Source organism: Argiope bruennichi, chromosome 7, assembly GCF_947563725.1.
Source record: "Argiope bruennichi chromosome 7, qqArgBrue1.1, whole genome shotgun sequence".
Lineage (NCBI taxonomy): Eukaryota > Metazoa > Arthropoda > Arachnida > Araneae > Araneidae > Argiope > Argiope bruennichi.
In genome coordinates this window covers 110,489,144-110,561,232 of record NC_079157.1, presented here as the reverse complement: position 1 = coordinate 110,561,232, position 72,089 = coordinate 110,489,144, and the positions used below count along the sequence as shown (strand labels likewise).

General features: G+C 29.1%; 3 protein-coding genes across 7 annotated transcripts; 2 read left to right on the top strand and 1 right to left on the bottom strand.

Annotated features, from left to right (window-relative positions):
• The first annotated feature begins 13,640 nt into the window (after positions 1-13,640).
• LOC129975532 (uncharacterized) lies at positions 13,641-14,060 on the top strand. Its single transcript, XM_056088593.1, has 2 exons — positions 13,641-13,809; positions 13,855-14,060. Exons 1-2 carry the CDS (start codon positions 13,641-13,643, stop codon positions 14,058-14,060), a joined length of 375 nt encoding a protein of 124 aa, XP_055944568.1.
• Positions 14,061-34,214: 20,154 nt separating this feature from the next.
• Positions 34,215-47,112, top strand: LOC129974913 (beta-1,3-galactosyltransferase 1-like). Of its 3 annotated transcripts, none has more exons than XM_056087704.1 (3): positions 34,215-34,432; positions 41,380-41,574; positions 42,986-47,112. In XM_056087704.1, the coding sequence occupies exons 1-3, from the start codon at positions 34,390-34,392 to the stop codon at positions 43,561-43,563; spliced, it is 816 nt and encodes a 271-aa protein (XP_055943679.1). In that variant the 5' UTR covers positions 34,215-34,389; the 3' UTR covers positions 43,564-47,112. The 3 variants fall into 3 exon arrangements, with proteins under 3 accessions (XP_055943679.1, XP_055943678.1, XP_055943677.1); XM_056087703.1 differs by having other exon boundaries at positions 41,263-41,574; XM_056087702.1 differs by lacking the exon at positions 34,215-34,432 and having other exon boundaries at positions 40,269-41,574.
• LOC129974912 (integrator complex subunit 12-like) lies at positions 41,416-69,121 on the bottom strand. 3 transcript variants are annotated; one of them, XM_056087700.1, is made up of 9 exons: positions 68,935-69,121; positions 65,999-66,169; positions 65,644-65,766; positions 63,318-63,523; positions 62,737-62,803; positions 58,294-58,383; positions 57,398-57,532; positions 55,486-56,029; positions 41,416-41,541 (listed from the first exon to the last, which is right to left on the bottom strand). In XM_056087700.1, exons 2-8 carry the CDS (start codon positions 66,161-66,163, stop codon positions 55,499-55,501), a joined length of 1,317 nt encoding a protein of 438 aa, XP_055943675.1. In that variant the 5' UTR covers positions 66,164-66,169; positions 68,935-69,121; the 3' UTR covers positions 41,416-41,541; positions 55,486-55,498. The 3 variants fall into 3 exon arrangements, with proteins under 3 accessions (XP_055943675.1, XP_055943676.1, XP_055943674.1); XM_056087701.1 differs by lacking the exon at positions 41,416-41,541 and having other exon boundaries at positions 54,663-56,029; positions 69,064-69,098; XM_056087699.1 differs by lacking the exon at positions 41,416-41,541 and having other exon boundaries at positions 54,664-56,029.
• Between the last annotated feature and the right edge of the window lie 2,968 nt (positions 69,122-72,089).

The window sequence follows — 72,089 nt, the reverse complement described above, 5'->3', positions numbered from 1 at the left end:
TTTGAATTTTTTCCAATATTCTCTTCTTGTATTGATGCTTTTTTTTTTTTTTACTTTTTTGTGTACTAGCCGCCTTTGGCGACCAGGTGGTTCATCAGTATTAATGTTCGCTAAAATGTTCAATTAATATTTTATATAACCTGGTATCATAATAGATTTTTCAGAAAAATATTTTTAAGCTTCAAATTTTGATAGTCATATAATTCACTTATATTTTCATGTAGGCCTTAAGCCATTCTGTTTATGTACTATGCAACTCTCTAATTTTTTATCAGAGCCCATAAAATTCAATTTTAAATTAAAGTGGAAATGATGAAACTGCAATTAATATAAAGACATTTTTTTACTAAAAGCAAGCATGTGAATTTAAAAAAAAAGTATGAGAACTGAAAGCACAGTCGTTTGGCATTGAAGTCTTATGTGCATTACAGAATAATTTAAATAATTTATAATATCTCAAAGAATTATTCAACAAAAATTTCACTGGTTCGTTGTAAAATTCAGTTTTTAGTTTTAATTATAAAAGGACTTAAATGATGTCAATAATAATTTTTTTTTATTTAGAAATATACTTAAAAAATTATGAAGTTTAAATTTTAGACAGTCATATTTGCTCCTAAGGAATCATATCATATTCTGCAAAATTTTCTTGACACTTCAACTTTTAAACAAATAAATAAACGTTTCTATGTTCTGCGATCAAATCTGACCGATTTATTAAGTTTTGAATATTACAATTTTAGACAGTCAACATTTTTATAATCTTGAGAAACCCTGGGAGGTGACCGACATCTTTGAGACTGTCGATGAAGTAATCTAAAGTCTACCGTTTTTATAGAATCGTGATATTCAGATTTCCATAAATTGGTTAGCTTTAGTGATTGATTTTGTTGATTGGAGTGCAATTCTTTTTATTTAAGATATTAGGGCCTCAAGAATATTTTGTTAAATATGATTCACAGGTCAAAGGATATATGCAAGAATTTAAAATTCGTAATTCATTAGCATTTATTGACTCAATTTGCATAAAATATAATTATTTCATTCAGACCATTTTGTTAGCAAATGTATGTCTAATATTACAGGTTTACAAATTAGCCTTTAGGCTCCGATTAGAGTAGATATCCTTGTATAGGTATTGCAAAAGATCATAGAAAATGTTTCCTTGCATTTATTTTTTAGAAAATATCATATTTCATATTTATTTCATTTCATGCAGACACGTGCTGAAAATTACATTTTATATGTTTAATTTCCAATGATAGTTAACTTTTTTTAAATTTAAGCTTTTGTCAATGTGATGGCAACACGTTGCTAAAAGTTATTTTTTTCCCATGCACGCGTAACGTGCTCGTATAGCTTGAATTTTACTTTTATTTTGTGCAAAATAAATTGTTGAAAAATATAATTAAATTATTTTTTTAAAAAATTCATTAAAAATAGAAATTTAATTTATAGATCAAAACATTAGTATCATTGAAAGGATTATTTTTATGAACATCAATGTAATGTAAAAATCAATTTTGTGCTGTAATATTTTCGGAAGTTATAGCAGACAAACACCGAAATTTAATTTAACTTCTAATTAACTAAAATTCTAGTTACAAATTCAAAATAATTGCTCTGAGGGACACATTCCCGACCTCCAAAGTATGCATGCGCCAAATTTGGTAACTGTAGGTCAAACAGTCTGGCCTGTAGAGTGCCAACACACACATACACATTCTGCTTTATTATAAGTATCGATGAAATATGCCGTTAACTTTAAAAAAAAAAAAAAAAGTGCAACCTTGATGTTTTGATGAAATTTCCAAGATCTCCTTGAAACCAAAAAACACATTTTTGGAATAATATCTCTCTGTTTAATTTTGGATAACTCAGAAATACAACGAGTTATAGGCACGTTTAATAATGGTCTTTTCATCACATTTTATGATTTTTTAATCAAATTTCGATCAAATTACATCAATGGGAATATATATATATATATATATATATATATATATATATATGTGTGTGTGTGTGTGTGTGTGTGTGTGTGTGCGCGCAAAGATTTCTCGCATCCTGTCGGCTAAATTATATGATACATTATTTTGGTTGAAGCAGTGGGCAGGTTTGACAAGCAGTGAAGAGACTTTGTAGTTTTAATTTCGTTTTATTCTATTCCGAGTGGTAGGCCTGATTTTTTCCAAGACACAGGCGGCACAAAAGCAGAAGTAAAGAAGTCAAAAAAGGGCCGAACAGATCACTAGTCTTATATAATATGGGATTTCTGGCAACGCGCCAATTCAATACACGTGGTGACCTTTGACACCTTTTCAAGGGTACCGAAGATATCACTTTCATTTAATACGTAGAAGTGATTGCGCATTATTTTTGCAAAGGGATTAATTAAACCGGAAGTGGAATTAGATCACGAAATAAGAGAATATTTTAGAATGAAGTTACGATGGGCTAAATTAAGATAAAAGCTTGGAAATTAATTTGGATTAAATTAAGAGTTTAAAATATCATTACATATATATATGCTGAATAGCATAGTATACCAACTGAAGTTTGAATTACAATGCATGTATCGTAAATATGCAGTAAATTGACACAGTACCATACAATAAAATAAGACAGCATTAAATTAAATATTGTTACTTTTCAGATGAATGATAAAAATTACTTTTGACAGTTCTTGAACCTCCTTTGATGATACTATAAGAATTTTATATTGATGAATTGAATGTAGATTACTGAGTTTCATTATTATTGATTAAAATTGAAATTGAAGATAGCATGAAAAAATATTGTTGACAACAAGAATTAAATAAATGATCACAATTTAATTAAATAACTATTATAATTCAAGTTTAAAAAATGTATTACGAAATCAAAACAATATTACAACGTAATACCTTCCTAAATTTCAGTTTTTAAAAATTAAAATTAGCCCTCTGCTCATGATTATTTTAAAATCAAATGTTTTAGAAATGCAAACTAGATGGTTTCAGTATCTTAAATTTCAGTTTGTAATTTATTTAGTGGAATATGAATACAACAAATTATGAAATCACCAAATTTCCATTAAAACTGTATATTTAAATATATATCTTCAATTATAACCTATTGAACATCAAATTTAGAAGCTGAGGAGATAAGGAATGAAATGAATAGAAAAAAAAATTACCTTTATAAATGTCCGGATTTCCAAATTACTTAAGGAACTGTGAATGCATTACCAACTATTCATTTTATGAAGTGATGCCACACAGAAAGTTGCAATGTTTAACAGCCAATACAAATATCCAAAATCAGAGTTAAACAATAAAAAATAAATGGAGATAGCATTAAGAACAAAGTCACAAATCATTTTAAACGAATTTATTTCTTCTTAAAAAAAACTGGAACAATATTAAAAAAAAAAAAAAAAAAAAAAAGGGAAACCAGGATTCAAATAAGAAATCTTTAAGAACGGAAAGGAATTAAGTTAGATATACTATCCATAATGAATATTTTTAATTAAAAATGATACTAGATAAGCTGTATACTAGATAAGCTGTTTTTTATAAAGAATGTTTAAGCGGTTTTTTGCAGAATTTTGTTATTTTTAAAAACTTATCTAACTCCAAATTTTTAAATATAGCTTTGTTCTTGTAATTGTTTTGTAATCGCCTTATTTTCTGGTAAAGCATGTTTATATGATCAAACTTTATGAAATATACTTTTTTGTAAATAAAAAATGTGATTTTTCTAACAAAGACATTCTGAATCTTAAAACTTAAAAGAAAAAGTGAATAAGGTATAAAAAATATTATCATAAAAATGTATTTGATGAATTTATATTTACTTATATAGACGATTATTCTAATACTTGGTTTTCATTCCTTGATCTCCCAAATAATTATTTACCTTTAATAATATTTCATTATCCAACATTCCGTTTTAATGAATATAAATTCCAAATTAATGAATTATAATATTCATGGAGGAGAAATTCTGTTAGTTGAAAAGGAGCAACGAATATGATAATAACAATGAGTCTCAAAATTTGTAATTTCTGAAAAAATAATGATTTCAGTGAAAATATTTCCGAAAGAGAATTAAACTATTTAAATCTTTCAAATTTCACCTTTTTTCTTAATTTAGACAAAAAATGTTTTGTATCTCTCAAAAGAATATTCAAAGAATATAATCTACAACATCCATTTATTCCAGGACGTTCTATGGACATTTGACTATATTCCTATGCTAATAGAGATTCATTGCATAAACTTTCCTTTCTTACTATCCAACATCATCATCCCCTGTTCATGTCTCAGAATATGAAATTGAGAAATGTTCGCGCACTTTAACTTCATATGACTAGTAAATCCATTGACTAGCATTTTATTGTGTTAACTTCTTATTTCTGTTAATAATGGAAAGGAATGTGTGTATGAGTGCATCTGTCTGTTGGGGCTCTAAGATCAAATCGTTCGATCTAGAGTTATCAAATTTGAAATATTAAATTCTCTCCAATAAAATTTGGAGGGTAGGAATGTGGGAATGCAAGTGACCAAAATTCTAATTTATTAAAAATCATGAAAAATTTTGATGCTTTTAAAGATTTTTTTAAAAAATTTTTTACTACATTTGAAAATTTTAAAAGAAATTATGTTTAAACTTATATTTATCGCACGTTTCCTCCTGAATTTCAACAATTTTTAAAAAATATTCTTTACATAATTTTAAACAATTCATTTCTTTATTGCTAAGAAATTAAAACTATTTTCATTGTCCCTTCAAATGTTTAATCACGTGGTTTTCTTCTATTGGTAAAAGCTAAAGAGTAAGATTTTGTAAATTATCTGCGCAGTTTATATGAGCAATCAGAAAGTGATATTACATTGCCGCGAAAATCGATGTGGAATTAGAATATGAATTATCCGAAGTATTACTCATCTCTATTAGAAATGCTCAGGTACTTTAAAAAAACAACAGAAAAGATGCAAGACTACTAAAATAACATGATCTTAATGTCTATCACAGTTTAATGCTCAAAAATATATTGTTGAGAAAATCGTGAACATTATTATAGAGATTTCACAGTTAAGCGTAATAAGTATTCCTGACAAACCAGCCGTCACCAAAAACAGCTAAAATTTGATAATACAGAAAATCTAAAAGAAAAAAAAATCGCAGCTTTTAAAGAGCATTAGTGTGATACGTATTAATGCTTTTTAAAACTAAGCTTACATTATTTCTTAATGATGTATCCTAATCAAGGCCTACAAGGCCTATCTTTGAAGATATTCTTGTGGGAAGAATATCTTTGAATAATAAATTGGAATCTATCCATATTAGTACAAGTTATATTCTTATTTGTTCTTCTATCATAATTCAGATATTTTAAATAGATCATAATTATTAGACAATTTCAATGAAATTGTAACAAGAGCCATTAAATGCATAGCCTAAGCAGTTTAAGCAATTCACTCAAAGAAACTGTTGTTTAAAAAATCTCGTAAATGTGAAAGTCAAATGAATTAAAAAAAGCCAGAATGGAGAATAACAGGTCATATTCAGTCATTCAAACTATGTATTCTCATTCGGACTTAAAAAATATTTTTTTTTTTCAGAGAACAGCTCATTTCCGTTTTCAGAAACCGTTGAAAAGGCCACTACTATTATTTTTCTGTTGTGTAATGCGAGTTCAACGGTTCTCTCAAGGACAGATTAAATTCAACAGAACAAGCACTCATGAGCTGTTTCTTTCTAACAATAATAAAATTCAAAATAAATATAAAAATTAGTTTACTTTAGTTGGAAACCATTAAAATGACAAAAAAAAAGTGCAATTTGAAAAAGTACTGCGTTTATAATACGAAATGTTACATTACTTTAGCTCTAGACGAAGAATTCTTCCTTTTGTAAACTTCCTTTTGAAGCTCACAGTACAAATGGTTAAATTTCACCTTTGCTTTTAAAAACCATCGTATAGTAAATCTCTATGGAAAATGGAAATAAAACGGTTACATATTATTAATAAAAATTGTTGAGAAAGGTAAAGAATCGACAAATAAAAAGATAAATTTTCAATTTCACATTAATTCATTAAAAGACATTCTGTTAGAAAATTGCAGTTAGCTAATATAGTTTTGCATATTTAATAAAGTTACTATTACGATCAATATTCATAAGCTGGCTTCCCATCTGCCCACTTGAGATAGTCTTCAAATGAGGTGAAATGTTTAACTACTTTCGTTTTATGTATTTCGACGGCGCATTCTTTTATTTGGACCTCGAGCGATTATTCAGCCAGCCATTCAGAATCTCAAATTATGTAATTTCATAGGGTGCATTGCAGGAATTTTAAAATTGTTCAATATATTTATCATAGAAGTTTTTGCAGCTGACAAACAGGCGATAAATGACTGTTTGTTTCGCCAACTGGCGATAAGCATCAATCATAAGTATGGAGATGAACTTTGCTCTCCAACGAATACGAGTGACTCACTTCCTGCCTTCGCCAGCTGGCTTAGAACTTCTGCCTCGTGCTGGTCAATGGAATTACGGCCAATGTATCATGATTTATATTTGTTAATTTAATTTGTAATTAAAATTTATTTTTGTTATTTACATGGCTGGCAGTTTTCATTAAGTAAAAATGTTTTAATACTTTAATTTAAAGTAAATTTGGCAATGCGTGTTAAACCACGCACCAAATTTTCATGAAATTATTTGTCAATTTCGATGCTAACTGATACATGTAAAGAAAATGTAATGAAAGTGCATCATTATTAATTTGAATCTCTTTTATCATAAAAATAACAAACTTAAAAAAATGCCCACATTCTAAAGACATATTAGTCTGAATATCATAAGATGCAGAATACAAGATTGACAAACATCGTATAACTTCAAAAATAGCAGAGTTTTTTCTTCCCTCTGCTTTCTTGTATACTCATAAAAAATCACGTTGTTGTTTCTTTTGGCACTTGCCATGGACAAGCCCGCTGTTACGAAGACAGCGATTTTAAGCCGATGGGGGAGCGTCTTTGTTTTTATAGTAGCGCCATCTAGGGCCAAGAGAACGACTTAGCTACACACACGTCACAATCTTTTTTACGGGGCGGACTTCATTCACTCATCCACAGATCGTAATTTAGACCTGAATCAGAGAGCAACCGCCCCTGATTCAGTACCCCCAGTGGTATTACTCTAGACATGGAGGACTTTGTGACCACGACAGATTTATACGCGCGTCGGCCACCAGACATGGTCCCTTCCCCCCTCCCCAAAATCATTCATATAACGTGTGGTTAAAAAAATCCTAACACGTGTTTAGGTAAAGGGTTGAGAATTCTGATACAAAATAAAAAATAAAAATATTTTTTGTTGTTGCAAGGGACCACCTGCTAAATTTCATCCGATTAGTCTTTACAATTTTAAGTTATTGTGTAGAAACACACATGGACAAATAAATATAAGCATAGATTTATTTCAATTTTAACCGCTTGGCTAATTTAAGCATTGAATTTTTTCATTCCTTTCAAGAGACATAATTTCATTTTTTTTGTCTAAAATGTCTATTTTTATCAAATTTTTCAAATGAAATTTCTTTTTTTGGTGATGACAATACAGAAATAATAAAAAAGCAAATAATTACAAAAAAATTGAAAACTATATTTAATCGAGATATTAATTAGAATACAGGTCTATTTAACCATTGCATATAATAAAATCAAAAGTTATTGATACAGATAGAAATATTTGGAAAAAGGGGGGGAAATTTCATTTACATATTGCCATATCAGTATTGTCATTTCCACATTCATAATACTCATGATCGCTTCCAGCACATACGAAACGGTATTTTGGTTCCACTGCCTTCCGACCATAGTTTTCAACTGTCTTTGCAGGACATAAGGCCGCATGCAAGCCGTCAAAATCTTCTTGATAAGTTGTAACTAAAAACCTCACATCACTTTTCAGTGGTTCGCATCTGTCTTCTGTTATATTTTTTGAGACAGGCTGAAAATACATATAATCTACATATTAATATGAATGGTCGAATTCTGACAAATGTCGATACATTACGGTGAATGTCGTGTCATGAAAAACGCGTCGATGAAAGACTGAATATTCGGTTATATATTTGTCACTTATACCGACAAGTGTCGAGATTCAACATACAATAACTATGAACGTAATGTAAAGTAAAAATCTTTTTAATACGTGAAGGCAAAAATGGAACTTTGTAAAGTATAAATTATTAATAAAATACATTTCGATACAAGTCAAAATAGAAAAAAGTTGAGTAACAACACTGTTGAATGTATAAACGAACAATTTATGTTCAGTTATATTGACATCTGATTTAAAAGCAACACTAGGGCTATTTTGAGATTATAATCGAGAAATTCAGGAGGTAATATAGAATAAGAAAGAAGGTCGATTTGTAATCTAACTTTTCACTCTGATTGCGAAAGAATTGTGACCTTTGCAAAGACAAATGTAATGTCCAAAAAGACCCAGTCTTTTCGCAGTAAAAGGGAAGAATACCATATAATAGACTCTTCAGATCATGCTCAAATATGCACAACGCATGCCTGTAGTTAGTAATACGCATTCAAAATTTACATAGATGCTGCTTCATTATAGATCCAAACTCATAGAACTCTAGTCTCAACTAATAAGTTGATACTAGATCCAACTCTAGTATCAACTTATCAAAGTTTCACATTCCGAGACTTCCATAAACAGCTTTTTCCCTGATTTAGCTCCAAGTACGTTTTTTATGTGTATGTTGATAAGGCAACGATTCTTAAGGTCCGAAGAAACGCAACGAAGGCATTAAGATAGGTAGGGTAAGGTAGATGAGGTAGAAAAACGAAATTTGCATTCCGCAATTGCATCATTTACAGTTACAGTGGATAATTAGTTACTTTAAAGGAAATACAAAATAAACAGGTTCTTTCTGTAGTCATTCTTTTATTATAAAACACATTTTGAACCTTTTGAACGTAGTTATAAGGAGAAATTTTATTTAATTTCTCATTTAATTTCATTTTGTTATGTAGATTAACCAACTATGAGCGCAGATTCAAATTATTCATGTAATCCAAGATTTTAATTTTCGCCTTTCAGAAAGACATTAAACATTCATGTCTTTTTTTAAATTTTAACCTTCAACGCTCAATTGCTAACACTCCTTAGCATGTCTGTTGTAACAGGAAGCTTTGGTAACAAAAAGGATATTGACAACAGGAATGTTTTATAGGCTAACTCAAGCCCCTTTTGAGAATAAAGAATCTATGCTGTAATAAGATTCAAATTTTACCTGTATAGGTAAATCCTTCCATCTAGGATATGAAGCTTTAGAAGTCGTTTCCGCTTCCATCCTACAAGTAGGTGGGCGAAAAACGTCTTTGGGCCGTCTCACTGGCATTCTCTCGTTCACATTGAGGTCTTTGTAATCTAACATATTGCTCGACTGATCAGTCATTGGTCCATCCCCCACTTTAAGAGTCGATTTTCTTCCTTCGCCTTTACCTTTCTCCAGTTTCTTGCAGCCTTCTGGAGGCCAAACGAAATCCTTTTTGTGAGTCGTGTCTGAGGAAAATGGAAGAGAAGATTGTCCAATGTCACTTTTCCTCAGTTTAATTTCAGAAATTGGACTGAAATAGAAAATACAGAAAGCCTGAAGAATGTATATAGATTTCGAATAAATGGTATATGAAGAAATAATGTTTTATAAGTTTCATAACTTTTACATTAAGTAAAACAAATTTTGATTTATCAGAATTCCAAAGTCGGTGAGCATGTCATTTGGCATATAGTAAATTTTTCTCTCTATTGCTGCATTCAAATCGCTGCTTGTAATTGGACTAGATTTGTAAATATTATATTTTAGAAAAGAAACCATAAAAAAGAAAATTACTATGAGTGAGTCGAATGGAAAAGAGTCATAACACTTTCTCTTTAATTTAACCATGTTTTCGCAAAATTTCCATGAAAATGGACCAAAAGCCAACTTACAAATTATATTATTTAATAAATTAAACTTGATAGTAATTACTGAAGCATTTAATTAATTGTTTAAGAATAAATAAATGAATAGAAAGAACAAGTAGTATATGTAATTGGAACATTCTATACTTCCAAGAACAATTTCAATTTCTTTTTTAAAAAATCTGACAATTAATCAGCTTCTGAAGTGAAATTTATATTGTTATGAGCGAGTATTTGCATGCTTTTATCTTTATTACTAAATATTTTGCTTAATTTAATTGTTATAACAATTATCTACTCGTATATTGAAATAACAAGAGGCTGACTCTTAATCAATATCACTTAAACAAGTCTGAAGTTTGCACAAAACACAAAATAAGATATCTTGTGACAAATTTAATTTAATGTGTCTGAGACTATGCAATAAATATTAAGAAATATCGGCTGTGAAATGTGCGAATCTATGACACTATACCAAATTACAAAAAAATTGTGTTTATAACTGATTTCACTTTATTCACGAACAAGAAGACATCTGAGTATAAAATTGCAGTCCGAAAATTCGTATCACAATCAATTTCAGTCTTTTGGCACATTTACGAAGCAAATTTTGTGTGAACAATTCAAAGCTAAGTGTAATGGAAAAATAGGCCTAAAAATAAATGCTATAATTTTTAAAGTAATAAATTATATGTAATAAATTATAATTATCGTAAATAGATAATGTGAAATATTTATTACCGTTACAGTGCTAAACTTAGGTATGCGATAGATTAGATAATAGTCTATAGATTAACTAGATACTCAGCCTTATATCTATTAAACAGTCATCGAGATTTTCAATAGACTTTTATTAAGACTTTTACTCGAACTACAGTGTCATTTTTGAGAGCTTGAAATAATATTTTAACAAACAAATCAACAATACTAAGTCTTTGTAATTTGCAAATTAACTAGGTATTGTGCACATTCATGGCTCCTGAATTCTAATGGTAACAAATACATTTACAACATAGCTTAATGGGAGTTTACAGAAACGTTTGAAATTTCATTAAAAACTTTTAAAGATGAATCCGAAGAAAGACCAATGTTGTTCGCACATGCGGAGACTAAAAGATTATCGAAAGTGGAATGTGCATCATGAAAGTGGTATTGTTCAACCTACCTAGCTTGAATTTCATAAGGCGAGTAGTCCAACATGTAATTTGTATGCTTAGCGAAAGGTTGATGGTTTGCGTGTAGAACTCCAGATTCTTTTTGCTCCGGCGGACCAAGATTAAACTTATCTTTGTATGGAATTAAACAGTTTGTAGTTGGCCGTTGTTTACTAGTGCCCGCGCAATGTGGAGGGCAGTAATAGTTCTTCAAACAATGGAGAGCTAAAATAAAGAAAATTTTGCAAATGAAATTTGATAAATTTTGATATTTAAACCCATTTGGGACGGAAAATAATTACAGAATTACATCTGAGTGCCTGTTTACCTTTCAGCGTGTATATAAGTACCGAATATCAAGGTCGTCAAAAAATTCGAATTCGATATTTTGTTTCTCGAGATTCTACACGTTTGAAATCTCTCTGAGTTCGAAAATGCCGCTTTGGTATTATGTGTATCTATCGGTCAGTGAGTTTGTCTGTTTGCGAACAAGGTAATTCTAAAATGCTTTGATCTAGACAGATGAAATGTAGTACATGGACTTACGATCTTATTTGTAGTTTTCTATCCCTGAGTTCGAAAAGACATTTTTGTTATTATGTCTGTCTCTCCGTCAGTCAATCTGTCTGCACGTGAACTCGTTAACTCAGAAACGCTGGCAAAATTTGCAGATATCTATAGAATTTTGAACGAAATCTGTTCAGAAGAAGTTCTGTTCAAGTGCAAGAGAACTCGGTGATTACAAAACACGAAGAGCAAGGTAGATAAAATTTGGTGCACAGACCTAGCATCTAAAATGTAGATTGTTACCAAATTTTGAATCAAGTTTGTGAAAGAGTTGACCATCTATCAATCAGTATTTTCGCATGCAGGAAAACGCAATAACTTAAATTAATAAAATTCGGTATATCATCTTGTTACTACAACTGTAATTCCAAGTCAAATATTGGTGATAATCATGTGTATCTGTGCATCAGTGTACAAAAAGGCATCCGAAATGTATATTCTCACAAAAGATTCAGTAAAAATGTTAGATTCAAGCCAAAGATTTATATTTCGTAATTATCGTTTCATCAATGATTATCGTTCATCGTCCATCGTTATTCTAATTATCTTTTCATCATTTCCACCTTACCTAAGGTCCACAATTTTGTGCGACGGAGAGAGATAAAAAACTGATTGAAAACTATACGAGAAAATTTCGAGGAGACTATTCCTGGTAATCCAGTTTTTGGAAAAATCCTTTTTCAAGTAGCGGAAAGTTCATTATTTTAACCGCAAATATTTATGTCAGTTTTATAGATAATTCGATGAAGTTTTTATTCTGTTTTTAATTTGGTACAACGTATATTTTTGGATCCTTTATTTTTTTTAGCTTTTTTTCGTAACTTCATTATTTAGCCACGGAGGTTCTGTAACCTATCTCGATACATTCAGCATAGTCGTTACATGCTACTTTCCTGGCTATAACAGACACTATTTTGAATTTAAATTAATTTATTTTCAATTAAAGACTTTACCGATAACCTTGTAATATAGTATAAATTCTTCAGACAAAAGGTAATTTTAAAATATCGTCTGCCAACAACGAAGTAATTCGTAGTACATCTTATTCAGGAGACCTATTGCGAATTATATGGTAGAAACTTAGATAGATATTTTCTTTGGCATTATAGCCATGATCACTGCTATATACACTGCTCACTCTTAAAATTGCAATACCAGGAAAGAAAGATCTGACGAACGTCAAAATCACATGAAAAGAAGAAGAGGTTGGGATGTGCAAATAATTAGTATTTCAGCGCTTTTAGACGACGCAGAAAGAAGAAACGACATCTGAAGCACTGCATAAAAGAAAAACTGTGTAGTGGGTTTCTCATTCGCATAGCGGTTTGTAAAGTTGGAGTTTCTTCAGAATATCATGTTATGCTTTGAATAATAAGAAGAAATGCTTACCAGCATCGGAATTCGAGTGTGGATTATTGTTCCGTAATATAGCTCATCGCACTGATTGAAATCCAACCAGTGCGAATATGGAATCTATGGATTGCTAAGGGTTATGCTGAACGGCATGCAGGAGGATCTCAACGCCCTCCCATGAATAACGTCCGAGAGAACAGACACATTGTGAGGTCGGCCCTTCAAAACTGTACAACCACATCACGGACCATTAGTCAGGAAATGGTCCGCCTAGTATCCGCTCGTACGATGCGATGACGCTTGTAGCAGCATGGACCGTCAGCAAGGCGATCATTACTTCGGCTTGACTTGGCAATGCAGCATAGAGAGAAACGGCGACTCTGGTGCGTCAAGCGACAAAGGTAGATAAAGGAGTGGCGCAGTGTCGTCTTTTCAGACGACTTCTGGTTCTGCGTGCCGGAATAGTATTATGATGGCCGTATATGTGTCTGGGAGTTCCGAGGAGACCGCACGTCGTCTGCTAGCATTCGATATCGGCATAGCGGTCCTGCACCTAGTGTAATTGTTTGGGAAGCCATTGGGTACATGACACGTGCATCTCTAGTTCGGATCGACGGTAAATTGAAAGCAGGTCGGTACATTTTTGACATCTTATGTCCAGTGGTTTTGCCCTATCTTCGAGGCCTGCCAAACACCCTCTTCCAACAAGATAATGCAAGACCAGATGTTGCACTCCGTGTTTGGACCTTCCTCGGTACACATGGTATTTGATTTTTGCCTTGGCCTGCATGATCTCCAGATCTGTCACCCATTGAAAATATCTGGTCATGGGTTGCTGAAAGACTGGCCCACCACCCCTCTCCAACTACTACGGTTGATGAAGTGTGGAATAGACATGAAGCAGCATGGAATGAGTTACCTGTTTCTGTCATGCAAGCCCAGATTCACACCACGCCTTACCAGGTAAAGGTTGTTTTAGCTGCCAGAGGTGGTAGCTGTTTTTAATAATTTCGCTCCCCTGTAAACCTCCAAACTGCTTACAAATTTGACCGTTTTGTCTTCATGCTATACTGTTTACGTACAATGAATATCTTTTTTGTACTTGCTTTCTTTCATGGTGTTGCAATTTTAAGGGCCAGCAGTGTATATTTAAGGTTAAGAATAATATAATGTGAATGAGTCAAATTGACTGCTAGATAAAGGAACCTGCGATATACTTTGGTAAGCAATATATTCTGAATAATTTTTATTGATGGTAGTCGATGCAGCCTTCTCCCGGGAGAGTTAATACCATAAATTGTAGTCAATTTTGAAAGCAACATCCTTATGTGAAAGGATATGAGAAATTTGCGTGGGTGGCATTTCTTCTGATTTTTGATACGAAGCTTTATTTGAATCATTAATTTTCACTAAAGCTCTATTCATGTTGTACTAGTCGTCTTTGGTGACTAGCTGGTTCTCGCGGATATTGATTACATTTAACTTCATTTAAGTCTTTTAGATATAACTTCATGATACCATGACATCACTCACATTCCCTCTCATCAAAGTATATATGTGCGAAATTTCGTAGCTGTATGTCGAACGATTTGACATGTAAAGCTCTAATACACACACACACACACACACACACACAAGAGAACGTAGCGATGGTGCTACGATTTATTTTTTCATTTATTTAGAGTGATTAATTACTGGAAATATAAACATTAGTCGTCATGAAAACACTTTTTTTATTTGTTTTTTAATTATTTTTTAGTTTATTTTGTTTTTCTTCTTTTCATAGTACGATTATCAAGATCCCAAATTTCCACATCGTTATAATACATTGTAATACAGAGTTACATTCGAAAGTATTGAAGACAAAGAAACAGCAATGAAACTTTGCAGAACTTGCTTTATCTCCTCCCCCCCCCGTTATTCCAGTTTTAAATCACGCATGCAATCTTTTAAATCTGAAATAAGTAAATCTATAATTCGCTTTTAATATAAAAAGCTATTTCTCTGTCATTTAAGTTTCCATTTTTAATAATAGATATCTGTACTATTTCACAACACAATAAGTTACAACAGTGATTAAATTAGAGTACTTCACCTTATTTTCTGGTATATTCTTTAAGAATAAAAATTATATTACATTGTTTACTCTACTTTAGAGAAACAATGTATTTTTAAATAATGAGAGTCTGTTTAATTACATCATTGTTAAGGTGGTCATTTTCAAACTTGAATCAGTTCGAGTTGTTGAGTGTGATTTTGAGCGCTTTTGAAAGTATTCTTACTAGAAAATAACATTTTTCAAAACTGAAAATGGTTGTGCTGGAATTTGCGTCTGTGTGTACATTTATGTGGATTTATATTCGAGTTTTTATAATGAATGATTGGATTTCTTGTGTTTACTTTTTTCCTTTTATTTTAATACTGAAAAACTTTCTGATGAATGAATTAAACAAAAGACACACTGGTTGTCAAGCTTCAATGGACTATGGCCAAGGCAATTCAAAAGTTAACGCAACTACATCAGTTGATGAAACTCTGATGCAGCTTTACGGGGAAGCTTCTGATACATATTCTGCCATTGACGAAGCTACAACTCTTCCTCAACCAGAATCAACTGCCACAAAAGTCTCTATAAACCCATTTACTAATCCCTTTTAAGAGTATTTGTCTTTTGATGACCCTCTGGCACATCTGGAAATGACTGTACAAGATGAATTTTCTATCTGTGCAGATTGGATTTTGAAACACCAAGAATTTTTCACTTTCAACTAAATTCAGTTATAAAAACATCAACGAACCATCTACAATAACAATCACTGAAAATTATTTGCTCATCATTTGAAATCCTCGAAATATCCTGATTCAAAAGTAATAGCCATTCTTTTAACTTGACAAATTGCAACTAGAAAAAATTTAATCGAACTATCTATAGTAATGAACTGTGAAAAATACATAATTATTATAAGAAATCTTCTGCTTGTTCAAAACAAAACTTTTGTATTCAAACTTTCCAGTTTCAAAATAGAGGCAAACGATTTTCAATCTTCAAAACAGTCTTTTGTACCAATACTCCAAGCTTGCTGATGGAAAAAGGGAGAAACAATTCCTCAAAAAAGAAAAGAAATCCAGTCATGGACATTTGTACATAGTGTATATAGTTTTTTTGTGTGTGTATTTTTTTGTTATTTGTATATTTTTATATTTACACTGCGGACCATTTTTATTGTTTTGCAAACACTTGTGCCTATTATTCCTGATGATGGACTTTATTGCACCCGGACTTGACTCTATGACCGCAAGCGGTTTCCCTACTTGTGACTTCATGTCTTTCTAGAATGAAAGATATCCATCGAATTTTGAAGAGACTTTGCTGAAAACTGAGATCCCTGGCCTGATAACATCGCCTCAAACATCTTTATCCAAACATCGTTGCATCTCATTTTGGATTCTTATCAATAGGCATATTCAATAGCAATTAATTTTATTCTTGTGTCAAACCATCAACCCTCAAAATAAAATAGGCTCAACACTAAAATTGTATCTCTTATTGTTTGTTTGTTTGTGTGTGTGTGTGTGTGTGTGTGTGTGTTTTCATATTTTATGGTTAAGTAAATTATGATTTCACCTCAGAATTAATATTATTCTTCATATTACATTTCAGATAATACATTTATACATTGAATAAATCGCATATATATTTCTTACCTATAATTACATCTTACATACAGAAAGCTGTGTTTAAGTATAACTACACTCAGAATTAAAATGTGGAACCTGCGATATACTTTGGTAAGCAATATATTCTGAATAATTTTTATTGATGGTAGTCGAGGCAACCTTCTCCCGGGAGAGTTAATACCATAAATTGTAGTCACTTTTGAAAGCAACATCCTTATGTGAAAGGATATGAGAAATTTGCGTGGGTGGCATTTCTTCTGATTTTTGATACGAAGCTTTATTTGAATCATTAATTTTCACTAAAGCTCTATTTATGTTGTACCAGTCTCTTTGGTGACCAGCTGGTTCTCGCGGATATTGATTGCATTTAACTTCATTTAAATCTTTTAGATATAACTTCATGATACCATGACATTATAGCGCTATTAAGAACATAAATTCGTCATGTAAATTACATGTATATTAAAGGAGAGCCTTCTTCTTTAGCTTTCAACAATAGAAGAAAATCATGCGATTAAAGAGTAGAATGTAGAGTAGTGAGTAGAATTTCAGATAAACAATATAATCTATCGTTGAAAATGAACCAAAAAACATTTATAAAATATTTGCCAAATTTAGGAAAAATTTTGCACGATTATTATTTAAGTATCATTAAAAAGGAAATTTGTAAAATTTTGAAACGAACGGTGAAAAAATAATTGTTATGTAATAACATTTTTGATAATTATCACGGAAAGATGCTAAACTTTAGCTGTATTTTCAATAGATTAAAAAATTCTAATAAAATATTTAAAAGCAATACTTCAAACATCACTCACATTCCCGCTCATCAAAGTATATATGTACTAAATTTCGTAGCTGTAGGTCCAATGGTTTGACATGTAAAGCGCCAATACACACACACACACACACACACACACACACACACACACACACACACACACACACACACACACACACACACACACACACACATTCATTTTTATCATAACTAGAGATAGAGATTCACCGAGAGGATTCAGCTGTTGAATATTAATGTGTTTCTCTGTGTCTTCTGGATCTCGTAAATCCCCATCAGGTCTGTTCAACTTCGATCGACAGAGCTCCATAACCTCCTCAGACCAAGGAATAAAGTCTCTGGAATACGTAGATCCTTGCTCCATGGGAACCTTCTCACATTTCAAGTTCGATGCAAGACGAGCAGTTTCTGGAGGTCCTGCCACGTCCGGGTGAATCTTGTAATGTTCTTTATAGGTGCTGCTGCTATATAAAGTGCTTTCTGGTAACTGGTCATACCCCTAAAGTGATATATTTGTTTGAATTGTTATGTTTTGGAATTAATAGCTAACTTTTTCTTAAAAAAGCATTCATTAAATTAAGAATGGAGAATGGTAATAATAAAATTAGGTTAAGAAATGAATATGAGAAATAAGAAAAGAATTCGACTTTTGCATCATTAAATATCAGCTGATGACATTACTTTCCCGCACAACAGAGTTTACTGCTGAAAGCATCTTTAAAAAAATGGAGCAAGTCCGCTTTAAAGATAAACGCTGCTGAACACCCCATTTAATCTCTAGCTACATGTTGTATAATACTGCGCAGTGATATCATGTTTATGTCTTCTTGCAAAATAAGCAAATGAATTCAAATTAGTGTAACGCATTTGGCGGGTATCACGTGAGTATAATTTGTCTTCATTATACATATTTGACAAATTATATGTAAATCTTGACATTAACTACTTGAAGTGTAGATTTTTTTTTAATTTATTAAACTTCAAGAAACTCACATTGTTTTGACAATTAACCTGAAAAACTTCTCTTTGGTGTTTTGAATAAAGGATTGTTTCTATTTGTTGAATGACTAACAATTACTTCGAAAAAATCTAAATCCTTTTCCTAAGATCTTACACATTATCTTGGTTAATTTTTACCATGTAATAAAAACTATGTAGTTAAATTTTTTTTAAATCGCAATTAGCTGCAAATTTTTGTTTTTTAGATTGAAAGAATACAAAATTTAAATCACATTTTAAAAAAGAATCGCCTTGCGAATTATCTCGGTGCATATTAAATTTCTTTTAAAATATTTGAGGTCAGTGAAGTTGCTATAGTGTATAAGTTTAGGGTGGCAGCTCAGATCTTGTTCTTGTCATCTGAACTGTCAATTCCTTTAAAAATTACATTATTCTTTCCATAGCTTTTAACTAGGTAGAAGATGACACATTATTATAATTTAAGTAATGAATCTTTATAATTCATTCCTTATATATTTTCATTAAAATATCAATTTATACTAAAAATTAAAAAAAATAATTGCTAAAATTAAATGAATTATTTATTAAAAATGCAAAGGGCTATACATACAGGAACTTACTAAATTATTTCAGATTAAGGAAAACTTGAAAATAAAACATGTTTATTAATCAGGAGTAACGTTTTCATAATGGTATTTCTTTGCAAATACCACAGAGCATTAAAAATGTTGCATGTATTATTTCTGTAAAAGAATCATGCACAGAATGCAATTTTCTTTTGACTCAACAAAAGGAGAAAAGAGTATGGAACATGAGAAAAAATGAAACCAATAATAACTTTTTTAATGAACTGCACAGTTATATAAGTAAAATCTTGCAGTTTTCATAAACTTACAGATTGTCCCAAATAATTTCTTAAATCTGTAGAAAACTAATTTTTTCCTGAAATTACTAATCCACCTTTGGCTACCACCTATTCACATGAAATATTGCTTACGTTTAATATCCATTAAACCTCTTGTACATAATTTGATATTCTTTATTTCTTCAACAAATATTTTTAGCATCAAATTGTGAGCTACATTAATACGTATTAATTTAATAACTTTACACTCATTATGTTTATTACGTACATGAAACTTCCTAATGGAGTCGAGTCCATAACGTAACAATGCCATTTAAAATGTTACTGTCCGGGTCATCAATCTTCTAATTGCAAGCTGTTTTTTATGGTCATAGGATTTCACTTTCTTATTTTTCATCTGCTTTGCGAGGATAATAAACAGACTTTTACTTTCTTAGTTTTCAACCGTGAACGAATATCAAAGGATTAAAAACCAAGTGAAATAATCAAAATGTTTTCAATTTCCTTGCAACAGAGGAAAATATTGTTGAAAATTATGCCATTTATTTTTATTTTTCATAATTTTGAAAATTGAGGTAGAAACTAAAATGGCAAAACTATTATTGAAAAGAATTTTTTTAAGTTTTGAAGCGATGTAAAAATTATTTTTATGCTATATTATTTTCTGAAATTATCGCGAAAAGACCTCCATATCACTTTAATTTTTTATTAATGAAAATTTTAGAAAATTCTTATTTAAATGCACTTTTCTATCTTCTAAAGCATGTTTGTATCATATTTAGTAACTCATTATCGAATGATCTGATCAGTAAAGCATCAATACATACACATTCTTCTTTATTATTAGGTAAAGATGGAGAAAGAGATACTACAAAATACTTATCTTGCAAAACATGCTTCCTAATACCCTCAAAAATGAACCATTGCTGTGTCTGAAAATAGTCTTAACAAACAAACTGCAAAAAATTTTTCCACTTAATTTTATCCAAAATGTTTCCCTATATGGGACGAATACTCTTAATTATATAGGATATCCTATATAATTAGGTTATCTTGGTCTCCATGCTCTTTAATTTATAGTTTCATAAACATTTATATGATTGGGTTGTACGCTATCTGTAAGTTGTATGCTATCTGTAACATGCTAGAACATGGTATAAAAACTGTCAAAAATACTCTCTATTACAAGGCAGACTACTTGGACCTGGACCTACCAAGCCTTAGTCATTTATTGCTAATAGATGATCACTAAGAAAGTGTTTTCAAAATTTTCATTAAATCTTTAATTAAAAATTAATCAAAATGTTTTTCTCGACAACTTTAGAACATATTGTTGCGCATGCACAATTTTTAGACCATTTCAAATTTAAAAAATTCAAACCATTCAGTGATATCAATTTTATTCCTGTATAATTTATTTTCCAAATTTAAAAAATTCAAAAATATTTTTTATATATATACGCGTTGCGAAGGTTTTAAACGCCTTTTCTGTATACACATCAATGGCAAATTTAACTATTTTTGGCTCTAAGCGATTCATGTTATAAGGTCCCTTATTTAATAGATAATCAATTTCATTTCACGTTTTAACACATTTATGGTAAAATTGTTTATTTTAGTTTTTGAAAATATATTTATTTTTATTTATCTATTGCGACTCCATACAGCCCGAAATCCACGTTTATGCGTTTTATTATTGAAGCAGACGCTCGGTTTCGTTACTAAATAAACATAATGAAATATATTGGAACCTAGTAATTCTATTTAATAAAGATTTAATGTTATCCTGACATTTTATCATTCATAGAATTTGTATTTTTTACGGGTGCATTTATTTGGCAAATAGAAAATAAAATTTTTAAATCGACTTACTAGTTTTATTTAATTGATTTAGTCTAGCGATCCTAGTCAGTTGTCTAGTGTGTCCAATTAAATATACGCCACTAACGCGCATTATCATTGTTGTAATTAACAGTAAATTTATAAAAATATTACAAAGCCGGACGAATCAAGGTTCCATTTAGGCAACAAATCTCTTACATTCTAAAGAATAAGCAGGTCATCTTGAATTGTGCAATGAATCAAGCCAGAACAAATATCTTGCTACGATGGTTTGAATTAGAAATTCGAATCTTCTTAAATTTTTTTCAAAGAAAATTATTCATAGAAAAATGTTTAACAAATGTTTTCAACCAATAATCAAGCATTCCAGATTAGTAGGAGCATATATTATTATTTGAATTTAATTCCGACTTGAACATTTTATTCATTTGATTTTTAAAGCTGTTAGGGTTGAAATTTAGAAAAGCAGGAAAGAAATTGCAATATCTTACTAATACGATATGGAAATGATTTATGATCTTCAACAAGTAAACAAATGGATACAATGGTTTTCTTTAAGAAAATTATTCGATTGATCTAAAACTCGGAGAGGATCGCGTGATATCATTTGTTTGCTCTCCGCTTGGAAACTTTCTACCCTGTGTTTTTCACAATTCCGAAAAACCATTTGTAAAAACGGACAGCTTCCGAATGGATTCTATGTTTATCCTGGTGAAAGGCTCCACCTTTTGGTTAGATGCGGCTATACGAACTCCACATTATTGATCTGGGAACATTTGATTAATGATATTTGCTCGAATGCATTTAGATTCTTTGTATTATTGGTGGTGCCAGTAAGTAATGATCTTTGTGGTAAAGAAAAGGAGTTTTCAATTTATTTTTCTGCGTTTAAGAGAGCGTTTACAGAGATAAAATATATTTGTAGATTCGATCTATTCTATTTTCAGGCATATCATACAATTATCAGAGTACTTAGCCCATTTATTAAATGTATTATTCCTTATCTACCCATAATGGACAGAGAATTACTCATGTAGTCTTTTTAGCAGGTTAATGAGTAACATATTTGCAACGTTCCATCAAAATCACCCCAACTTTTCAGAATTGAAAAGTTGATTCTAGAATGAGCTAATAAATACGTTGCGTTTCTCTATCTCCAAATCTGTAGGAAGGAAAATGTATCGCATAATGTTTAACAATGATCATTAATGATATTTGTTCCGACCTGTCACTGTGCTGCCCTCTTGCGGCAAAGGGAAAAACACTTAAGTGTAGCGTTAGCGAGTGTGTGTGCGGTAGCAAGGCTGCGCCTGTTAACCAATGATGGCTAGAATAAAAGAAAAAAGAGTCCAAAATTATTCTTGTGTTGTGATTTTTTAATAATGTGAGAGCTATCGACATAAATTTAGTGCATGTGTAATCAATTCTTATAAAATTCCGATTTATTTATTTATTTTTCTTTTTAACCTGTATTATGTCTGGATATAGAGACTTAATATATAAATGCTATATAAAAAGTGTGTTTGGTTCGAAAAAAGAAAAAAATATGATTACACATGCACTAAATTTATGTCGATAGCTCTCACATTATTAAAAAATCACAACACAAGAATAATTTTGGACTCTTTTTTCTTTTATTCTGGCCATCATTGGTTAACAGGCGCAGCCTTGCTACCGCACACACACTCGCTAACGCTACACTTAAGTGTTTTTCCCTTTGCCGCAAGAGGGCAGCACAGTGACAGGTCGGAACATACCGCCCGCCTTGACATAATGTTGTCAACACACACACACAAGGAAACTATGAAATATCACAATTCAATGCACAATGCTGAATAAAAACACACAAATTCAGATTTTAAACACTACACATTACAAGGTAATAACATTAATCACACAATAAAGAACACTAATATAAGATTACACATCAATAGGTAAAATACAAATTTTTGAAATGGGTCTTTTATAAACTCCAGATTGAGTTTTAACTTTTACAACTCTGACCCTTTTATCTTCACCCAGATAACACTCAATTATTCTACCTAATGCCCAATTTTGAGGGGGTAGGTTTTCATCTTTAAGAAGCACTAACTCATTGATTTTTACATTATCTTTTTCTACCTTCCACTTGGACAAAGCTAGAGAATAGAAATATTTAATAAAATAAGTAATATGCATAACAAAATATTTTTTTCTATATATTACTAACAGATATTAATCTCATATTCAGTTTTCACATGAGTTTGATATAAATAGCTGCATTAATTTAAATCACAATTTCTTATGCAATACTATGAAGCAGTTTAACAGTTAATATATAAAAAATTCACAAAATTACTGTAACAGAATAATTTCCATAAAACAGCAGTTCTATCACATTACCATAATGGTGAAACAGAATCGAAAGTTGTACAATTTTCATCAATCCATAATAATATTAAATCTTTCATCCGATGACATACTTTTGCCAAGAACAGGTTTATTTTTATTTAAACACCTTAACTCTTCTGAAAATTCCCTACTCTGGATTTCCTTTATTATGAAGGTTTCAGCCTTCCTAATTTCCTCTGTTGTCAAGGGACCCAATCTCCTTTCAGTTGGACTTCTCAAGTTGTGGAGAAATCTGAAAACATAACTTATTACATGCAATATTTTAGTATAACTATTACTACAATTAAGAATATCAGTAACACATGAATTGTTCAATGTAGTAACTAAAACACTTTCACAGTCAACTTTTTTGAGTTCACAGTCTACATCGTCCTTTATCACAGAGTCAGAGATTTCTCTGCACGGATATTCACTGTTTTTTAGAAAGGCAGGGCCTTCCCACCACAAGTGACTCTCGAGCATTTTGGACGGATTTACACCACGACTGATAAGATCAGCTGGCTTATCTCCTGACGAAACATGTCTCCACTGCTCCTGACACGAAAGGTCTTGAAGTGTGGCTACACGGTTTGCCACGAAGGTTTTTAACTTGGACGTCTCTTTTTTAATCCATGACAGCACAATCATACTATCGCTCCAGTAATAGATATTGGACACTTTCAGTCGAAGGGCCGACTGGATACGCTGCATCAATTTCACCAGCAGCACAGCAGCGCAGAGCTCCAATCTCGGGATCGTGAGCTTCTTCAGTGGAGCCACTCTGGATTTACTGGCCACCACCTTGACAACAACCTCACCAGCAGGTGTTTGGGATTTGCAGTACACAACAGCTCCAAAGGCAGCTTCAGAAGCGTCGCTGAAACCATGAAGCTCTATAGCTTCGACGTCGGAAAATGGAAGAATACATCTGCTCACCTTGATGTTGTTAATGCACTGTAACTCGGTTGAAAACTTCTCCCATTCACTATGATTTTCAGGAGGAAGCTGATCATCCCATTGAAGATTCAGAAGCCACAATTTTTGTAGAAAGATTTTTGCTAGTGAAATCACAGGACCAAGGAGGCCCAGAGGGTCAAACAACTTGGCTATTGTGGATAGAACTGTTCGTTTAGTATGAACATCCATTGAAGTTATGGACACCTTAACACAAAAACAGTCATTAGTATGGTCCCACGTGACACCTAAAGATTTGTTATCACAGTCTGCAAAGTCGTAGTTGCATCCAGAAGTGGTAGACAACTGAGGATGATTGCCTCGCCATTTATGCAAGTTCATGCCAGCTCGTTTTAACATGGAAGTGAGCTGCTGTTGCATCTCTATGCATACGGGTAAAGTCTTAGCACCAGATAGCACATCGTCCACATAAAAATCTTTCTCAACAACAGGCGCTGCAAGGGGAAAATTGTGTCCCTCATCCCTTGCAATTTGAATTAGCGTTCGAGTAGCTAAAAATGGGGCACTAGTAGTACCGTAAGTAATTGTCGACAGTTCAAACGTTTTCACTGAACCATACTCACTGTCCTTCCAAAGTATTCTTTGTAGGTTTCGCTGACTGGGATGAATGTAAATCATCCTATACATTTTCTCAATGTCCGCAATAAATGCATATGGATGTTTGCGGAATCGCATCATAATTGAAATTAAGTCCTCCTGCACAATTCCCCCATTAAATTGTAAGCTATTGAATGATGTTCCATTCGTGGTTGCACTAGAGGCATTAAATACTACACGAAGCTTAGTGGTCATTTTCTCTGGTCTATATACTCCATGATGGGGCATGTAATACACTGTCTCTGGTTCTGTCTCATGCGTCACGTCTCTCATATGTCCCAACTTTTCATACTCATTAATAAATTCTTCATACAATTTTAAATAAGTTTTATCACTAGATAGTTTACTCCAAAGTGAATTTAATCTTTTTAATGCTATACTTTTAGACTCGCCTAAACAACTAGGTTCCTCTTTAAGTGGGATTGTGACTACATATTTTCCACTAGGCTCTCTATAATGAGTTTTAACAAAATGTTCCTCAGCGATTTTTGCCTCATGGGATTTAGGGGTCTCTAACTCAACAGTTTCTAGTTCCCAGAATTTTTTCATGGTATTGTATAAATCTTCATCAATAATTAACCCACAATGAATTTTTGGGGAATCAAATTCCATTACACTACCGCAAGCCAAAAATCCAAAAACACTATTTTGAAAAAACAACTCTGCATTTGATGAGTAGATCTTTTCTGGCCTCAACAAATGATAGAATGATTTAGCACCTAGGAGACAATCAACTTTTTGGGGAACCATAAAATTATCAGCCAAATTAATATTAGAAGGAATTTGTTCTTTAACACTTAAATATTTAACTGTGGTTAACTCAGTGATTTTATCTACAACAAGAAACTCAAAATTTTGCTTAAAGCTCTTATCAGCATTTGAAATTTCAGCTTTAATAAATTTGGTAACAGTCATTGAGGAATTATTTAAACATGAAATTGTTACATTTATTTTTTCTTGTTTTAACCCTAATCTGTTTGCACACTCCGAAGTCATAATATCGGACTGACTTCCTACATCCAGCAACCCTCTAACACATTGCAGATTCCCAAATTTATCTCGAATATAAAATTTAGCCGTGCTTAACAATACAGTTCTCATTTGTTTATTTTCAACCGTACTCGTAGCTGAAAATGTCGATTGCACATTTTCATTAGTTGCGCAAGAAGTTGGATAAAAGGAATTAACTTCCGGGTTTAAAGTTGAACTTTCCCCTTTATTAACTATGGTACTAGTTTCGTTTTTACCACTCCCACTGAAATGATCAAACTCTCTGGGATAATGAAGTAACCTATTATGAGGTTTATTACAAAAGCAATTTTTTGCAGAACACTTTTTCACATTGCATATTGGTGAGAGGCATTTAAAACATAAGTTTTGGGATTTCACAAATGCAACTCTATCACTAACAGAAAGTTTTTGAAATTCCTGACATTTAAATATTGGGTGGTTGTTCTGGCACATAACGCATTTAGAATTAGTATTCGATAAGAACACTTTAGAAACATTTCTATTACGATTCTCAAAATTTCCTTTGCCGAAATTCCTTTGCTCATTTTTATTTGTAACGAATGCGCGGGAAAACTCAGTTTTGGTTCCGGTTTTAGAAGCCACAAATAAATCACATTCTCTACTTAATTCCTGCACATTAAAAACAGATTCTCCTTGTTTAATACTGATATGACTTTTTAAATCTTGAGGAAGAGTGCTAAAAATCTGATCAGAAACCATTAACTCACACAATTTAGAAAAATCATTCACATTACGAAGTTGAATGTAATACTCAAAAACAGATCTAACTCTTGAAGCAAATTGCACATAATTTTCTGTTGGCAATTTTACTGCACTTTTAAATTGTTTTAGACACTCTTGATAAATTGGTTGAAATTGTTTTAAGACAATAGATTTAATTCTTTCATAGTCACTCAACTCTTCTTCTTTGATATAAACCATTAAATTGCCAATTCTATCCCCTAAAAGATTTAATAGAATTTCAGCTTTAAATTTATCACTAACTGCTTTTGTTTTGAAAGCATTTTCGAGCGAATTGAAAAAGAGACTAAAACATTCAGCATTTTTGGGAACAGGAATCGTCAAAACTTCGATACTCTTAATTAAATTCTCTAAACTAAAACTCTGTTCATTATCGCTAAGCTCACACGATGAGGATTTGAGTTTTAAAAGCTCTATTTCTTTCTCTACACGCAAAAGCGAAAGCCTTTCAATCTCCAATTTTTGTTCTAATGAACGCCTTTCGTTTTCGGCTTGATCCGAATTTTTACTTCTTTCGTCTGAAATCTCTTTAATTAAATTTTTCACAACCTCAATTCTTTGCTTATAAATGTCACTATTCTCAATTATACTTATCAAATCTACAACTTTAGCGGAAGATGCAAATTTAATATTTAATTCCGTACACAAACTCTTTAATTCGTCTTTCTTCAAACTAGACAAAGACATAATGAAAATTTAAGTAATTGAACACTTACCCACAATAATTATCCTTGAGAATTGGGACGAGAGAATACGCGAAAACACAGAGAACAGAAACAGAAAACACCACTCAAGCTACAACTTTCGTTTCCTAAGCCTACGCTAATCCACTTCGCATATTTCCACACACACACAAAAAAAATATAATCCATCGCTGATCGCTATTTCCACTCCTCCGAGACGGACCATATGATTACACATGCACTAAATTTATGTCGATAGCTCTCACATTATTAAAAAATCACAACACAAGAATAATTTTGGACTCTTTTTTCTTTTATTCTGGCCATCATTGGTTAACAGGCGCAGCCTTGCTACCGCACACACACTCGCTAACGCTACACGCTACACTTAAGTGTTTTTCCCTTTGCCGCAAGAGGGCAGCACAGTGACAGGTCGGAACAATATTCACTAAATAATAAAAAGTGTCTGGGCACTTTCGAATGCATACAATTTTGCGAATTTCAAGAAAAATTGAACGAATTGACCTAGAACATCGGCTATGTAAATAATAAATTCACATTTTACAGTGAAAGTTCAGTCACAAGAGCATTTAGAAGATCGGCCAGGAATTAAAAAAAAAAGAATTCGATTCATTTCATTTCACAAAAAGATGATAATGACTTGTGTTTTTCATTAATGATTTTGTTAGCTATGCGAACTATTTTCCATGTGTTTTCGTAAAAATAACTTATATATATTGGAAAATATAAAATTTTTATTTAAAAAAAAACAAATTTTGCTAAAACATAAACCAAAATTTTTTAGCCTATTGTTTGCTTAAACCATGCAGCATTTTTAATCAAATTGCATAAAGCTGACAGAATGCGTGACAATACTCTGATGAAGTATTACATTAAAATTAAAAGTAAAAATTGAGGGTATTTGTAGTCAATAAGTTTTAATTGCTGATATGAGTGATAATGTATATTTTACTTTCATAATTTTAAATCAGATACATACTGCAAATTTAAATGAAAATTCTAATTGAATACCAATTAATATTCAGAAAAATATCGTCACTATGGAGTGCATATTTTCAGTTTCTCAGTAAAAGAAGGAAAATTTTGAGAGATTTTCACAAATTGGCAGATTTTAAACTTCAAAAATTTTGTTGAATTATATCAAGATACAAAATTTTCAGTTCATCTGCAAAATATCAAACGATACGCAAAACTCAATACACTTGTATACCTATAAATTAAATACAAAATTTAAATTGTAGTCAATTAGAAAACATATTATTCGCATAAAAATTGGAATTATAACATTATGTAACTTGATATATACTATATAATTAAAATCAAATAGCATATTTTTTTATATTTAGACTTTCAAATTCATTCCGTAAATATCAGAAAATGGACAGACTTGCTGATTGTTTGGATCTCAATGTCATAGACTATTTGTGAAATGAACTGAAACTCGAATTCGAGCTAGATCACAATGTTTTGAAACAGTGACGGAACTTACCAGCTTATGTTTGCCAAAATGACGTGCAGCTTCTGTTGAAATATTCGAAAAATTGGCAGGAAACCTTCATCATAAAGAGAGAAATAGTTTTCTCAATTTTGAGTCCAAGTATATTCTTTTCATGTTCATATATCCTTTCTCAAGAAGTTCAAAAAAATATGCTAATCAAAAAGTGTCTGGATATTTTTGATCATATAATGTACATAACAAGCTTTAAATTTTGGAATACGAAAGAAGTTCTGTCATATATATTTTTTCAAACATAATTATTAAAAATAAATATTTGAAAAATACCTGACAAATTCGCATTTTACGTTCTGGGTCTTTGCGCCAGCTTGAAGGTTCTCGTTTATCAAGATCTTGTAAGGTTTGAGATAAATTTTGAGCAATTTGTTGAGGACATACGTGATCGCCACATCTGCACATGGTGCACAAACAAGTGTTCGTTCCACAGTGTCGTCTTTCTGTCGACATGCCGTCACAATCTATGTTTAGGTAAAACAAAACAAAAAAGTAAGAAATTACATTTTTTCCCCGTAAAATTCTAACTTTTATAATGTTTTAGATTTGATTCATCTATCTTTATTTCACTCTTAAATTTTAGTCTTAATTATATTCGTTGATAATGTGCACATGAGAACTACACTTCATATTGAAGCAAAGCTCCATAGCATAAAATATATATTTAAAATATAATAATATAGGAAGAATATATAAAAATATATAGATAAATATCATAAAATATCAAATTGTTTTTTTAAAATTTTACAAAAAAAAAAAAGTTGCATGGGCATAAAATTAGCATCATTAAAACTGTTTCACATCACTGTTTACTCTTTTGTTTTAATGTTACGTAAAATATTATTTTTGTGCAATAAAATAAGGAGAAAAAAAACCCCCAAAAATTCTTATTAGTTTTTAATTAGAAATCTATGCATTATTTTTATAACTTTACTTAGAATACAATTACTACCAAGTTAATCATAATAACTAGGTGCCAATTTTGTTCCTGTAGGTTCAAAAGGACCGTTTTGAACGATTGTTGAACTCCGCATGCCCCATAATACTATGTATGCCTATAAATATTATTATATTAAAAACATCATTCCGAGATTATTTTACTTCATCAAAATTTCTATGTTTATTATTGACAAGTAATAAAAAAATGCCGTAAATAAAGATTTATATGTATGAAATATAAGGGATATGTACATTTGGACGATCAGTTTTTGTTCTTTTAAAGCATACACGCATTCATTCGGTAACATTCAAATGACAAATAGCGATTATTTTTCTTCGCCTATTGAGACTGGAATCTGGACATACAGCTTTAGAATTTTTGTTTAGTTTGAAAAACCCTTCACGGAAGAATAATTTGATAATTGCTGAGGAAGTCGGAAAATTTTTAACTCTGAAAGATACATAAAAATACGTATCTAATTTACTAAAATGACATGTATTCGAAAGGAAGAAAGTGTTTTCTTTAACCTTGGGGCTATGAGCAAAATAATATATTGTCATTAAGCTAATATTTTGAACAGTTTTTCTTGGCATTTTTTTTATTTATTTGTTGTTTACTTTTTTCCTTGATAATCTTTTGAAGGAACATTTTTAATTTCATAAATAATTTAATTTTGCTTTCATTTTTATTTTTTAATTATGAATCTATTGTTTTAAATGAAGACAAATCTTTATTTTAAAGAAAAACATGTTGAGAATATTGTCGAAGGTTAATTTTGAAGAAGATCAAGGAAAATTATGAGAAGCAGAATATTTTTGTTTCATATAATAGGAGAATAATTTTCTTTTAAAATTATCATATTGTATGGGCGTTAAATTCTCTCTACCTTTTCAGATATAATTAAGAATTTCAAAATCTAGCAATAAAGGTAGAATTTTTATACGAGGTACAACATAATTTTGTATTTTAACGGAAAGATATTTGCACTTTCAATTATCATAATGCGAAAAAAATGCAACCCAAATATGCTATATCCAGAAACTTCATGGTAAGAAACGTTCCAAATATAAAATAAAGAAAAATAAAATGTTTAATAATTGCTACTATGATCATATTAAAATAAATAATGGGTTGAAATTTACTTTGATGTGCCGTCTTCACATCTCTAAGATGCCAAGAATCCCTAATAGCACAAATACCAGACAATATTTTTACGATATCTGACGATATTCATAATATCAAGAACCATTGTAGAGATATCACATAATATATAGCACTAATAGGGATGCCAAGTCGTCAAAGTCAAAAATCAAGATAATTGATAATTTGCCAATTTGAGGGATGGGTCACAGAGTTCTTGAAACCGGAATTCTTAACCTCTCGACATAACGTATGATATTGGTATTGACATGACATTAAGATTACTTAACAAGTTATTGTGCATTATGAAGGTGAATATCAGTTACATTGATTAGTAATATAAATATTAATAATATTTCGAAAGTGAGAGGTAAAAGTAGACCAAAGAAAAGAAAAAGGCAGAATTTTACATGATGTGTTTTTGGTAAAAACAGTCCAAAGTCAAGTCGGGGTGGTAAAACAGATTAGACTTTATGCAGGGGTAAGATGACGAAGTCTCTTGTCTTAAGGTTCAATGTTTTTAATAGTGTTGTTGTCGCTTCTGTCCAATTTATTAAATAACCTTGTTGATAATTTTTTTATGGAAGTCTTTTAATGTAGCAAGACTGAAGTCTTTGCGAATGTCGTTATTTCTAACAAACCACGACATATTATTAATTTTCAGAACCGTCACATTTTGCAATCGTTCTAGTACTGTGATGTGATGTTAGCTATGGAAATGAGAGACCGGAGCATGAATTTATAGATTAAGATCTTGTTTTTTCGGGATAGTTTAGATTTGTAATTAAAAATAGTATAGAGCTCGGCTTTTGCTCCTTTACAACTATTCTTGATCCTATTGATACATTTTTTTAAAGATTAAGTGCTTATTCAGGGTGATGCCAAAAAGGTAGTTGACTCGGTAAATAATACTCTGTGTATAAGGTTGTTAAAAGAACTATTCCGCTTGTTTGTTCTACTATACTGGTGAGAAACTCAAGGGTCCCATTGAAATAAATTTCAACAAAATTGCTATATTCATTCCTTTATCCTAATACTTGCATATTAACCCCATGCCATTCAAGGTTTTGCAAGCTTTTGGCGAAAACACATGGTATTGGCAAACTTCAGTTTTAGCTACATATTATTATCGGACATAGTCGTCAGACTAACATGACATTTTTGGCGATCTTTCTTAATCGTTTGTTGCAATTAACATGACATCTTTAACACTTCATCGCTGACTATTAATTGCTGATATGCGGTTAATACAAAAGACCCTCATTCCATAGCCAACAAAACAACGTTAGCAACCTTACCAAATCCTTATTAGTCAGTTATAGATTAATGTGATAACTTTAAAAGTCAAATTAGATTAGGGGTGAACCAGATTTTAACCCCCTTCTTCGTCAAGTTGCGATAACGCGCCAAAGCTGGCAACCTTTAGAATGGCATACCTATTATTTTTTGCCTTTATTATGCGCTATGATTGGACATCTGCTCCCTCGCTTTTGAACATTTCGCAAAACACAACTCCAGACTGCTGTTGGCGGTTTTTGAAAATTGCGCCATGCAAGGGGTTAATCTCCGGTCATACCTAGATTAGTTTAGTTATCATTCTGGTTTGAAGTTGTTTTGGGTTTGTTATGAAGCGGACATCATCAGTTTGGAGTGTGATCAAATAATGACAGCGGTACCTTAGCTGGTTCCCACTTTAAAGAACACCAGTTGGAGGAAACGTACTTGATCTGTAGATACGATAATTTTTGATGGAATCCAGCTTCAACTCGCAACTCTCTAGTCTCGATGTTAACACTCTACATCATTTTAACTATGTTTTAAAATGCCATAGATTAACCACAAATATGACAAACTTTACATTCAGGCTATTCAATGGCTATGGAAGTAGTGTATTTATTCTTTTTAAATATTTCTAGACGCTAGAATCCGAAGACTTTCTTTAAATATAATCTATATTCTTTGTGAAATGAAAATCTTTTCTTTATATTTAAGAACCTCATGTTTTCATTGATTAAAAATAATACCCACCTTAAACAAAACATTTGGAGATAAGAGTGAAAGTTAAAAGATCTACAGTAATGGTATCAATATATTTTTTTGTTGTCCTCTTAAAATGCATCATTGTAATGTTGAGAAGCAGCTTTTATTTTTTAAAAAACAAAACATTAATTATTTTGCCATTTTCCTTGCTTTTACCGGACTTCCGAAAGCTAATTTCTTGCGATATTTAAAATTTGATTTTTTTCACTTTTCTTAACTATTTTGCCCTGTGTTCATCTGTCTACTATTAGCGTTAGTAATCATTATGCCATAATGTCACAGCATTTAAATAAAAAAAGAAAAGAAAATGGCATCCAGTCGATATAGTGTACTATAACTAATTATTAGATTAACTTTGTAAACTAATTTTCTTCTTTGTTTAGCGACAGAGCTGATTAATTCATTTTAGATTGAACATCTGAAGTCGATTATATTTTCCTCCAGTTGCAAAAGGGCATAAAAAGAAATAACTTGCAACGCTTTTTTATAATAGTTTGAATTCTCTGACATGAAATTCTGTCCCATGTGGTTCTATAACGGTAATAGTTCAATTCATATCTCAACATAGTTTGAATCTAACATTATTTTTTCATTGTCCTACACTTCACTGCGACATTATTTCCTTATACTTTAGCATGACTCGTAATGGATTTTAAAATTAAATCCGCGCGACACATTTATTCATATAAGATAGAATGATGTCAATTCAAGACGAAATATGCCAACTTCATCGTGAAATATGCCACTTTAATTTGTTTGCATAATTTTAGAAATATTTATGCATCTTGCATGAAGAAAAAGAACACGATGTTAAATATTAGCTTGACATCAAGGCGAAATATAAAATGACATGCAGTTAAAACAATCACTCGATAAATTCTATTGTTATCTTCACGTGATATTTATCACGTGACTGTGATGTCAATGGCAATTCATTCAACAAGGACATTTGTTTGTTTCGAAACAATCAACCGAACCGCAAAAAGTAAAATCTTAACTTACTGCATAATGTTTATTTAGCAGAAATTGTGAAATATTGATAGATATACCTGGTTGTATTTATGAACTCCGAAGCATTTTTTTCGATTATTATGCCAAATTTAGAGACTGATGCGGAGAAAACGGAGAAAGTGATAAAGTTATGTGCAATGGAGAATTTGAAAGACAGATGTCGTGTCCATTAAGTAAGTGTTAATCATAATGCTATCTTATCATTATTAAAACTTGAGGAATTTCCTGAAAATAGTTGGAACAAATGTAAAAGATAGTCGTCAAAAAATATTTGGCTTCAAAAAATGTTCTTACATGAATCTGAATATGGAAACTGTATAATTTCTACGTATTGGCAGGTTTTGTTTCGTTTCACTGTGCCTATTTTATGGTGTTGGAATGGTTGAGAAAATCTAGTATATTACTCGTAGTTATCACTCTATCTTAAGGGAGAAACGCTTGTTATTCTTTGTCAATCTGAATGAAACTGAAACCCCAATAATAAGAAATTATTTTCTGAAATTTAAATTAATGGTTGAAATTAGAAAAATGAAATTTAAGCATTTTTCTAAATAACATATTTATTTAATTAAGGTTGATTTTAAAGTTACAGAGTAAAATTTGCACGAGAAGACGTTCATCTTTCTAATTTACAGTAAATCTAGCGCAATTTCTTCTCGGTATTTCCATTTTAATTTCCTCAATATATTTTCGACTTAAGCTATGCCTTGTTTTACAAGATACATAACAACAATTTAATTAGCAGTTGAATTGACTATGAAAAAAATCCCTAAATTTGAGCCTGGATAAAGGGATGGGGGAGTGGAATGGAAGTTGAAATACTTGTTTTTTTTCCTTTAAAACAGAAAGGTCTTAATCTAAGAAAGAAAATTAAAAAAAAAAAAAAAAACTGTAAGTATTAAAAGGACTTACAAAATGGACTAAGGAAAAGCATGATAATTAGACCAGATATATGTTTAAAAAAAGGAAAATTAAAAAATATATATTTTATTGTTACTTTTTTAAATTTGAGTTAATTTTTTGAAATTTCACTTAAGGACGTGTCATACAAAAGAAATAACTGGTAAACATTTTTTAAGTTGATGGCTGAATTTTTTTCTTAGAAAAAATTAAACTTTGCCGCAAAAAATTCCTTGAGAAATGATTATAGATACTTTTCTATTTATCAGAATTCCCAGAGAATTATTCTATAACTGTTGAGTTAATTTTACAATAGTCGAAAGAAGATAGAATTCTGAATTTTACAATTCAGAAAAAAAGATGAAAATTGAATTCGGAAACATTTTATCTTAAGGGAGAACGGATGACAGCACGCAATGGGAAATTCCACGCACAGTTTGTTTTCGACAATGGTGCAGTGAGAGCTCTTGGACACCTGCTTGCTTACATGGTGGAAAAGATTATATGTTAGAATAAACCTTTTCCTTTCTAATTTCTCGTTTTTATTAGAGCTTTCTCAGATATTGAAAGAAATGAAGTTTTCCTTATAATTTCGGGTTTCTTGTTTTTAAAGTAAAAATTTTTCCCAAGCAACAACAACAAAAAATCACCTGCAAATATTGTAAAACTAAGATTATTCTAATAATGGATATTTTGAAGTCAGTTCAGAGAATTTCTATCGAAACATTATCTGTTGTTAGAATACATTCCGCGTATGTGGGATAATTCCACACAATTTGCCAATTGATGTACGGTATTACCCTGTTCCAAAAATCCTTTATCTAATGGGTAACATATTTATTTTACAGATGCCTTGAAATAAATCGAGAAATACTAATAAGGAATTTTGGAATCGGACTCAATGAGAAGTAGTTACTGAAGCTGTCGAAAAATCATGGAAAAGGGAAACATTTTTGGCTTCCCTGAATTTCCCTTATATGAAACAAATTTCCTTCGATCTAATCTTTCGTAAAATCAATTTAAAAAGACGGTTTCCTCAGTTACCAAAGAACAAGAAATCGCTGAACATGCTCTGAAGTTAATCAGGCTATTTTAGGAGCATTCATAAGTTGGATTATAATTTTGCTGAATCTAACCAATCCAAACTAATTTCAATAAATCGACCAACATTACTAGTTTAGATTGTTTAACATTATTCCTTGAATAAAGTGTGCCCATAAAAAAAAAAAAAAAAAAAAAAGTCAGCAAGAATGAACTACATCAATGATTTCAACTAAGAGGAAGTCAGAAGCTACTTCAGAAATTTACAAGTAATTTTTGAAAAAGTGAAAATTAATTGAAAAACGGATCTACAATGCAGACAAAGCCGAATAATGGTGAAAAATTCTATGAAATTATTGAAATAAAAAATGACGGAACATTTTCATGCCTTAGTATTCTAGCAAAATGTAAATAACGAAACGGTAGTTTGTGCTTTCAATGATACAGAATATAGGCTTTAAAAATTACAAAAATAGTTATGAATTTAATCATTCAATTTGTTCTGATGAAACTCAAAAATATTGTTGCGGATGTGAAAGATTTCTGAATTTTAACTTTGAAATCTTAAATTTATTTGAGATCAAATTGGATTATTATTTATATTAATGTTTATAAACAGAACTTTTACTTCTAATTCGCGAGATTTCAACTCAAAGCCATATGCGGGGAATTACCCACCATAGAAATAATACCACACTTTTTAGAAAATCGAGTATTTTAAACCTATAAATCGGTTAGACAAAGAAGAACGTTCGCTCATTTCGAACTTAATGTATGGGCACTGATCAACGAAAACTCGTTAGCAAATTTATTATTGCAAAATTCTCTTAAGTGGGTGATCTTTCACTCGTCCCTAGGCTGGTTTCCGAACATTAAATTTCACACTGAATTTCATTTTTGAGATATAACTAATGAAATTGAAAAGTAATGGTCTGAAGATAGAATATTATGCTAATTTCAGGCCATTACTTTTTATATGTATGATAACTTATATATATGTTTATTTACAGCAAAAATTTGGTTTACAATTCAATTATGCAAAGAAAAACTTCAAATATTTAAGATATTTTCATAATAAACACTGATTTTCATAAATGCAAATGCACTATATTGTATGCACATTAATAAAATACCATATAAATGTTCTATTTTTGACACGGATATGTTTAAAAAGGGGAATGTTTACAACAACTATGAATTTTTCAATAAAAAGTTTTGTAAAAAAATCAAACAAAAGTTTTTTATGGTGGATTTTAATTTTTTTAGCAAAATGTTTATAAAGTAATAATAGAAAATAAGAAGGGAAGTCCATTTTTTTATTTATTGATGGTTTATTAACATTTGTGTTCTGTAGAATTTTAAACTTGTGAAACACCAACATTAAACTCCAAAGAGAAACTGATGCATTTAACAATCCTTTCGAAAGAACACGACTGAAATAATAATTAGGATGATCTAATTTAAATCATAAAACTGCTCTGGTACAGTGGAATAAAAGGTCATCTCAACTGTTCTTAAATCGCTACATAAAGTAATTTCCTTATTGTTTCACGATTAGAAGCCTTTATGGCTTCAGCTTCTTTGCAGGCTTCTCTACACATCTGCGCAAGTTAGTAGTCTCATAAGTTCGTATGAAATTTTTCACGCATTCGTACATGTTTGAGCTCATGATTAGACAAATGTATACAAAACTTAGAAGTTAACGGCTTGTTTGAGCAGATTATAGTTACAAAGTTTTAAATAATAATATATGCATTTTTCGAAAAAGAAGGTTCGCTGCATATTATTGTCATCGTTTTTCCAGTTCTACGAAAGACACATTTTGAAAAAGAACCTTAAAAGAATTCGTTTGATTTCCATTTTCTTGTGCAGAGAGCAGAAATATAAAGAATTCTTTATCAACCATTGCAATGAAAAAGAATTTTGTTTTGGTAAGAAAAAACAACGTACTCTTTTTGATATAAAATTATCATCAAAATTCTTAAAGAAGGTTTCATTAAATTGTTGGAATTATATACATATCGAAAAGTGAAATAATTATTTCTCGGTGATTCAAAAATTCTTAAAGAATACATTTAACTTTAATATTTCTTTTTTAAAAAAACAAATAAGAAAAATAACTCAATGAAATAAATCAAAAGTGTTTAAAATCTTTTCTAATTTATATAATTTTATCTAGATAAATCGTGTTTAAGATCCTTGTTTTATATTATTTAAGTGTAACGCCAAAGCGTTTGACATGCATTAGTGAATAAAATATAACTATTTTAAACGTGTGAATTAGTTTTTGATTTCAAGCATTTAGTAATAAGCTAATATAAGGAAAATAGGGTTCCAACAATTTTCTACATAAAATTAACATTCCAAAAAGGTAATTTGTGAAAATATTCCACTCAGTAGTAATTGAAGCAAAAATCAACTGAGATTTAGAGCAATTGTAACAAAATTAGTAGGATTGTTAATAATAAGCAAACTCGCAGCAGCTGAATCACATATTTTAGCTATCTGAGCATGTGCAAGATTCAGCTGTCTTTAAAATAAAACTCAAAACATTAATGTTTTCCTTTCAGAAAGAGAAACAATTATATGAAAATTCGTTTGCTTTTTAATTTTGTGATATTTTATTTTTGATGTATGGAAGTAATTTTTTATGATGTAAATTACTGAGCGGTGAGATATCTAATATTAGAGTTCCGATACAGATATTATCTTATCTTTTAGGAAACTATCTTATTCAGCTTCAAGAAACATTCAAGAAAAAATATTAAACTACTTCTGTCAATGAGGATGATTGAACCAACATCCTGTCTATGATTTGATTATTTAAAATTTACGGCGGGAATGTCTTAAACGTTATTTAGAATAATTTTTTTATTCCAAAGTATAGATCACCTGAAAAAACAATAATTGTATCAATTTAATAGCTGCCAAAAATTAAAAAGTTTAAAATGTTGCTCATAATTTTTTGTTATTTGCTATTTCAGATTATATTGAATTATTTTAATTATTAGCACATTAAATATAGAATATTTTTCGATGAATCCAAAACTCACAAACCATGCGCTTGATTAATTTTGAAATGCTACTTTGAAATATATCTATTAATTGATTATGACTTTTAAAACTCAGTATAAATTTTTACTTTTTTTTTTTTTTACTTTTTAGATAAAAAAATTTGAAGATATATTTAATATATTATAAATACTAAATATATATATATCTAATATATAAAATTCTCGTGTCACAGTTTTCGTTGCCATACTCCTCCGAAACGGCTTGACCGATTTTGATGAAATTTTTTGTGCTTATCCGGTATCTATGAGAATCGGCCAACATCTATTTTTCATCCCCCTAAATGTTAGGGGTAGTCAATTATTAATTAAAAACTAACTTTCCCGCCAAAAAAATCTTCCATTTTCCCCACCGCCAACTTTTCCGCCAAAAAAATCTTCAATTTTCCCCAACGCCAAATGATTTAGGCTTTAGTTCTTTTTTTCTCCCAACAGTAATGAGGCTAGGGTTAAGATTTTTCGGCGGATTATTTCAAACGATTCTGTTTATTTTCTTAATGTTTTATGCATTTAAAATTAAACATTGTTAATTAATCCATGTTTCAGATTCATTCTGAAGTACTTTTGAATTAAAATAGCACAGAATAAAGGAAATTAAAAATGTCTAATCTTCATAGCGTTACCCCAACTGGCGTAGAAAAATTCACGCATTTGCGTTACGTAAAAGGCGAAGAAAATTCACGCATGCGCACTGTGTTCTGATCGTTGGCATGGCAACCATTATCAACGGACGATTTAAATTACTTTTAGGTTAGTTGTATGCTTTTGTAAGTAAATTGTATTTATGTTATATATTTTTTGTATATGCTTATAGTTTTAAGTACATCGTTTTTTAAGTAGTTTTTTTTAACCTGTTTACAATGATTTAAATTATTTTTAGGTTAGTTGCATGCTTTTGTAATTAAATTGTATTTATGTTAGTTATATATATATTTTTTATATATGCTTATAGTTTTAAGTACATCGTTTTTTAAGTAGTTTTTTTAAACCTGTTTTCGACAGATTATTTTAAACGATTCATTTTATTTTCTGAGTGTTTGATGCATTTAAAATGAAACATTGTTAATGAATCGATCCATTCATGATGAATCTGAGAAAATTTTGTTGACAAATGCTTGAGATATTACATAAATTAAGAAAGATATTCTTTAGTGCCCATAAAGTTTAAACGCTCAGTGACTCTATCACAGTAATCATATTATTAAAAAAATGCTTTGTTTCAGTAAAAAATATTGTTATATTAATTGCAGATTAATCCTTTACACTTTAATTTAAAACATAAATTCTACGAGGGGTAACAGAAAATTAGAGAGATACATATCACGTTATGACTGAAGGCCTTTATAATATTATGAGTGAATTATATGACTATCAAAATTTGAAGTTTTAAAATATTTTGCTGAAGAATCTATTAAAGTTGGAATTGCATAAAATATTTAATTATTAAAATTTTAACGAACACTAAGATTGGCGAACCGGCTGGTCGCCAAAGGCGGCTAGTATATATATATATATATATATATATATATATATATATATATATCATTTAATATTTTTATACTCATTTTTATCTTTGAATCGAATGAAAAATATCAATTATGTCAAAAAGTAAAAACGCTATTCTGAATTCAAATTAATATACAATATGCTAATTTGAATTCAGAATCAAGTGTAGTTGCCTCAAAATTTCCTTTGGTTAATATTTTAGTAAAAATAATTTAGAATATAATATAGAACGCAGGAAACATCTAAAATGAAAAGATATACAAGAATTAATGCTAATAATGCTTTATGCATTATGCCAAGGAAAGCAATAGCATCTTTAATGTTAGTTATGGCTATTTTAACAATTTTTTCATTTATATCCATTGAAATAAAGCGAATTATTTGGCTAAAAAATTTAGTTAAGCAAAAAGATATCGAAATGCAACATTATAAGGATGCTTATGAGCAGGTTTTTAATACAACCTTCAAATCGAATACATCTGTAGAAACTGCATCAAAGATCACGAACAACACATTTCTTCTGACTATTGACTGGAATGCCGAAATGGTTGATGACGTTTTATCAGAAAATCCTTTATGTAGTCATAGACTATTTCTACTAGTTCTTGTGGCATCAGCTCCTGAAAATTTTGAACACCGAGACACCATCAGAAAAACATGGGCTAATCCAAAAAACAAAAGTCCTACCATATCTGGATTGAAAACCAAGACTATATTCTTGATCGGACGCACTTCTAGCCGTTTCTTAAATGCTCTTCTGAAAACTGAAAAGGAAATCTCCAATGACATTCTCTTAGGTAATATTTTTATCCTTTAATATTAAATTAGTGATAATTTATTCAACAATAATTTTTTAAAAATGGATTATTTTTCAAATTATTTTACGTTTTAATAATTTATTATAATTTTACGAAATAAACATTTTTCTATTTAAAAATTTTAGTATCTTAATATCAAGTTTTAATTCATCATGAAGATGCAAATTGAATTGATGTAATTGATACAAATTATATAAAGAAATTAAGATTAATGAATAATTGAAATTATGATTAAGATTATTTTAGAATTTTTATACACACATATTCTGAATTAATTTGATCTTACATTTATTTCTGCACAAAAAAAAAGCTCGTTTTATTTTTAGCTTTTTTTTAAAAAAAAATTGTTTAGTGATATATCCTGTAATTGTGACTTTTTGCACACATTTTCCTCTTGTGACAGCTTTGACAGCAGAAAAACATTTCATTATCTTTTTTTTTTTTATCTGACAGTTTTATACCTAACATTGCAATCAAACTTATTTTAAATGTCGTTTTTTGTGATTATTTAAAATGATGTCATTTCAATCTGGACACCCTGATTTCATCACGCGAGTTATCAAAGTCCAACCAATATTATCACAATCAAGTAAATTTTTATCGTAATAAAGTCTACCTTGCAGCGATTGCTACTGAAATAAATGCGATTATAATTGAAAAGAAAGAGATAATTTGAAATGTTAGAAACAATTTTGTAATGACTTTATGAAAAGTAAGCCATTTCTGAATGACTTCATCCCAGTATTACTAGCCCCAAAATTACTTAAGATTAATTTCTACAACAGATGAATGATTGATTATAGACTTTTAATCAGATCAATTCTGATAGAAAAACAGTAGTGACAATTAATTGAGCACAATTGATACACATGGTACTTCGTTCGCTGATTTGCAATTTCTATATGAAGTAATTTTCCACGAGAAAATGAAATGATGTTAGCCGAATATATTGATAGTAAATCTGAGAGAAAAGATCATATGAAGCATAAAACAAATACTATATAAAATTCATTTACTACAAAATCCGCTGCACATGCTAGAAATAAAATTTTCAAAGATGTTATGATATTAGCTTGGATGTTTCAGAACTATTCTAAATCATCTCATCCCTATTTGAGGAGTTATTAGAATAGAAATTTAGAATAATACCAACGTTCTGTAAGCAAAGCTATTAAAAATAAGAATGCATAGATTCTCTTTAACATTTAACATCTAGTATGTTGTGCACATAATCCAAAGATTAATTTTATACACATTTATTATGAATTTTACTTTATGCTTATTTCTGTAAAAAAAAAGTTCATGTTTTGCAACCACTCAGTGGAGCACTTTGTAATTAAAAGCTAACAGCTAATATCTTTATGATAAAATTTCTTGTTTGTATTTAAAGGTGACTACCGCGATACGTATCGCAATCTGACGCAGAAAGTTGTTCATGGTTTGAGATGGGCATCATCGCATTGCCAATCCTCCTACACTTTGAAAACGGACGATGACTGCTTCGTCAATGTGCCTCTTCTTTTGTATTTTCTGTGGAAGCATAATCCTATAGAGTCGAATCTATACGCGGGACACGTACGTTGGTCATCTCCTGTGATACGGAATCCTAACAGCAGATGGTATGTCTCAGAAAGTGATTTTCAGGGATCTCGGTTTGTGCCTTATGTAAATGGTGCTGGATATGTTTTGAGTTTAGATGTCTTGAGGAAGTTTGTGAAATTCTCTGGCCTCATCAAGTTTTTTCCCAATGAAGATGCCTTTGTGGGAACTGTTTTAAATATGGCAGGCGTAAGACCAACTTACAGTGCAAGATTCGTTGCTCATTCTGCTGCGTGGCAAATGTGTAATTTCTTATATCTGTTTGTTGTCCATCATGTAAAACCGACACGGCAATTTGAATTCCAAAAATTTGCAAGTGAAGCGTGGGAAGAATGTTCCTTAAGTGATATGGCTCATGATTGGGTTTAAAAGCAAAACCAGTAGATGACAATATGTAGCATTAATTCTTTTGGAAGAGATCAACAATTTAATTAAGATTATCGCTAGAAACCTTTAAAAACAAAACTAATACAGAATGCAATTAATCAAAATTTCGATTTGAAAGTTGTCACGATTTTATTATTTGAGAGGTATTTCAAACAATAATTGAATTTTAGAATAAAAAAATAAATTTTGGAGCTCTTATGCAGAAATATTTTAATTCCAGAACTCAAAGTAAAAGAACATCAGAAAGTTATTCATTTCATTTAAATTGCCAAAGTCTGAATAAATAAAACCATCCGAAGAAAATATAAAAGTTAAAAATACATTAATCAAATTTAAAGAAAATGGTTCTATCTTCAGAATGGTTGTATCAATTATAATTTTATCAATTAGGAGAATCAAAAACAACAAAATTCTGTATTTAAAAATAAATCTATCAAAAATTGAAAAGATTTGAGAAAAAATTTCACACATGTTTCGAGTGCTTGTAATAATTTTTCGAGAGTGGATCAGTCATTAAGTTATTTATATTTCGGGGTATTTGTTCCTCTGTTCACAGAAGTGATGTTTTTGGAAGCATTATAATGCAAAATTTCTTTCTTGTTACAATTCCAAAGATTTTAGATGATCAAACTATAATTCGTTACATAGATGTTATTTATCACAGGCGTTCCACCCTGCAAGCTCTCGACACATTAATGGTAAAGGCTAATCTCTTACAGAAATTATCATTGGTTTAAAATTTTATTTAAAATAATTTAGGTCCTTTTGAAAAAATACAATTATTGATTTTACATTGATGTCTTATTGCATACATACTGTTTGCCCACTTCAATTATTTTTTTAATTATGATGTAATTTATACTTGTCACAATTTTATTATTGGGAGAATGGGCATAATATAAAATTATAGTAAATCCACACTCACTATAAATCTCGAAAATTAGAATTCAAATATTATGTCTAGTAAATTTTGCCTGAACTTCCATTTCAAGGTATTATAAAACTACATAAATGAAGTTGTAATACGTTTTTTTAACTAAGTCATCTATATACAGGGTGTTGTTTTTTTTAACTGACGGTACTCAGAGATCTCTGTAGCTTGAACTATCAGCCTCAAAGCCACCAAATTTTGTTCGGGGACTATTGACGAACGTGGAAGAAAGGAATCCGCGAGAAAAAAAAATTAGTTCCAAAAGTTGCTGATAGGGGAAAATGTAGCGCTTTACACTTTAAAACAGCTAAATTTTTTTTATAAAACACGGGAAAAAATGCAAAATCCCAACAGATGCAAAGTCGACACCAGAACCAGTTTTTTTTTTTTTTTTTTTTTTTTTTTTGTCGTGTGACTATTTTAAGCCAAATTTTTGCGCAGTAGCTTCTGAGGATCGACCCCTGAGCACCCAAGAGCAGAAGTCTGACTTCTAGCTCAAATGAAGATAGCACACACACACTCGCTTGCACAACCCCTTTTTACGGGGGGGAGGGGCTCATCCACACACCTCACAGAGAAAACAGAAGGAAGAGAACAACCATGCCTGAACCAGGACTCGAACCCGGAACGCCTAGATCACGGGGAAGACGCGCTACCCCTAGGCCAGGACGCCGGCAGCCAGAATTTTGAGTTATGAAAAAGAAGCGGGGCATCGAAAATATTTCAAGTATCAGTTGATTTGTAAAATGCTTCTCATTTTAGCACAGCGTGCATTACTTGTGAAGCTTTTTTATTTTAATCAATCTAATGCAGTGGCCACTCTTCGCGAATTTAAAAGTCGAAACAATTTACGTAAAGGACCTCTATCAATTAAGGCAGTTAAAGCAATGAAAGCAATGATTAAAGAATTTGAAAAAACTTGCTCTCTCGGAACTCGGTCTAGTAGAGGACGGAAACCGGTATCGGAGGATACGATCACAAATGTTACGACTACAATCGTTGAAAGAAACCAGACGAGCACTGCGGGTAATAGCACACATGGAGTTGCCCGACAACTGGATGTTACTGCTTCAACAGTATGGAAAGTTTGAAGAAAAATTCTTAAACTTTATCCATAGAAAATGAGCCTTTTGCATGAATTAAAACCTACAGATTACGATCTTCCATTAACCCTTACTTTGACATTTCTTACCAGGATGGAGGTCGATGAGGCTTGGTCTTGGACAATTCTCTAGATGATGAGCCCATTTTTATTTGAATGGGACTGTTAACACTCAGAATTCTAGAATTTGGGCATCTGGACAACCCCATGCATTTCAAGAAATCATTCTCAAAAAGTAACTGTTTGGTGTGGTTTTGCAGCAGATTTTATCATTGGACCATACTTTTTTGAGACTATTACCCAAGCAGGGCCGCAGACGTGTTCCGTAAACGCTCAAAGATATCATGACATGCTGAGTAGTTTTGTTATCTCACAACTTCAGCAAAGGCAATGCTTAGATAAAATTGCCTTTAGGTAGGATGGGGAACCACCACATATTGGTACATCCGTACATAATTGTTGCGCCATCACTTTACAGAAGAAAGAGTCATTAGTCGCTGTTTTCGTGTTGCATGGCCACCTCACTCCCCAAATCTAGCCCCATGTGACTTTTTTCTGTAGGGTTATTTGAAATCAAAGGTTTATCTTGCTGGAGTCTCGAAAATATCAGTTTTAAAGGAAAACATAACACGGACTGTTATAAACATGCCTCCTGAAATATTGCATTCAATTATAGACAGTACGGTGTACAGAATGCAATGCTTAGTCCAAGAAAACGAAGGCCATATTGAAAATAGCCGATGTCTTCTAAAGGGGAGCGATTCTACTGAATAAAAACAATAGAACAAAGAATTAAAAAAAAGTGAAATAGAATCTTTTATATTTTTTTTTATTTTTTTTAAATTTGTAACCATTTACAGAAGTTATTTTTTCGAATAAAGCATATTTGTGGGAAAATTAATTCTTTGTTATTCATTTATTTGTTTACTGTAGCCATTTAAAATTTTATCGTGCAGTTAAACATAAAATTTCGATCAAAAGCGCCACATTTCTCCAATCGGCAACTTTTTGAACTAATTTTTTTTTTTTTTTTCGCGGATTCCTTTTTCCCATGTCGTCAATAGTCCCCGTACAGAATTTGGTGGCTTTGCGGCTGATAGTTCGAGCTACAGAGGTCTCTCAGTACCGTCAGTTTAAAAAAAACCCACCCTGTATATTAATGGACGAGGATACATATAAAATAGCTGCAAGTGACAATTAATTATTACAGGACATTACTTTTATTTCTTTTCATGGTAATTATAAAAAGTATTCATTTTTACGACAAATTGTATAATTAATGTTCATTGAATTAAAATATGAGAAAAAATACTAATTAGCAAGACCCACTATTATCCAACAGCAATATTATATGTATTTGTCAAAACGTGTATCCTGAAAACATGTACAATCCAAACAATAAATTATTGCTGAAATAAAGATTCAAATAGGTAGAATTAACTTTCATTATTTAGAAACATTTTACTTAATATACAAAGTATAAGCAATATATGGAAGACATAATTTTGAATATCTTACCTTCAAATATTGATATTTGGTGCTAGAATTCTAAAACCGAGTAACATCTTACCAGAATGACAAAAACATTGTTAACACAATACGAAAACTATACTTCCAAATAAATATTTACAATAATGACAAAAAAAGAAGGTTAGTATTACTAATATTTCATTTTAATATTCAATATATTTTCGTGAAATATTAAAACAATATATTTTACCTATCTAACTGGAAAGCGTATAAAAGTTATATAAATCGGAAGCAAATTACCATTTCACAGAATTCGCGTTCACTAATATAAATCATACCTACTTCTGTGAGTATCAAAATGGAAACAGCAATCAAATGCACAAATTTTTTATAATGAAATAATCAATATTAAAAAAATATAGCTTTAAAATTGTTTTTATTTTTCTGAAAATATCTATTTCTTCCAAAATATATATTTCTGTAAATTATTCTGATAGCATAACCATGTAGAAACAATTCTTCGAAAACATCAGTTTAAAAAAATCATTATAAACAACAATCTCTAATAATACAGATCAATGCCTAGGTGACCTAAAACTATCAGGCTTGGTGCATATATACTTTGGAAGGAGGAAAGGCGTATCACGAAGTGTTTTTTCAATTTTAATTCGAATTAATTAAGTACTAAGCGAGATTTAACTTCCTAAAATATTACAGCACAAAAACAAATTTTTATATCATTTGAAAACTTTAAAAAAAAATCTTTTTAATGATATTATTTTGGCGTATATTTATTTTTCTATTTTTTTACAATTAAAAATATATTTTGAATATATTTTTCAACAATATATTTCATATTAATTTAACTAGCACGAGCAAGTTACATGTTCATGAAAAAAATTAGCTTTTATCAACATATTGCCATCATTTGACAAAAACTCAAAAGTTAAAGATTAAATTTATTCTCACAGCAAACTAAACGTAAAGAAGTATAATTTTTAACAAAAGTCTGAATAAACTGAAATATAATATTTTCTGGAAAAATAAATGCAAGAAAAAGTTTTCAGTAACTTTTTAAAATATCTATTTTATTTCTTCAAACATCTTCTAACTGTGAACTAAACCTAACAAATTCTTTCTCACTATACTGAATTTTAGGAAGAATCAGAGAAATTTTTATTGAGTAATTCTCTGAGATATTGCATAAATTATAAAAAAAATATTTTGTAGTAAAATTAGATTTAAATGTTGAACAATTCTATCTTCTGTATATATATATTTAAAAAAAAATCAATTTTTGATCCAGCAAAACCATCTTCCTATTAGTTGAAGTTTAATCACTCCTATTTCAAATTAAAGTTCAAATTTAAAGGCAGATGACAGAAAATTCAGAACGGTATAAAACTTCTACAACAGTTCGAGTTCTATGACTCAAAATTATTTTGCTAAAGAAGCCATTAAGACCTAGTTCAATAAAATATTTAAATGAAAATTTTAAAGACCATTAATTCCGGCGAATCAGTAGGTCGCCGAAAGCAGCTAGAGTGTGAACAATGTTCAAGATTTCCGGACGCAAATTATAATAAAACCTGTAGAGTACATTGCCGCTTACATTTCAAATGTGTGAACACATGAGTTATCAGAACTCATTTGCATTTCCTACAGTAAGAGATAAAAAAAAAAAAAAAAAAAGATTTGAATTTAACACATAATTAATTTTAAATGCAAGGTTATAAATAAATAAAATTCCATTAACAAAAAATTACAGTAGATTTGATACTTTCACCAAAACATCGCACCTTGATAATGCATTAGGATTGATTCGTTTGTCTTTATATTAATTTTGATAAATTATCTTTAATTATAGCAATAAAAACATGTAAACACAAAAGAAAGACATTGAATTTTGTCCTAATGCATGCGAGTATAAACACAGCAGCTAAAATAATGGAAAACCTGTGTGTGTATATATATATATATATATAATAAATTATATTCAAAAAATTAGAGAAAATAAAATTGGTATTATGAATGCATTTAAAAATGGGACGAAATAGTTTTTTATATGCTTCAAAATGTTCCAAAGATATTAAAGAAAAATAGTAACATTTCTATTAATTTTTAACTGGAAATTTAATTAAAATTTTGAAAAATATTTTCTTAGTGAGCACCTACTTAAAAAGTAATGAAATACCAATTTGGTAGCTCCAGGTCAAATGGTCTGCTATTTAGAGGATAATGAATAATTTTTACATGCTGCAATTTATGGATAGCATTTAGCCTACAATCATCATATTAAAAAAAAAGAAAACATCTTTAATAACAAGATTAAATTCTACTTACACAATACAGCTTGTCATCACCTGAAATGAGCAATGCTACAAAAAATATTTTAAGAGAAAATAATTTTAAATCAACCAGCGTTATCTCTCTGAAACTTTGGAACATACTCTTTGATAAAGATATATTTCCTAACTCGGCATACAAAACTATACACCTTAGACAAAGAGGTCAATACCAAATATTTATTTTCAGATTCTTGCATATGAACATTTTGAGTTTCAAAATATATTCAATTTCTGAAGACTATAAAATAAGATAAATATAGGGAAAAAATGATATTAAGCAAAAGTTATGTACATAAGATTCAAGCATTCATCATGTAAGTGAATCAGATTAATGATCCCCTCTTCGTAAAAGATATCATCAGTGATGTGAAGGGGGCTTTTATGTTTCTTAGAAACTTCTTAAAAGTTCTTTGAATTTTCTTTTAAGGGAAGAATATGGAACAGGAATGTCTAAACATTCCACCACCAAAGTCTTTATCACATTTCAAAAATGCCACAAGCATCTGGCATGAGATGTAATTTTATAGTAAAGACGTGTACATAAATAACAATAAGTACAAGAAATGGAATAAAATAAATAAAAAAGTTATGTTTCATCAAATTTTTTAATTAAACAACTTTTCTTCATCAATTGAAAAATGTAACAGGTAAAATAAGTTTTTTTTTATTTAATCATTTCAGACTGCATATTACAGAAAACTATTTAGATGTGTTTGACACAAAATATGTACAAAAAATTAAAAGCATAAAATATTGAATCACAAAATAAAAACACATAAACAAAATAAGACACCACAGAGAAGATAATTATTAAATAAAAGAACAACCAATAACTTACGAGTAAAGACTTGTCCTCTTAATTTTAATAAAAACATTCTGACAAAATCTTCTGTTCCTCAAAATTCTAGCCAACCATTCAGTAAAGACACATATACATGCATGAGCATACATACACAAACAAACAACAGTTCAATATTTCAAGGCAATGAGTCATGCTATAAATAATTTAATAGAAAAATAACACACAATGCAATTACAAAATTTCAGACTATAACTATTTAAATTTTATGAAGAAAAAAATTTGTACCCAGAAGAAATATGATTAGTTCTACAAAACAAGTAATGCCTGATTTTATTTTGCATTTGGTCAACAACTGTACAAATATCTTCATGGTGTGGATCCTAAATTAGGCTACAACATTCTAGATTTCAGTAAACAATAAAAGAATACAAAAGCTTTAAAGCTTCCCTGATTCATTAGAAAAACCAATGGGCTTACACTTATGAAATCCAAATTTATAAATGACTTTGAAAAATATTATTTATATTTAAGAGAAATTAAATATTAGTAACTCCTGGACCAGTAAGAATATTTTTAAAAAATCACCTCAATAAGCTGAAAGGAAAAGGTAGATTTCTGTTCATCTAATATATTATTTTTAAATTCCTTTCAGTCTTTAGATAAAGACCATTGGTAATGGTTTTTTTGAAACATTCTCATATACACTGAAATTAATTTCCCCTCCCTTTATCCCTGCATAAAATTGTGGATCTTTGAAAAGAGTGCAAATACTTCATTCACACATATATATAGTGTTCACCATCATCATGGAAAATATTTACAAATTACAGATTTTTGGCAAGAATCTAGAATTTTTGTTAAATCTATTTTTAGAACACGTGTTTTGGATGCCTTTTTATACCCTGATTCATATCAAAATTTGACATGGAACTACCATCATAGTCACAAGGCATCAAAAGAATTTCATTGACTTAAATCATTGCGTTTATGAATTATCACATTTACATACATGAGATAAAACAGACCAACAGGTGGTCAGTCGCTCATCAGATTTAATCAAAATTTGATTTGATTTCTATTTGAGATGCTAAACTTGTGCACCAAATTTTATTTACACAGCTCTTTGTGTTTTGTAGTTATTGAGTTCATTTATACTCAGGTGGACAGAAAGACTTCCACTGAACAGATTTTGCTCAACATTTGATAGAATCAACAAATTTAGTGAAAAGATTATATATGAAATTCCATTTATCTATCTCAAAATGGTTTTGCGTTATCTTTGTCACATTCAGATTGACAAACAGCCATAATGTCAAAAATATGTTTTTCAGATTCAGGATGGTCTGAAATGAAGAGTTTCATCAAAATCTTGAATTTGAATTTTGATGATTATAATGCCTTCTCTACACATTGTTTATGGTGAAATAAAAATGAAATATTACATATTGAAGCAACCACAGGTAATTGTTTATATTGATATCGAATAATTTAGTATTTATGAAAAAAGAAATAATATCAAAGTATGAATATTATAAAAATAATATGCATATATACGCTTGTTACAAAATTTGTATAATCGAAAAGTTTTAAAGTTTCTAACAAGTTTGTATTAGTCAGCAAGAACTGAAAGTTTATCTCTGCGTTTTAAACATATCTGAAGCAATTAAGTATTGTTTGCAAATATTCTTTTTTACATTAAAAGCAAACAATAACATTTTATGATAGAAATTACGAATTTATCGTTTGATTTTACATTTATAATGGCAGAAAATCGCCTGCTTTTCTTAATTAATACTGGAATTAAAATCTTATCATTTGCATATTTAAATATTTTTCAATTATAAGTATTAATTGGTGTAAAAGGATTTTTTAAAAATATTTTTCGGAACTATTGGCAAACTTCAGACTTGAAAACTTGAAAGAAGTAAGAGGTAAGGATTTATAGCAACAAAGGCTGTTATCCTAGTTGTAGAAAGCAAGAAATTTCATCTACAAACACAAGAACTTTAGACTTAAACATATGACATTGATGACCATAGTCAAAAGACTAACATGATGCCGATGTGTTTTTGTCAATTATTCATTATTAGTCAGTTAGTAAAAGTATCCATACTTAGATGAAAGCCATAATAGTATTTTGTCATTGGAATATTTTTTAATACAGTATATTCTCTGTAACACGGCAGATATCAAACCGAAGAATCATCAAGTTAACAAAAGATCTGGAATAAAGAGATTCATTTAATATATATATATAAACATGCAGCTTCTGGAAATTTTTAAGCAGATCGTTTTTATATAATGTTACAATTACACCTTCTTTATTTTTATTTAATTAGTTTTACTCCAGCTTTTAATCTTTACTCCATATACATTAAAAAAATTTCAAACAGAAATAAAAGAAAAGTAAAAATTTTAATTAATTGTTTTAAAACTGGCAACATAAACTGTTGACGTTCAAAACAGTAAAAATTAGTGCTTGAAAATCACATTTTAGCCCTGAATTTCACAGCAATTGCAGTTACTGAAAAATTTCAATTACAAAAGTTGTTCGTCTTAATAAGGTGCTAATTTGATTTATTTTTCTATCTTCAAAATTAAGAAAGTTAAAGCAAAATGAAAATTAGAATCTCTCACAATTTCTACCCCATTCAAGCAAGATGGCTCATCTATAAACTCATCTGAGGTTTTTACATTTCTTGCAAGATATTCTAAGCTAGTTAAAACCCAAACAAAATTACTCTTGTTACCTTGTTCACAAAGTAACATAGCAAAGCATTATATGTCTATATTATATGCATATATATACTTTTGAATGAAGAGTGATTTTAAGTTCTAGGAATCATGACTGTTAAGAACTACAGAAAATTTCCTAGAGTCTTGTCACAAAAACAATTAATGCTAAAAGCAATAAGCTGTGACAGGTAGAAAACAAATGCAAAATGCAGCTACAACTGGAATATAAAGGAAGCTATCCAAAACAGAAAAACATAAATTATGTAAAACAAATGACTTTGTGCATTAACAAATAGGAATAAAAATGAATCCTGCTGGAAAATTTTATCATGAGTCAGTATCAGGTAAGATTTCAAACCAAAGACCTATTTTACATTAGGGACCTGATTTTCATTCAAAAACTCACTTTTTCAGACATAAAAAAAATATCAAGAACTTAAGGTTTTAAAAATACAAAAATATAAATGCAGAAAAATGCTATTAATAACAAAATTCAAAAAGCAAAACTTGATAAACAAGAATTAAAACACAAATACAATAAAATATTATAAATTTATAATTACAAACAGCAAATCTACACAAACAAGCTAAAATTACAAATCCTCAAAAAAAGATTTATAGAATAACTAAATGGAAAATATATAGCATATACTTGAACACAAATGAAAAACTAGTATTTAAAATTGCTATGTATGAGAGAAAACACCTCAATACTTGATCAAAGGGGTCCTCACACAAATTTATCTTCGAGCCATCTTTTGAGTTACAATAAACTCAAAAAAAAAAAAGCCAAAGCCAAAGAAAAATTTTAAAAACATACTCTAAGTAATGAAAATACTGAAAAATGTTCTCTTATTAAACCTTCTACATTACAATAATTTTTTTGAAAATTCATTAATATATACGTTTTTGTTTGTGGGCTCAATATAAAAAAATTGATTACATTTTTTAAAAAATACTGAAAAATTGCAAGAAAATTACATTTTTAAAAATTTTAGAATTCAAATTTGAATGGAAATTAATTATTCTATAAATCTGAAAGTAAGTCATCCTCTTTTATTGTAAATTCCTACCAAAGTTTTCCCATTAGTAATCTATTTTAATTTATATACAAGTTCTGCTCCAATAGCTTTCATTGGTCCAATTTAAATTTTTTTAGATAAAAATTAATTATAAAATCTAAATTATCTACATTGAACAAAAATCATCAATATATCTAAATCTATTTATTAAATTATTTTATACCCCAGAAATGTAAGAAAAATTAATCAAAGCATAAAAAAAATGCTTGGTAAAAACCCCAGAAATGCAAGAAAAATTAATCAAAGCATAAAAAAAGCTTGGTAAAAAAAAAGCTCCCATTGGTATTTCATTTCCTTGATATGTTTATAAAGACTAATCTTAAAAAAAATAATTTTTAAAAATATTAAATATATATTAAATAATAATATACTTATCTAAATATTTGATACATATCATAATACAAATTTCTATTAATTTTTTTAGTTGGTAAATTAGTATACAAACTTTATAACTCAATAGCTTGAAGTTCATTAACATTATTCTTATTTATAAATTCCAAAATTTCCTTGCTGCTATTATCTACAAAGTTATTCTAATTTTCAATAATTTATGGAATTGAAAAAAAAAAAAAAAAAAAATGCTACCACATGTATTAACAGTAATTACCAGAGCAGCATGTCATTATTTATTTTTATTTTTTTACTGGAATTAAACTGTTAGGAATAAACATGAAAAATGTTTTAAAGTCTTTATTTTAATATTTTTTGAAAAAGTCTGCATTCTATTGTCCAATTCCTTTTTTTCCCTATTATTTAAAATATAGGCTATATTAGAATTATAATTATCAACTAATTATTCCTAATAACAATATTTACAGATTAACACTGAACTTATTTACTACTTTATTTACAACTATAATAATAAAACTTTTTTTAATTTTTATTTCTTTCATTAATAAATTGTTAATAAAGATATCTCTTTCCTAAAATCTACGCTTATTACGAGTTATTCCTACTCTTAATCTTTTTCTGGTCCTATTAAAATTAATTATCCATTAATTATTAAAATACTTCAAATTAATTTTAAAAATAAGAATGGTAATGATGCCAATATGAATCACTGCACTGCATAGAGTTAAAACTAGAAACAGTTGGGGGAGAAAAAATCATTTATAATTATTTGTAAATGTATCTTAAATTGGGAACCCTACTGGCAAATCCATATTGGCAATTCACTTTATCAATATGGATTTTCTGGATACTATTTTTTTCTTTATAGCTATATATTTAAATAAATAAACCCATCAATATCAAGTTTTTAAAGCTTTTTTTTATTATTTTATTGCTTACATACAAATGAAAAGATCATTTTTCAACCAATTTTAAAGCTTGGTATGCATTTTTTTTCCACAGCAATTTACTGTTTTTTCCACATATAGAATGTTCTATATATTTTATTAACTAGAAATCACAATAAAATAATAATAACAAACCTTTTCTTTATTACTATTTATTGGATAATCTACGCCTCTCTTGCATTTTGGATGCTTTCTTCTTCATGATTTGCAATCTCTTATCAGCACTCATGAGAGGGCTGCAACTTGGAACTTTGTGACCACTGTTCCCATTACCCGATGGTGCAGAAGATGTACTTCTGTTTGCAGTTGCAGCAACTGCTGCACTCAAGAGACCTAGCCCCTTAGTTGCAGCAGTAGATGTTGAAGCTTTCTGACTGGTGGAAGCAGTGGTAGACTGCGATGTGGTGGATGATGATTGAAAAGTATTAGATGGAGTTGGTTTAGTCAAAAGGTTTGATGAACTACTAAAGGAGGATGTTTTTGAAGTAGTTGCTGTTGAAAAAGGAACATGGGACTTCTGGCTTATTCCAGCTGTGGTGGCTTTTGTTCCACGGGTAGCTGTAGCTAGGGAAGTTGTTGAGGATGATGATACAGTTCTGCCACCAAAATTTGCAGCTAACCCTGCCAAGCCTATAGGTTTATTTGCTGTTGTCTGATTATTTCCTTGAGATATAGTAGTCTGCATAAAAAAAAGTATTCGATTCATTTCCAAATATATATATATGAAAATGATTTGCTAATTTGCAAAGTTTATTCACATATAAAACAGAAGAAAAATATGCTGGCATTTATAATAAAAATGAAATTATTTATTAAAACAATCAGAGCATTAAACTTTATCAAATCCAATTTTATTTTGATAAAAAATTAGGGTCAAGCATTATTACATAATAAACACTTAATTACAAGAATAAAATGAAATCAAAATCCTTAAAGGAAATAAATTTTTTAACATGCACTATTTTAACAAATTATTTTTCTTAAATGTTGTAAAAAATTGAATTTATTCAACCAACATTATAATTAACTGTAAAATAAATACCACATGGTTCATAAATTTAAAATGAAATTTTAAAAGTTAAATTATTTGTAATTTTTTTATAAGAAGGCTGCTTATTCAATTCCAGAAAAATCATTTTAATTTACAAATTTTAAAAAACACATGAATTATCAAATCTTTAGAATATACAATTAAAAAATTCTTCAATAATAAAGAAGTCAGCATTCATTTAATTAATATTTGAAATTATTAGCAATATTGCCAACAGAAACTTGAAGAAAAAAGTAATCATCATTTGACTTACTACTGTATCCTGATACAAACTTTAAATTTTAAAATAAATTTATATTATATATCTGAGATTACATCTTTATAAAGCTGTAAAAACAAAACATTCAATAAATAGAATGAAAATGAATCATGCGCATGCCTTATTTACAGATTATATCTTAAAACAAAAAAAATTCTGGATATAGTTAGGATAATACTCGGTGAGTTCAATAAAAGGACTGAAATATCAGAAGCCCATAATGTTCTAAATATTTTAAGCAATAATATTTGCATGAGAAAAAATACTTTCCTGCATTTGTTTTTTTCTTGTTGTTGCATCAAGATTTCAATTCAATTCAATCATGGTTCATTTTACATAGAGTTTACATATCCAGCATAAATAAGAATTTTAATATAAACTTTACTAATTCTGACCACAAACAGAACAATAACAAATAAATATAAAATACAAACAAACACAATCCATTAAAAAAATTTTTAAAATAGCTGGAACATTTACAAAGTATTTACAATTTGAATACTACTGTTCCTTTTAAATGATACCATTTACTTCAAATACTTGCATGTATATTTCTTTCCTGCTTTCTGTTTAGTTTGTTTTTATTTTCAATATAATCTTACTATTAAAAAGATAGCTTTTTTTCATATAAAATAATAAGAATTTAATTATTTGCTAGAATAAAAAGAGGCCAATCAATTTTTAATAACAAGCTTCCTGCACAAAAGAGCAACAATTAATTAAAAAATTAGCCTTACCTTCAATTCTGCTCTTTTAAAAGGCAATATTGCAGCAGGCGGAGAACCTTCTGATCGAGTACCTTTTGTTTGAGATATTGTTTCTTTGGAAGACATTGACATTCCGGATTTAGTAGTCTTTTGGGTCTTAGTGGCCTGATATAAAATAAATAAAGCAAACTGTATGAGATATAATTGAAAAATATTTCAATAAAACAAAATTGATTATAAATGAAAAGTTTCATTATAGTGGATTTTGTTACTTAGATTACTTTTGAACCCTAGATATATATGTCAAATTATACAATATTAAATATTTTTGAACAAAATTTGTCAAACATGCTTCATAGAAGCTAGATTTATTAACTATTGTATTAATATGTTGAATACACCTACAAATAAGACAATACAAAGGTTGTAATTTGGAAACTACTGTAAGTAACATTTAACTATAAAAGCATTTATTAATAACAGCTATCTTAAATTTACTTTGATACAAAACCTCCAGGTGAATAGCAGCAAAACCTCTGCGCATGAAAACTATGAATTATTGAACTTTAATAAATGAAAATTAGCATATATTGCAACATTGCTATGGATATAGGACAATCAAGAACAATCTTGAATGATTTAAAAACAATTTAGAAAATTTTTAAATAACATTAAATAAAACTCCAAAGTGAATCCTTAAAGTTATCAATATCAATTTAGAAAAAATCCAATTATTTGATTCTTTTGCAAATCATTTTGTCCATAACATAAAATCTTTTATTTAATGAATTTCTTCAATTAACAAATGAAAAAAAACCATCCACATGCTTTTTTTTAAAAAAAATGTATTCATGAAGCAGTGAAACAAGTGGGAAAAAAATGCAAATACAATAATTTTATAATAAATACATACAATAAATACATACCATTTTCTTCATATTCTTCACACACTTAGCACAGTACCATACCCTCCTTGGATCATTATAATCATCTGTTGCGGGGGGTTTATGGCATTCCTATGAGACAAAAGAAAAGTTTATAATCGAAAACAAGAAAAAAATTAATCAAAGATAAAATCTTTGCAGACCAAGTTGAAGTTTTGTGTTGGAAGTTATAATGAGATATTTAGTGAAATTTTCATTAAACTAAACAATATAAATTTTTTTTTAAACATCGTGAAACATTATGTAAAAGAAATTTATAAAAAATAATAAAAATTAAGATATTTTTTAAAAAGTAAAAGTTTGTACTGTCTTTACATTACAATGAGTGCAATTTAATTAAAAAGTATAGTCATGCAAGAATAGTAAATACAAATAATATATTTTTATATTAATTATTTCAGATAACTAATGCACAATAAATAGTAAAGTCTCAACAAGAAATATATACACCCATTTCTGTTTACAAGTAATTAGAAAAGTGGGGGAGGGGAGGAAGATTTTGGTTTTCATGGTGATCCATAATACTTAACTATTGTTCTATTTGACAAAGAAAATTTTAAAAAGCAAGATCAATACAGAGTATTTGGAAAATAATGTCAAGAATGCACATGAGTTTCTTTCTTCATTAATAAAAATAATTTACAATCTATAAGTTAACCAAGAGGAATCGATAAATATATACTATTTTATTCCTGCAACATGAGTTATGGAATTAAATTTTCAATTTTAATTCCCAAAAAAATTTTAAATATAGATATTATATATATGCATAATCATGGAAAAATAGAAATGATTTGTGAATTCACTTATTCAAAGTATTATTAATAGATATTTAATTGCCACAAAAATTAGAGATGAAAGAGCACAAGTTTACAGATTCTGTTAGTATTAATGTTTAATGCAGATTTTATGACTTTCTAGAAAAATTGGAATAGATTCAAAACTCTGATACCAATAAATATGATAAATTTACTATGACATAAAGAATCTAAACAATTTAAGATTATATCAAGTAAATAAATTTAACTAAATGATAATTTTATTGATATTCTGGCTTGGAGAAAAAAATGAATTAACGTTGATTGAAAGAATTAAAATACAAATTTACATTAGTACCAAGGATACAAATGCTATTTTTGTGTTAGCTTCAAAAAATTTATTTCAATCTCTAATAGAATTACACACATAAATATAGATATCAAAACATCAATATTAATTTTCTTCTCCCATCCTTAGTTATATATCAAAGGATGCATTCTTTTTAATTAAAAAACTTACAAAGTCCAAGATTTGACTTTTCTTTCTCCCTCAGTTTCTTTTGCAGGAGAACATCCTTGATAGAAAAATCAAAACACACTGATGATTCATGTTAATAATATAATCCAAATAATTAGGTTTTTTTCCTGGTTTGATCAAATATCATGCAAGGCATTAACGATTTTACAACATTGTTTTAAAAACAAATTGGCATTCAGAAATTAAGAATTAATGTATAAAAATCGATAATATTATCTTGAATCATTTATATTCTAAAATGTGGGTACCTAATAATAAACTATCATATGATGTGCCAGTTACATTTATTTTTTGACTAAATACACCAAATGGCCATTAATATCAATTTGCACATTTATTATTATTGATCATGATAAGACTTTAATCAAATATATAGCATATTTAATCAAAAATGCAAACAGTGAAGAAGCATTGTTTGGTAATAAGTGAGCAAAAATATGGCAGAATTGTTGTATTATAAAATTTAGTATATGACGGCATACCACTAATTTTGCCCAATAAATATAGTTAACCTTGATAAATGATCAAACCGACAGATACAGTGATTGTAACAGTTTAAACATAATTATGAAGGAGTAATTTTTTTCAGCTTTAGCAGAAAATTTCCAAATTGATAAGAAATAGTTTAACTCAAGAAAAATATAAACACAAAAATAGAATTATTGTAATGAAATTAAAAAAGGAATAGAATAAACTGAATACAATAACATATATATATTTCTATATCTATATCTATCAAACAGATACTATTATTTAAATATCAATAAAAAAGTAAATATAAAAATTTCTTTCAAATATAAATTGATAACAGTTAATTATAATTCAGAACTATGAACAACATTAGCTCAATAAAACAACTACTAATATTTATGATATACTTTTAATAATATTTAATCATAAGCATAATGAAAGGTGGAAAGAGTTATATCACTGTCTTTCAAACCATGAATATTTTTTAAATGATACTGAATACCATAAAAAATCATAGAGTTTCTGAATTGGGGGATATACTGTGGTGGAAAGGGAAGAACAAAGTGTTTGTCTTTGAATTTTAACTGACTAAGATTTGCTCAGTAAAAATAATCAGATTTCTCCTGTTTAAAATATTTTTAAATTTAAATTCAATTTTAATTTACAGAGCATAATATTTATTGTTGATGCAATTAGTTTTTCTTTAAATTTGAAATCTGACCATTAATGGCCATATGTATTTTAATTTCATTTTATGAGTACTAAATATTTAAAAATGGAATTTTTTTATTTATTTCTTTACAACATGTGGAAAATATATTACTAATAAAATAATAATAGGTTATAACACACTTTTTAATCATATGTGCAATTATCACATTAATTTCACAATGAAATTCAAAGTACAATTTAATTAAGCATCTATTCTCAGAAATTTATGATTTTTTTCCGATAAAATGTTAGAAAATATTTTAAAATTCTCTTGCATTACATGATAAGTACATTTACCAATGAATATTTAGATATTTTTATTCTTAATACTCGGTAGCAAGTATGCACCAATAGTTTAGCTAGAATAATCAATGCTCTTTACCATACTTAATTTTACATTTTATTTGGCAAATTAGCAAAATTGTGATGTGTTTCTTTATATATAATTCATCGCATCAAATTAAAAAATTTTGAAGATGTTTCAGAATTCTGTCTTATAAAGGGTTAAACTGACTGCATTCTATCTTAAAAAGAGTTGACAAAAATTTTTGATAACTTTTGAAATATGCTAGTAATCAAATAAAAGCATATTCAAGAGTTAATTCAAAGGGTTTTTGCTAAATTCGGATATTTTAAATTCATTATAAATAACAGATGGAATGATGTAAAAAGATTTTATTGATAGTTCATACATTTCTGTAATAATGTTTAAATTCAACCTTTAACATTATTCCAGAAATGTTAATAACAAATACTGATACATCAAGCACCTGTATTTATAAAGGTTTAATGAGCCCATTTTACATGTATTTCATTTATTTTTTAGAATATGAAAAATTTGTAGCAAAAAAGTAAATAAAAACACATGGAAATAAAAGAATGCTTATAAATTAAAATACAAATCTGGATTTAAATAGTTACTGTGTTGATGTGTTTACCTGATATCAGTAATGATTTTATCTTAAAGCCTTATTTACTACAATAATATGACAAATACGATTATAAATTCAAAAATATTAAAATATACAAAGCAAGATTTAGCAATTAAAACAATTTAAATAAAGTAAAAAATTTTAAAAGATCCATTTAAATAATAAATGAAATAAATTTGAAGTCTGTTCAAAATTTAAATAAATCATGAATTAGTTAATAGAAGAAAATTAAGACTAAATATGTAGAAAAATATAGTAAATTTTGTAAAGAACATAATATAGAATTTAAAAACAAAAGTTGAATTATATCAATACATAAATAGCACAAAACGTTATAGTATAGTAATCCATATAACTATAAATTTATAAAAATACTAAATTACAATATAGCACTAATATTACAAAGTGCAAATTAAGAATATAAAAGGAAGCTTCAGTTATTGAAAATATTAATTCCTCTTTAACTAAACTTTTAATTTATCAAATGCTTCAATTTATTTATTACACTTCTAAATATTTTCAATTAAATTCAGCACTCAAAATTGTAAATATCTGTGATTTTTTTATTTATTTTTTTTACTAAACAACAGTAGTTGTCAATCAAAAATATTGGCACCAAAGCTAATGTTAAAGCGATATTAACAAAATTTCTACAAATGTATCAAATAAACCAATTTAGGCTATGAATTCCACATTTTCAGTAAAAGATCTTGCCACTTGATGAATTTGGCATCCATTTTGACTTAATAATAACAGAAAAATAAAATTCTAATTGATTCAGCTTTTAAAATTTATTAGTAATCAAGTTCCAATGCTAATAAATATTTCATGTTCATTAATTATACTGTCATACTTCAAACATAAAACTAATACCTATAATAATAACAAATTAAAGAAATATACTCATAAAAGACAGCAATTAACATGAATTATAATTTTATCAGTAAAATGGTAAGTTAAAATCAATTATACAAAATAAATAAAACAAAGATTAGAACACTTAAAATAAAATTACTTGATGGTAAAGGTTGTGGCATTCCTGACATTCAATTAATTGGTTGCCTTGAGTGACATCAAGTGACCTGAAAGTGGAAATCAAAATCAAAAGTGAATTTCACGAAATAAAATAAAAGAGATAAGATAAATCCATTATTTATACACTTTATTTTCTTAATAATTTAACAATATAAAAATAATTTAAGTGCTTAATCTTCATTTTATTAAAAAACACTACACTAGAATTGTAATTAAATGTTTAAATTTAATTTATATTTTCAATACCCCCCCCCCCTCAGGAAATGGAGGTATATTCTTATTGATTTCATTGATACAGATTCCAAAAGATTAAACACCTTCCAAATTGCAATAACAAATTCCATACAGCTGGCTGAAATATAATCTCTACACCCTACATTCTTAAAAAAAAATATGAAAAACCATCATATAAATTTAATATTCTTTATAGAAAACAGCTTCAGTTTCTTTTCTTTGTTTGATCCAAAAAATAACTCCACAGTTCTTTATTCATGATAATGCAAGAAGGGTTCTAAACATATTACTTCATAATTCAGAGTAATTACAATTGAGCATACTTACTTGCAAATTACACATGCAAGACCCATTTCCATGGCAAAATCATCTGCATCAGCATTCTCTTCACTGCTGTCAGATTCTTCATCCTTTTTAATGACATACTGGTCTAAGGTTGGAAGATCAGGAGGACTAGAAGGGTAATATGAGTACACTTGAGGTGGTTCTAATTTAGGAATTTTAGCTTCCACTTCTATACTCTCCTGCTTCATCTGCAACCAAACATGTTTTTTTTTTCTTTTTAAATCTTTTATCAAATGAAATCAAGGTCATTATTTCAATATAAAAAGTGACATCAACAAGTAAAAATATTCATCAAAATCAGGTTTCAGCTCAATCATAAAAAGCTCAAACCAAAATCACAGAAAAGAATAACAAAGTGACTCCATCAATATAATAAATGCATGCTAAATGAGTTTCTAAGTATTTTAAAAATATATAAACAGCTTTATTAAGTGAAACTCATTTAAATACAAAGTTGCAATAGGAGCATTCTAATTACATATTTTTAAAATTAAATTCTGCTTAAATTTAGCAATTATTTTAAATTATGCAAATTATCACATTTAGTACTATATAACTTAACTCTGCTGAATTCCTTAGTATCAGAATGGATGAAATGCCAAAGGTAAATGAACTGACTGAGAAGGTTTAAATTGTCTACTCCTTTAATTAGTAGTAAGAAAAGGGACATAACAAAATGACTACAAACCAATATAGAATTTCTTGAATTGTGGACCTAATCCCAATTAAGTTCCTCATACAAAATCTTAGAAGTTATAAAATTTATCATAGTCATTGTTTCATTCAAATTTTCAAAATTTCTTTAGTAAACCAAGGGAAAAATATCTATCCAGATTTTAAATATTTCATTACAATTACTCATACTAAACTAATTTAATCTTTAACTAGGAATAATTTTCTTTATTATTAGTCAATGCTTTATTGATCCATTTTATTACTTCATTTAATTGCACATAAAGGACATAAAAAAAACCTCTTGCAATGTATATTTTATGATATCATGAAAGTATTTAGTACAAGAAAAAGTGTAAGAAACTGGCTCAATGCATTAAAAAAAACAATAATCGCAATCTTAATATATATAAATTATGTGTCATGTTATTTGTCCGCGATGGACTCCTAAACTACTTAACCAATTTTAATCAAATTTGCACACCATGTGCAGTTTGATCTAACTTAAAAGATAGGATAGCCCTTTTTTTGAATTTTTAATTAGAATTTGAATATTAATTAAAAACTAACTTTTCTGCCAAAAAAATCTTTTCATTTTCCCCACCGCCAAATGAGTACGGCTTCAGTTTTTTCCCCCAACAGTCATGAGGCTATGCTTAAGATTTTTCGGCTGATTATTTGAAACGATTCTATTTATTTTCTTAATGTTTGATGCATTTAAAATTAAACATTGTTAATTAATCGATCTTTCAGATTCATTCTTAAATACTTTTGAATTAAAATAAAACAGAATAAAGGAAACTAAAAATTTCTAATATGCATAGCGTTATCCTAACTGGCGTAGAAAAACTTGCGCATTTGCGTTAATGTAACTGGCGTTGAAAATTCACGCATGTGCATTGTGTTCTGATTGTTGACATGACAACCATTATCAACGAATGATTTAAATTATTTTTAGGTTAGTTGCATGTTTTTGTAATTAAATTGCATTTATGTTAGTTATATATTTTTTGTAAACGCTTATAGTTTTAAGTACATCGTTTTTTAGTTTTTTTTAACCTGTTTTCAACCGATTATTTTAAACGATTCATTTTATTTTTTTAGTGTTTGATGCATTTAAAATTAAACATTGTTAATTAATCATTCTGGTCATAATGAATCTGAGAATATTTTGTTGACAAATTCTTGAAATATTACATAAATTAGGAAAGATATTCTTTAGTGCCCATAAAGTTTAAACGCTCAGTGACTGTTTTCAGTAATCATATCACAAAAAAATACTTTGTTTCAGTAAAAAATATTATTATATTAATTGCAGATTAATCCTTTCCACTTTAATTTATAGTATAAATTCTACGGGAACTAACAGAAAATTAGAGAGATACATATTATGTTATGACTGAAGGCGTTTATAATATTATGAGAGAATTATATGACTATCAAAATTTGAAGTTTTAAAATATTTTGATGAAGGAGCTATTAAAGTAGGAATTGCATAAAATATTTAATTATTAAAATTTTAACGAACATTAAGATTGGCGAACCGGTTGGTACCCAAAGGCGGCTAGTAAAGAATAAATATCAAAAATTAGGATTAAATAAGGGAGGGATCAAGATCACACTAAAGAACTTATACCTTTTCAAGTTGCCTCTTTTCAGCTTTCCTTTCTCTACTTTCTTCTGATGAGTATTTTGAACTAAAATTAGATGATTCGGAAACTTCCCTGGATGTTTTCTTAATATGAAGCTTGCTATCTTCCTGTAAAATATGTAGATTCTAATCAACAAAAAAGTTCATTTGTTATTGCAAAAGAAAAATTTCAAAAAGATCATTATATAGATGAATATTCTATTTTGCTCATAATTTATGATTAATTTACATAATAGTTAAGTTCCAATATAAATAATTGCATTCTAAGTATGACAATAGAAATGAATGAAATAAAAAATGAATGAAATAAAATGAATGAAATCAAATTTAAATGACATACTACTTTAATTGAAGTGTAGATTCTATCTTTAGAATGTCCAGATTGTTTTGTCTGTGCAATTACTTCATCTAACAACTGTTTCAGTTGTTCAGTTGAATCTTTATTTTTTGAATGAAGTAATCGCAAGCCTTTCACAAATAGAGGGTCAAGATCTGTTGAAGCCATTGGTACCTGAAAGTAAAATTCAAAAAATCAAAATGTATTTGAATTTTTTTATAATACACCTTATGATGAAAGCAAAGTAAATTGAATCAAGTTAATTATGCAGATAAGAAAGTAGTAAAGAGTTGTTTTTTTTTTCAGTTAAAAAAATATTAACTCGAAATAACGGATCAGTTAGTACAACTTTTGCATAACTTTTCCTTCACTGATGCTCAAATTAACTATCTTAATCTGAGCAAAGTGATATTAATTGATATTGTACAAATTTACAATTATAAATGTAAGAAATAATGATGTGAAAATGCTCCTAAGGTTGCATGCTTTGATCAATCAAATATAAGAGAAAGAATATGAATTAAAAAAAGAAACAGAAGTGCCCATAAAGAAGTGTCCATCAAGCTTAACTTTAAACTCACCCTTTAGGGTGAATTTTACATTTACAGAAATGAAAAAGCACAGCTTTACTTTTAATTCTTTTTATCTTAAAATTTTTTTGTATGCTTAATATCAAATAAAAATTGGAAAAACTAATGAATATGGTAAAGATTTCTTACCAATATTAGCCAAACTCTAAAATACTAGCCAAATATCAACTAAAGCTTACAGTTAGATTACCATATTTGGTGAGCTACGATTCTTAAAGATTGTAGTTAGACATTCTTATTGTATTTTCAATTAGGCTGTTTTTAATGTACAAAATATAATCAAACATGTGTCATAAATTATATATCATGCACTGTTATTAATAATCAAAGTCAATTTTAATCATTCCTACTTATTATATACAACAATCTAGAATTTGCTTAAGAAATATTAACTGTTGAAAAGAAATCATAGATACACTTAGATATATAAATGACAAATTTTATAATAAGAACTATAAATTAAGTGATTTTTATAATGGGAACCATAAATTAGAAATAGGAGACAAGAGATGTTCAAGTTAATGTTCTTTTTTTTATGACAATGACCTTTTTTTTTAAAACTGTGTTTTCAGAATAAACACACAATCCTGAAAATACTGGACGTTATTAAATTTTTATAGCTGAAATACACTTATAATTTATTTATTTAGCCCATACTAGGATTTGAATTTGATATGCTTTTCTTGGAGATTCAGCTAAATAGTGAGAGAGAATCATCAAAATGGATTATATTACAAGAGGAAGAAGATAAATAAGAAATAATGTTCTAACAATAAAATAAATTGTTTGAACAAGAATAGTTCTTTGTTTTAACCCTTAACTGGGACGTGCTTTCTGCGAGACTGCTAGCGATGGATTTTCTATCACCCCTATTTTATTTTCAGCTCAATTGAATGGATTGACCCTGTAGCTTCCTGTTTTGTGACCTTCAATACCCATGCACTTTTTCAACTGATTTCAGCAGATGCCTTTTAAAATAATTCAGTTATTTCTTCGAGCACATTCTCTAAGACCACATCTCCCTGTTAGTGTCCCAGTGATAAACAAGGCTTAGCAGTTGGCGCTAAAACTTGGGGCCCAAAATATCATACAGTTTACTGATCCTATTATGAAGCAGTGCTCCAGACACTTTTAAGTGAAGCAGAAAGTGATTTTAGTGATAAGGATAATTGTACAGAAGAGTTTTTCGATGAAATTTCACATTGAACTGATTTTGATATGTATGTTAAAACAATCAATTTTTCTAGTGATAATGTATTTTGAAAAATTTATAAAATATAATAATATACCAAGAGATATATATGCAGAATTTATAGGTTGATTTTTATGCTAGTTCTTAACCTTATGTTTAAAATGCCCTAGATAACAGTGCTATAAAAGTCGCGCAAGCCGATAAAAAAAGGGCCAATTTTACATATTGTCATTTTTTTTTTATTTTTCATATAATTGTTGAATTTTACATTATATTGTCTTCTATATACCTTCATATACTGTAAAAATAAATGATTTAAAAAGTAAAAAGTAATATGCTTTTTCAAGAATATTATTTTTATAACTTGTAATTTGAGAAGAAAATGTATGTTCCAACACATTTACTTTTTTCAATGACAATATATTTTGAAAAAATTCGAAAACATATCTATGTATCAAGAAAAATATTTTCAAAATATATTGGCAGTATTTCATACTAATACATTCATTAGAAAATTCAATTTGAGTCTAAATGAGATGTGGTCGCATAGACCGCACCTCCCCAGTTAAGTCCTAAAATTTCACCTCCCAAGTGAAGGGTTAATATCAAGTAAAGTGGTAAATAATTTTCAAATTATCGGTTCTTCATTCCAAATGAACACGAAGAGTACAGAAGTTTACAGATAATTTATAATGATATTTTGTTACACTAGGTTTATTTACAAATTACTAGCATGTGAATCAAGATCAAGTATATTCAAACACAACATACTGGTTTCAATTTTTAAAAATCAGAAACCTTTGTTTCATAGAAAAATGGGGACAAAAATAAACCTGAAGAATCAAATGAAGCTCATTTAATAAATTAACCCCTACATATATATTTTAGAAGGAAAAAAATCCAACAAAAATTCTAATTAATACCAGATTTCCAGAAAATGGAAAAAGTATATATCATTTAAATTTGGAAAAAAATCAATAAATAAATAGACTAGAAAGAAAATTGCCACATATCTTCAACAGAAATAAAATGGAGAAAAATGAAAAAGCACGCAAAACTTAGCAAACGATTATTTATGCAATACTTGTTCTTTTAAATTATTTTGACAAATTATTTTTTTAAAAAAATTACCCGGCAAATTTATTATTTATACTTACGATATAAGCAAAGGATTCTTCAAAAATAATAACAGCTAATTCGTAGAGTAATTTCAACAAATCTTTAATATTTCAAGAAACTAACTTATTCTTATGAATAGTCAGTGACAAATAATACAGGTACAACACCTGAAACTGATATGTTTAGCCGCTCCGAAAGTCACTCCACAACTAATCAAAAATAAATAAAAACTTTGTCACCAAATTGTTGCTGTTGCCACTTCTATATTCAATCATGACCTTAACTCTGAGAAGCGTCATGGATTGCTGCTTGGAAGTAATCTCAAAAAAAAAAATAATAATAATAATAATAATAAATAAATAAATTTTATATATAAAATTGTTTTAAAAAATATAGGGAAAAAGCATTATAAAGGAAAAAAAATCTCTTGATAATGATTATATTTAATGCTAATGTTTTCACTTTTTGAATTGCAAATATCTCTACCATTGCTATTTTTAAATATTTTTTTCTAAATAACTCTTTCATGAGTAATTCGAGAAAAATTAAATTCTCTAAATAATTGCAGCCTTCCTACAATTCTAGCTCTAACTCCAATAGCCGAACCTAAATTGTCAGCGATTTTTTTAAACAAGAGATGGAAAAGCCATTTCTAATAATGCTGTGATTTGCGAATGTTAAAAGATATTTTTTCAAACTTAAAAGAGCATTTTATAGATTAAGAATTTCTTGTTAAGGCGAAGTCATATCTAATAGAGTAGAGAAACAGGCGCCAACCTCAGGCAAGAAAAAGCTAATGGGAATGGTCTTTCCGAAATTTTCTTGCATACTTGTAGTGATGAGTGATTTTTCAATGGATAGAACCTGGGACCTTGTGGTTAGCAGTCCAATAACTTAACCAGGATACAAAAACGCATGCTCGTGTAGTGTAGTTGTTAACTGGCTTATATGCTATTCACCACATACTTTCAAACAAAGATCTCACATACAGTGCAAAATTGTTGCCCTCGTGCAAGGCTGTGAACACCCGGAGTGCTCAGATTTTTATTTTCAAAGTCCCGAACATAAAATTTATTCATAAGCAAAGAAAATAGAAACTGGAATATCGATTGAATTTGTATTTCGAATGATTGAAACAAAATATTTAACACAGAGCTACGATTTTAGTAGCAAGATTGCATATAAAATTTTATTCATTTAAGTTATCACGTTTATACATGCATGTGAAAATACAGACCAAAAATATTTTTTGAACGGAGTTATGATTTGAAATTTCAAAAGGATCCTCATTTTAAATACTACAGCTGTGCGACAAATTCCATCTATTTAAATCATTACATTTTCGAGTAATCATGCATGCATGCATATGAGAGTATATACCGACAGATTGTAAAATCTCGACGGATTTGATTTAAAATTTTATACAGATAGCAAAAGAAACGGAACGGTTAGAGGGTAAAGTATTCAAGTACAATTTCGTTAATTTAGCTTCAAAATAACTCAGAATAATTAATTTTTATTTAATTAAAGCTAATTATGTATCAATTAACTCAGTAAAATTCTTAACTTTCTTATTCAGATATTGACCCTAAATTTTATTTCATTGTTAAAAATTCGCTAAAATATTTGTAAAGAAATTGTTCTTAGTTTCATTAATTAACAGTTAAAAGTTTTTCAATATTTACATCTATATTCTATAAAGCTCATGAGATTTAATTTCATTAAGATCTAATTCTAGAACAAAAGATTAAAAATTTAACAAAATTCCTAATTCTATGAATATTATTTAATACTTATAAAATATTTCAATAACAAAAAGAAATTTATAAAGGCATAATATTTAATGATTATAGCATGTGCAAAATAATCTATACTTATATAAAGCTCAATGTGTGTGTGTGTGTGTGTGTGTGTGTTTTGGCGTTCTTCAGGCCAGGTCATTTGATCTACAGCTACCAAATTTGGTACATGCATACCTTAGAGGTCTGGAATGTGCACCTGGGGTCCCTTTTTTTGAATTTTTAATTAGAATTTTAATTATTAATTAAAAGCTAACTTTCCCGCCAAAAAATCTTCCATTTTCCCCACCGCCAAATGAGTAAGGCTTCTGTTTTTTTTTTTTTTTTTTTTTTTTTTCCCAACAGTAATGAATCTAGGGTTAACATTTTTCGGCCGATTATTTCAAACGATTCTGTTTATTTTCTTAATGTTTTATGAATTTAAAATTAAACATTGTTAATTAATCGATCTTTCAGATTCATTCTGAAGTACTTTTGAATTAAAATAACACAGAATAAAGGAAATTAAAAATTTCTAATCTGCATAGCGTTACCCCAACTGGAGTAGAAAAATTCACGCATTTGCGTTACCGTAACTGGCGTTGAAAATTCACGCATGCGCATTGTGTTCTGATTGTTGACAATATTATCAACGGATGATTCTTGATTTAAATTATTTTTAGGTTAGTTGCATGCTTTTGTAATTAAATTGTATTTATGTTAGTTATATATTTTTTTGTATATGCTTATAGTTTTAAGTACATCGTTTTTTAAGTAGTTTTTTAAACCTGTTTTCGACAGATTATTTTAAACGATTCATTTTATTTTCTCAGTGTTTGATGCATTTAAAATCAAACATTGTTAATTAATCGATCTGTTCATGATGCATCTGAGAAAATTATGTTGACAAATTCTTGAGATATTGCATAAATTAAGATAGATATTCTTTAGTGCACATAAAGTTTAAACGCTCAGTGACTCTGTTATCAGTAATCATATTATGAAAAAAATACTTTGTTTCAGTAAAAAATATTATTATATTAATTGCAGATTAATTCTTTCCACTTTAATTTAAAGCATAAATTCTACGGGAGCTAATAGAAAATTAGAGAGATATATATTACGTTATGACATAATATTATGAGTGAATTATATGACTATCAAAATTTGAAGTTTTAAAATATTTTGATGAAGAATCTATTAAATTAGGAATTGCGTAAAATATTTAATTATTAAAATTTAAACGAACATTAAGATTGGCGAACCAACTGGTCGCCAAAGGCGGCTAGTACTTAATAAAACGAAAACTTCATAAAAAAAAGTTTTCTTGAGTTAGTTCAATTGAAAGTGAACAATGCTTCTGCTATAAATAATTATGCGAAAAGAATTAATGCATAAGATGCCATCGACGCAAA

Bases quoted from the DNA above. Each gene is read 5' to 3' on its own strand.
- LOC129975532 (XM_056088593.1), top strand. From the start codon at position 13,641: ATGACACGTGCATCTCTAGTTCGGATCGACGGTAAATTGAAAGCAGGT. The intron at 13,810-13,854 runs GTACACATGGTA...CATGATCTCCAG, and splicing joins CCGTGTTTGGACCTTCCTCG to ATCTGTCACCCATTGAAAAT.
- LOC129974913 (XM_056087702.1), top strand. From the start codon at position 41,025: ATGAAAAGATATACAAGAATTAATGCTAATAATGCTTTATGCATTATG. The intron at 41,575-42,985 runs GTAATATTTTTA...TTGTATTTAAAG, and splicing joins CTCCAATGACATTCTCTTAG to GTGACTACCGCGATACGTAT.
- LOC129974912 (XM_056087700.1), bottom strand. From the start codon at position 66,163: ATGGCTTCAACAGATCTTGACCCTCTATTTGTGAAAGGCTTGCGATTA. The intron at 63,524-65,643 runs GTATAAGTTCTT...GTTTGGTTGCAG, and splicing joins AAAAGAGGCAACTTGAAAAG to ATGAAGCAGGAGAGTATAGA. The intron at 62,804-63,317 runs GTAAGTATGCTC...TTCCACTTTCAG, and splicing joins CTTGCATGTGTAATTTGCAA to GTCACTTGATGTCACTCAAG.